Source organism: Lipophrys pholis, assembly GCF_963383615.2.
Source record: "Lipophrys pholis genome assembly, chromosome: 14".
In the NCBI taxonomy this organism is placed as follows: Eukaryota; Metazoa; Chordata; class Actinopteri; order Blenniiformes; family Blenniidae; genus Lipophrys; species Lipophrys pholis.
Genome location: NC_137633.1, coordinates 24,317,476 through 24,381,043, shown reverse-complemented (window position 1 = coordinate 24,381,043; position 63,568 = coordinate 24,317,476). Strand labels below are relative to the sequence as shown.

The following is a 63,568-nucleotide window of genomic DNA, read 5'->3' as shown; positions in this document are numbered from 1 at the left end:
AAAATGTGTCAGGAATCAATAGATTAACTTTCGTGACCATTTGATCAACTGCCGTGAGACTGGGTTGCTACAATTCTGGAATTCCCAAATACAGGATTTAAAAGGTTTGTACTAATATTCGTCAAGAAAAACTTTTTTATGGACAAAAATTTTTAAACTGGATCACTGTACATTTATACTGTTTGAACTGTTGTTTGTTTGTTTGCTGTGTGTTCTATAATCTCTGTGTGAAAGGCGTAGGCTTCTGGGGAAGAAAAGCTGTGTATAGATACAGATAGATATATATAGTTATAGATAGATAGATAGATAGATAGATAGATAGATAGATAGATAGATAGATAGATAGATAGATAGATAGATAGATAGATAGATAGATAGATAGATAGATAGATAGATAGATAGATAGATAGATAGATAGATAGATAGATAGATAGATAGATAGATAGATAGATAGATAGATAGATAGATAATTATAAGAATATATTTCTTCTGGTTGTTCCCTTCCAATTACGTTTTTTTTTTTTATATTTTATGGTTATAATGTTGTAAAAATAGAATTTGCTCTCATGAGAGGAACATCTAGACGCCTCAGTGTAGCAGAATCAGAATCAGCTTTATTGGCCAGTTATGTTTAACGTACAAGGAATTTGGCTTCGGAAAACTGTGCAATCTTTGTACAAATGTAAACATTATATAATAACAATAAATGTAAAATATAAACAAGTAATTAAAGACTAATATGTACAGGACCAAATAATAGATAACAGTGCAGTGGTGAGTAGTGCAAAAGGATGATGAAGTAACATGAGGTAGTTAAATATTTACATTATAGAGTGGCGTAGAGGGTTGTTAAAATAAATAATATACATATAGGTACAGTCACAGTGACAGTTGTTCCAGGATTCCGCAGCAGCAGGTCTGACATTCAGTGACTGAGTAGTGTTCATCAGAGTGACGGCCTGGGGGAAGAAACTGTTCTTGTGACGGGTTGTTTTGGTGTACAGTGGTGTGTAGTGCCTGCCGGGGGGGAGGAGTTTGTGTCCGGGGTGTGAAGGGTCTGCATTGATGCTACCTGCCCGTTTCCTGACCCTGGACCGGTACAAGTCCTGGATGGGGGGTAAGGTCGACACCGATGATCTTTTCTGCAGTCCTGATTGTCCGCTGTAGTCTGAGTCTGTCCATTTTGGTTGCAGATCCAAACCACAGTGATGGAGGTGCACAGAACAGACTGAATGATGGCGGTGTAGAACATGATCAGCAGCTCCTGGGGCAGGTTGAACTTCTTGAGCTGACGCAGGAAGTACATCCTCTGCTGTGCCTTCTTTATGATAGTGTCTATGTCTGACTGCACCAGAGGGCCAACCGTTCCACCTCCCATCTGTAGGCTGACTCGCCACCGTCCTGGACGAGACCGATGACGGTGGTGTCGTCTGCCAACTTCAAGAGTTTCACAGAAGGGTCCCCTGAGGTGTAGTCGTTGGTGCAGAGCATGGGTGTCAAACTCAGATCCTGGAGGGGCGCAGCCCTGTCCTGATGGTTCATCACTGAGTTCAACAGAAAGCCTGGGAACAAGCCCCTCTTTGCAATCAGCTGTGTTGAGACAGGGAGACATGGAAAACATGCAGGGCTGCAGTTTGACTCCCCTGAAGGAGACGAGCGGTAGGGAGAGGACACACCCCTGGGGGTTGCCAGTGCTGATTGACTGGGTACTGGGTGTGATGCTCCCCAGCCTCACCTGCTGCCTCCTGTCAGTCAGGAAGTTGGTGATCCACTGACAGGTGGAGGCCGGCACTGTGAGCTGGGTGAGTTTGCGGTGTAGGATGTCCGGGATGATGGTGTTAAACGCAGAGCTGAAGTCCACAAACAGGATCCTAGCGTAGATCCCTGGGGAGTTGAGGTGGTGCATGATGTAGTTTAGTCCTATGTTGACTGCATCCTCCACCAACCCATTTGCCCGGTAGGCAAACTGCAGGGGGTCCAGCAGGGGGCCTGGGATGTCCTTCAAGTGGCTCAACACAAGTCTCTCAAAGGTCTTCATGACCACAGACTTCAGGGCGACGAGTCTATTGTCATTGAGTCCTGTGATGGCAGGTTTCTTTGGGACTGGGATGATGGTGGAGCTTTTGAAGCATGAAGGCACTTGACACAGCTCCAGTGATGAGTTGAAGATCTGCGTGGGGGGGGGGGGCTGCATGGACTCTCAGACAGGAGGGGGACACACTGTCTGGTCCTGGAGCCTTCCTGGTCTTTTGTTTCTTGAAGAGCTGGCACACATCCTTTTCACCGATCGTCAGTGCAGATGGGGGGGTCCAAGGGGAAGGGGGAGGGGGTTGTGGGGGGAGCAGGTAGGGCAGGGTCAGAGTGTGGGCGTGGAGCTGATGGGCTGGGTGATGGGTGTGAAAACCTGCAGTAGAAGCTGTTCAGGTCCTCAGCCAGTCTTTTGTTACCTGCAGGGTGGGGGAAGGGTTTCCTGTAGTTGGTGACCTCTTGCAGGCCTTTCCAAACTGTTGACTGGTCGTTTGCTGAGAAGCTTAGTTTTAGCTTGTCAGTGAAGCTCCTCTAAGCTGCCCTGACGGCAGGTTCCTGTCTCCACTCCTGTAGGCTTCCTCCTTGGCCTGACGCAGCCTCCAGAGAGGTGAGGTGTAAAACCAGGGCTTGTTGTTGTATGTGCAGATGGTCCTGGTCAGCACATACATGTCCTCACAGAAGCTGATATATGATGTCACAGTGTCAGCTTCAAAAACACTCCAATCAGTGCAATCAAAGCAGGCCTGTAACTCCTGCTTTACGTCCTCTGTCCATCTATTTACAGTCCTTACTACAGAGATGTTAGTTTATATGCTCCTCACTAAGGTCTGCTCAAGCTTCAGCACCACCGTTGGCTTTCTGTTTTTATCCAGCTCCCTGTGCAGCTCGCAGCTCCCATCTCCTCCCACTCCAACTCCAGTCTGTAAATATGGGGCTCGGCTTATATGAAATAATCAGCTATAACTGGCCTTAATTTCATACTTATTTTGCTTGTAGGCTCAGAGGTACGATGTGCAGCCCGTTAAAACCAGCTGTTCTTTGGTGTGGTTCTGTTTTGATTGGTTCAACGTTCTAAATGGTCCAGTTCTATTTGGTCCCGTTCTATTTGGTCCAGTTCTATTTGGTCCAGTTCTATTTGGTCCAGTACTATTTGGTCCAGTTCTATTTGGATTGGCTCTGTTTTGCTGATATTTGGTTAATGGTAGTTTTAATCCACTTCGATTGGCTGTGTTTTGTTTTACTTGTTTTATCTTTTTTTGTGTGTGTTTGTCTTGTTTTATACTCTTCACTGTGTCATGAAGTGTGATAAAGCCACCCGCACCACATTGCCACCAGGCTGGGCTGCTCCCCCAGGATGCAGCAGGCTAAGTTTTATTCTTGTCATTGTCTGTGTTCTTCCACTGTGTATATATTGTCCCTCGTAGTTTAGTCTTTATTCTGTTCAGGTGTTCAACCCTGTTCACCCTTATTTGTGCCAGAACCTGTGTGACCTTTTGTAGCTGTTTGATACACGCAAAATATTTCCTGAGGTAAAATTCCTTCGGTGGCGTTGCCCATGCGTCTTTTCAACAAAACGCTCGACCACACTGCCACATTTGTCAGTTTTTTCCTGACACATGATAGTTAAGCGGTTAATAAACAAACACATATTTTTGGTGCTGACTGAAGACGGGACAGATGTTGAGTAGTTGTACACATCTGTTCCCTAAACACTAATTCAAAGCTGCATCTATAGTTTGAACTGCAATATCTCAGTCAGAACATGGCCTTGTTTGTTGTTATTTCATGCCTCTCTGTAAACAGGCACAAATACCACTTATGCATTCAAAACAAAAGCACTGTTATTCTGTTAAAATATGAATCAGCAGCTGCGTGTGCCGGTGATCAGATGAGAAGGAGGACACCATTCTCACCCTTTGTGCAGGACTCCTAGCAGATGTTGGAGAAAACTGGCACAGCACAAACCACACTGCATCCTCGCACAAACAAGCCACGTCGCTGCATCAGCGCCATGTAAGAAGTGAAGGACATGTGCATGCCGATGCATAAATACATGACATTCTCCAGATGGCCACCCTCGAATCAGTGTAGCAGCCATGAGGAAGAGGCAGAGAGCAGGGAGGACGGGGCAGAATCCATCCTGCTACATTCTACCCCTGGCTTTTGAATCGCCATCTCCATGATTAGCTCCACAGAAACGGTGGCCAAGGGACTACGACCACAGCCTATAGAGCAGGGGTTGGCATTCCTGGTCCTCAAGGGTCGCGGTCCTACACGGTTTCTATGTGTCCTCCCATCAAGACAGCTGACAGAAATGAATGGCTCGTTATCAAGCTTTGTGCAGAGCCTCATCATGACAACTCAGGTGTGTTTGAGCAGGGAAACATGGAAAACATGCAGGACTGTGGCCCGCGAGGACCAGGAATGCCCACCCCTGCTATAGAGGGGTGACTGGGCCTTAGACACCGGTGGCTGAGGGTCGTCAGCTCTGTGGTCTGCATGCCCGGCATGCCGGGGAAGATGGTGCACATTAGGGTGTCAACTAGCATTGGAGCGGCCCGTCCAGTGTAAAGTCTGGTGACTGGGCCCAGGTTGAGCGCCTGGTGAAAGAGAAATGGCTACCAGGGCTGGATGTCAATGTGAGAGAGGTGTGCATCCAACCATGTCAGGGTCAGACGGAACAGCAAGTGAAGGTTCTGGAGAGAAGGCAAAGCTGGGAGCAAATTCAGTAGGTGATGAAGGGGTTTCTGGCACAAAGAGCCATCACTCAGTCACCCTCAGGGTGAAGCAGAGCAGGTGGAGATGGAGCCCGAGGAGAGTCGAGGAAAGCCAGCGGCTCGGACCCAACGTGGGGCTTCATCATGTTTCAATAGACATAGCGCAACTTCCTGAGGTCATCCACCAGGGTAACTGAATAATCTACACCCTCGACAGGTGCTCTTAAAACCTGGTAGACTGTCAGGTTCCAGATATCCCGGATCTCAAGTCGACCTCTGGAAACGTGATCCAGAAAGTGGACCAGTTGGCTGTTGAGCCAGCCCCGAGTGGACAGCCCGCAGCATCTCCCACAACCAGCAGAACAGAGCGATGTGTCTTGATGAAGGCAGGACTCCCAGCAGATGCCGGAGAACACTGGCATGGCACAAATCACACTGCAGCCTCATGCCAACGAGCCACGTCACTGCATCAGCACCAAGTTGGGAGTGCAGGACAGGTGTGTGCAGATGTGTAAATACTTGGCACTCTCACAGAAAAACACAGCTCATCACCACAAAGAGCTCCATGATCTGCTTCACTTTACTGATTAATGCTTTAAAGGCGTCAGGAAGTTTGGGGCAGATGTTGAGTCTGAATACACAATTGGGACAATGCTACATGCTACATGCTACATGCTAGGCTCTACAGGGGGCAAACAGCCTCCAACATCAACAGCTTTTAAAATCTGATGTTGAAGATTGAGATTAAAGACTTCAACTTGATCTGAGTACACAATACATTTCAGGGACAATGGTTAAAACACAAAACGAAATCAACGGTTTCCCCCTTTTTATGACAAGTCCACTAGTTTGCAGTTTGAAGTAGGATTTTCATGAATTTGACAGAAATATTGATGGCCCGGAACATCTCCAGTTTAGTGTATGTTTACAGTTACAAGTATTTTTTTCTTTCAAAATGGCTGTGACACATTTTACTCCTGCAACGCGGTCAGCGCACGCACACACACACACACACACACACACACACACACACACACACACACACACACACGCACACACAGAGAGAAAAAAGCTGAATAAAAGCAGAATAAACCGGATAGCTTCTGCAGTGCACCCTGCACGGTTCGTCAAGCACTGTAGTGGCATAAAACACAACAAACGTGGGGATGGTGATGACGTAAATGTGGAGCCAGAGGGAGAGCAGGAGGGAGAGAGATGGAGAAGGAGAGAAGGGAGGGGGTTATTCATGCGTCTGCTGCAGCATCACTCTCAGTAGAGTGTTAGTGCAGTGTCGATCCAGCAGCGGCTCCTCTCTTAGCTCACTAAACCAACCAGTCCGCCGGCTCTGACCGCACATTCTGGAGGAACAGCCACATAGACGCATGTGTGCGACCCGAAGACAGGAGGGGAAATACTTTTTCAGTTAATTTTGGTTTTTTTTTCCTGAACCAGGCGAGGGCATGCCATCGATAAATATGAAACTGGAGATGGTGACCATCATTGCCTGTGAAGTAGACTCGGAGGTGTTCACGTCAGACAAAATGCAGGTACAGTTGACTTTGGATTCCCCTGTTGCAGTGCATCATGTTGTCTTTGCAGCGTTTGCTCGGGACTGGTTTCACTGCATGTTGCCTGGTGGAAGAGATGTGCATGGATGTCTTGGTGACGTAGATTGCAGCCCCCCCCCCCCATCCCCCACCCCCCCGCACCCCCACCCTTAGACAAGGATTTTTGTCAATGGGAGCTGCTGCAGCTCACCAAGACGCACACCCATAACTGCGTGTACGACTTAGTCATAGCAGACAAGGGGAGATAGAAAGAAACAGTGCTACAAAACTGTTCATCCGCCATTTGGTTTCTCACTGTGTGTCCAAGTTTGGCAGCGCGAGGAATGCAGATGATGGATTGAATTGTCCATTCAAGACACATGTAGGGAAAAGGTGAGGCAGTTCCAGACACAGTGGCACACAGACCCTGTTGTCCCCTTGTGTGTCCAAGCCCTTCTGCTCAGTGCAGGTGGACTACATTTTATGTGGCACCTGAAACCAGCATGGGCCGAGAAACATTCGTTCTGGTACTGATCGTCTTCAACTGTATTTAAAGGAATTATTGATGTCGGGTGCCATAAAAATGCAGTTTGTATGAGTACTGCATGATGTCAGATTAACATTTGATGTGATATAATTGCCATGCTGTTGAGTATCTAAACAAAGTGATGAATTATGAATAGAAACACTTACGTAGATGAATGTATTTCTGCTTTGAGGCGTAGTCTTCCAAATAGCAGAGCTCTTTTTCTCACCCCAGTTTGTTCTTCCATCACATCAACATCTGCAGTTTGCAGCAGTGTTTCACAAGTGGAGCAATTTGACTTTGCTGTATTTGCCTTTTGGTTATTATTCCTTGGGTTTTGTGCTCCTATCTTCTGCCTGTCACTGGGTATGAAATGTTTAGCAATGAAGGAAGATTTTCATGTTTCATGTAAATTGTCTACATTGATATTGCAGTAACATTAAGTTTGTAGTAAATTGTGCAGCCCAAACTTTTGTAAGCGCAGGGGTTGCTAGATTATCTCTTCATTTTTGCAATATGAGATATTAATATTACCAGCTGTTGAGATCCAATTCATCTCATGCTTGTTATAGACTTGTAATTGAAACTATTTGTTAAGTCTTTATTTGTAGTCTGCTCCTATTGTAATGCCTACAATCAATTCAAACATACTAATGTCAATTTTAATTAAATGATTAATTTTCATAGTTTTACCCTGCAGGGGGGCACGCTTTTGAGAACCACTGCCTTATCTGCACAATGCGTGTCTGCTTATCTGATTTGAGTTGTCACTAAAGAGACAGAACAATGCTGAGCTGAAGGGCAGTTTGGGAGTCTGGTGATACATTTGATCACCAATGATTTTAATTGTTGAGCAGCTCGTATATATGTGAAGAAATCTCCTGATGTGGACTCTTAAATAGACAATTGTAATTTTTCTACCCCTACAAAAATGATTACATTTGTTCCCAGAAGCATCGGTCCGATATGAATCAGAATCAAAAAATAATTTATTTATGGGGGAATTCTTCTAACACTGCTCCACACAGACAACAGAACAGAAGTTTAAGTAATCATTATAGCAAAATCAAGTTAAATAAGTAATATCAAATTCAATTTTAATATACACATTGTTAAACTCAGTGGTGACTAATCTAAGCATAGCAGAATGAGATTAACAGGAAAACACAGCAAACAGTATTTACAAGGAGCAGATGAAGAGGATCTGTAGTGCCTTGATGTGCCCTTTGGTGGAATCATAGATGGTAAAATTGTAGATGTGCTATTACTGCCTGCATTTAGAAAATAAAAGGTGTACATCCTGTTTGCTCCTATTGTTTGTCCTATCATAATCTGCATGTGCAGATTATTGTATGACCCAGAGAAATATATATATATGGATGGATGGATGAATGGATGGATGGATGGATGGATGGACAGAAAAATATCCTGCATGTCTGAGGACAGAAGCAGCCAGCTGCTATACGCATAACCCTCGTCACAGTTTCTAAAAGCTGCAGACTTGCTGAGGGCAAAGACATCAATCTGTCTATGCTGCAATATTTCTTCTATTAGAGGATGCCACTTCTCATGCTGACGGTTTCCTTGGGAATGTAGGTTTGTTGGGGATCTGGTTAGTGACAAAACAAACAACTGTGTCAACTGGCTCATCGTTGAGTTCTTGTTGGTGCTCTTATGTCATCTATTCCGGTGCAGGCTTTATCCAGTCTGATCACAGGGCTGTGTTCTTAAAGGTCCCTTGCAGACAGCGTTTAAACAGGCCACCTACCACAGACATGTCCAAAGAAAAAGGGTCTTTGTACAATCAAAAGAGAATATAGAGTAATGACCTTTGAATTGCACAGAGAAGACCACTAATCCTCGCATTCGACTGGCACAGAGAGGTGGAGAGAGCAGATTAAAGCAGAGCACGTGAGGCGCCGTCTGTCTGCTCTTGTTTTTATTAACACTCAACAAGATCTGAGCCAGCCTGTCGAAGGCTCGTGTTTTCATCAATGTATTCAAATCTGAATCTCAGAAAGAGTAATCCTTCCTCTTTAGTTCTATGTAGGTTGCTGCTAGTTAAATGTCTTTCATGAAACGATTAACCATCGATATTGGTGTTTGAATGGACCAGTTGGAGAAAATGGCTGAGTACTAGAATTTCAGGGGCCGTCCACGCGAGAACGCCGGTTCACGTAAGCTGTTTTTGGCCGACCGTCCACACGAGGCAGCGTTTTAGAAGCCCGGAAACATTTTTTGACATGGTTCACAGAATGGGGAAATTGTAAAACCCCGACTCGGCTGTGAGGTGCGACGGCAAAGACGATCATCCGTGGAAAAACCATGACGTCATCACCCCCCAACGAGGGTCCGTGATGTCACCTAATAACCACAACAATCACAGACTACTACGTGCTCCGGTGAAGCTGCAGAAGCTGCTGACGCTAGCAGGAGGAGGAGCTGGGCCATAGATCTATAGTAGAGTTCATTTGATAAGAACGGCCCTGGTGATCTCCCATCAGAGGTACACCAGCTTCTCCAGACAGACACCACAACTACACATGGACTAACTGATAAAGAAGGTGCATGGATGGATGGATGGAGACAAGTCATTTATTTATCTTTTTTTTTTTTTTTATCTATTAATCTGTCCACTCGCCAGGTTAATTGCTGCCAATTTATTTGCTCTCTTATATCCATCTAAAAAAATCTGCTCTCTCTCCTGATAAGTGCTTCTCTGGCTTCAGTTTGATTTGATTCTGAAGCTCTTCACACTTGAAGGAAAATATTGTTTGAACATTGTGGCAGTTTCACACCTTCTCGTCGATGAAACTGTCATTAAAACTCTATGCAGTTAAACTAGGACAGCTACCGTCAGCTTGTGCTGTTCACACAGAGAGAGAGAGAGAAGACTGTAGTAACAGTCATACACTCCCACCGCAACAGTGAGTGAGTCAGCAGACTCTCATATGAACATGTCTGTCAGCAAACACACAAAAACACTCTTCTCTGAGGACACTGGGTGAAGTTTCCGTCCACCATAGTCACCTTCCATTTGTCTTCCCGGCTGTTCATCCCTCAGTGTGTCACATGTTCTCGGGCATCATTGCCACAAAAATCCTGCTGCTTTTGAGTAAGAAAGTAGAGGTTCGATGAGTGAACAGCAATTTCTAGTCGTTCAGAGTTTGAGTGTTTCTGCTGTGTCCTGTGGTGTTTTCAGTCTTTTCACCTGTCTTTATAGTCGTCCACATTATGTAAAAGACCATTATTGCATTTATTGTGAGCATCTATCCCACAAAGAAGCAAATAAAGGAAAACAAAACAGTGGATAGCTTCATAGATTTACACAAATATTTGTCTGCCTTGATATATTACTTTGGATGTTTTTGGAAAACATTATATTTCTTTTAAAACAATAAGAATATCAGCTTTCTATCACCTAACATAGTGTTGGGAACTGAAGGGATGTAATAAAGCTCTGTTTGAACAGTACATTCATAATAACAGCTGGAGAAACAGCTTTACTCAGGATGAGCTTCAGAATTGTTAACATCTCTGATTGACAACTATCTGCTGCTTCAGCCATTTTTCAGTAGTGGTGGTACCTAAGAGACCGTCAGACATATTTAGATGTGATGGTTATATGCTCCCTGACTGACATTAAACTGCAGTGTGAGGCAGCAGGACACACACTGCATGTCCATGCTGATGGTATCATGTTCTGTGCTGTTTGGAAACCGGAGCTGCCTCTTGGTATGGTGGAGCGAACCTGGGCCTGATCACCTGACTCAGGTGTGCCTGCTCCTGCCCTCGCTCTGTCCGGGGCTCTCTGCAGCTGGAGTTGGCCACTTCGCATTTTCTTGTAACCTAAGAGCAGGCCTGGGGCTCAGGTGTCCGATAAAGGTTGGTGCTGTGTCCGTTAGGGTGACGTGGAACAAAAGACGGTCTCCTGTGTGGGTGTCTGGTTGCCAAGTGTCCAAAATGACACTACTATGAAATTATCAGACTCCCGAACAAAGAAAAAGGCCATGCGATGGAATGGAAAGGCCTGAAAGACACCAGGACCAGTCACACCAGGACCAGCCTTGTTCTGCAACCTTTAAGACCAAAGATATTACTGCTGACTTCTTAACAAGCTCATCTGGCTTTGCAAAGCATGTTCAACAACACAAACACAGCTCTGAAGCTATTTGTTCCGTCATCATTTTCGTCATCATTTCTGTAAACTTGTCCATGGTCTCTCTGTGCTGGATTGGAACTTGTCCCGGTCGATCATCACTCAGCGCATCCTACAGTGTGGCCTCTGGTTGGTTGTTTCAGCGCCCGACCTGCCTCGTTACAACTCCTTCCTGTGTCATCCGTTGTTTGTAATTCGGCACCAGAAAAATAGAGGCGTGGTCCAACTTGCCAAGTGGCGGCAGGGGGATTGCCTTACAGCCATATCTGAATGGGGTGTAACAGTGATCTAGTGTGTGGTGGAACATATGACGCGTTGATAAAAGTTTGCCTCGTTAAAATCCACAGCCACGATGAGGGCAGCGTCTGGGTTGGCAAATCACGTAGCTCCGCCAGCGCTGTGTCGGTATCAGCTGGTGGGACATGCCGCAGTCAAAAAGACGGATGGGATCTCCGTGGGTAGATAAAAGGGACAACACAGGATAGAAAGGTGCTCCAGGTCCGACAAGGACAGTTTATCTCCATGCGGCTTCGCGCACACACACACACACACACACACACACACACACACACACACACCCTCCCCTGCTCAGTGGTAGAGTCGGTCGTCCAATAACCAGAGGGTTGGCGGTTCGAATCCCACTCTATCCAAGTAATTGCCGTTGTGTCCTTGGGCAAGGCACTTGCCCACATTGCCTTGTATGAAAGGGTATGAATGTTGGAGGTGGTCGGAGGGGCCGTTGGCGCGAAATGGCAGCCATGCCTCCGTCAGGAGCCCCCAGGGCAGCTGTGGCTCCAACGTAGCTTACCTTCACCAGTGTGACTGAATAATGGTCTCTGTATGTACTTTGAATCTAAATCCAAGCCATTATTATTATATGTGCTAAGTCCTCGAATGTTGTTGTAATTGTGTTTTTTTTGTGCTTCTATGTGCTGAGGAGAGTTTTTTTTCCTAATCCCACACTGTGCCCCTCCAACGGAGCATAGTTTGGGATCTGCTTTTTTTTTTGTTTTTTTAACCTCTCCTGACCTCCTGTTTTCCATTTTTCATCTAAGCATGGGGCGCTGCGCACACCGGCTGCCTCGGTGTGTTGGTGCGCCTTTCGCACCAACTGCCAAAATAAATTTTGTTGTACTTGTAAATTGACAATAAAGAAACTACTACTACAAGCAGGAGTTGGACAGTGTTTTAATGTTCCTGGAGTTGTTTGTCATAAAACAAACTCCTCTACCTTTGACCTTGTCAGATTATTCAGTCCTGTCCTTGTGGAACACAGAAAACAGCGATTTGTCACCAGAAGATGGAGCCATGTTTCGGTCAATAAAAAAGTGTTACAGTTCCTCAAGTCCCATTGGTATCTAAATACAACCTCTGAGATTATCCAACTTGTCCAGAAACTGGGTGTTGGCGAATAGGACGCTGGACCGGGGTGGATGATGGGCTTGGGATCTGCTTTCTCCTCTTCCGGCCATTGTTGTCCCCTTTTGCACTGCCACATCTGAACATCGACAAAAGGGTCAAAAAAGTTTGTTTGTGGCCATTTTCTCCATGTCTATGTGGAGCAGATCGGACGGTGTTTGGACACAGACATGCCGAGTCTTTTGCAGACATTTCATCTTCTTATTCAGCAGCTTCAGATGGCACGGTCAGTTGTCTATGTGAGCGTGAGTACATGCATGCGTGAGCACATGCATGTGTATTGAAGCAATGCTTAAGTGCTGCTTAGGAGACACAGCTCCTGCCTGATCAAAACACGTAATGACCAGATTGGTGGTAATGGGATTAATGTGTCCCTGTATGAAATAAACTCAATTCAAGCTCTCTGCCAAGGAGCCATTTTCCCCAATGGAGAGGTGGCATTGTGCCGTGCTGTCGCCTTCTGTCGATACGGCTCTTTGCTTGAAGTATGGCTTGAACACTACTCTCAGTGCTGCTGCAGCCCTCACAAAGATGAACGGCCTGTTAATCATGGCTGTTTGTAAATCTGATATCACTAATAACAGCTTTGTGTGTTTTCCTAGGCAGGGTCATGGCACACACACACACACACACACACACACACACACACACACACACACACACACACACACACACACACACACACAGCTCATAGGTAAAGTCACACTGTCTCACTTTACTGTATGTCGGTAGTTTTCTTGCATTCTCTGTATAAAAGACGAGTATTTCCTTCATATGTCTCCTGTATAGTTTGAAGTTATTCTTCATTGTAGATGATGTTATGGCGTATAGCTACACGTTAAAAGGGTGTTTATTTATTTATTGGTCATGCTCTCGTTGTGTGTTCTTTCATTGCCATGCTTCATGTAACAGTTTTAGGCAGTAATTGGTGTTTTAGGTGTCCATCCCAAAAAAAACAGGGTGGTCGTGGCGCTCCGCCCAAGTATATACTTTTTGTTATTATTATACAATCATAAAATAAAATCATGTAAATATTTTAAACTAAAAACACTGCAGCAGCGGACACAGAGACAACGGTGTAGTTAGTATGCCGGCCACTGGAGGGTGCTGTTGCTTGATTTTGTAATAAAACTACACAGACGTGTGTGCACAGAACAATACACTATTAACGTGAAGAAAATGGAGAGAACCCGACATCCGCATGGACTGATGCTATCAGGGAGAGTCTCAACTAATAACCTACTGATCTGGACGATAAAACTAGAATATAGACCGCGGGTCGTACCACTACGCAGCCGCCATGTTTGTTTACAACTGGATGAGCAGGAGGGAGGGGGAGAGATGTGCATACCCAGTAACAGGCTCTGGAGCCTCCATCAGTCTCTGCAGGAGGGATTTGCGCCGTGAAAGAATCTTTCCACCTCGGGAGCCGGATTAAAAACTTTGCGGATACAGTGCATCTGCAAACTGGTGCCGTGTAAATGAACCCCCCAAAAGTGAAGAAAGTTTTGCGGATACACTCAAATTCGTTGTCGTGTAAACGGGGCCTTAAAGTGAAACTTTCTGCCTTAATATTATTCCACTCGGTATTGTGCTGCTCTGTACTCACAGTGCTGCATCCAAAGATGCTGCTCATGCTGCTGCTCCAGTAAGGGAGTGAAAAAAATAAAAATAAATTGAAGTAAACAAAACTGCGTTAATTGCGCAAATTTCTTTTAACGGATTAAACGTTTCAAATCAATTAATTAAATGAATTTGTTATTTTTGACAGCACTAATATGTGTGTGTGTGTGTGTGTGTGTGTGTGTGTGTGTGTATACAGTGATGCCAGTAACGCGTTAATTAGTAACACGTTACTATTTCCAAACCAGTAATCTGATTAAAGGTACTTGTCCAAGTCACTGTGTGTTACTACTGTAACGTCCAACAGGACAAGTTTCTTGTCTGTGAAGGCAATTTATTATTAAACAGAACCGGCTGCTCCTCCGTTCGCCTCCAAATGGACACACTCACATGCAGGGTCTGCACGCTCACCTGACCCGCCCCCTTCTCCACTCTCAGCCAATCACAGGCCAACTCGCTCTAACGGTCCGTTCAGGTGACACAAAAGAATCGTAACACATAAACGTCATTACTAAACCTTAACATTGCATCAATAACAGAACTGCAGAGCTGTTACACTATTTTTGTAATTTTCCTGAGTAAAAATATATATTGGTAGGAAGCCCCTCCTTTTTTCGATCAATCAATCAAATACTTTATTTGTCCCTGGGGGTGGGTTAGAGTTAGGGTTAGGGTTAGGGTTAGCCCCAACCGTATAAGAGAGAGAGAGAGAGAGAGAGAAGAGAGAGAGAGAGAGAGAGAGAGAGAGAGAGAGAGAGAGAGAGAGAGAGAGAGAGCGGTATACAAAATAAATACTAATTAAAATTTTACTTCAGGGGCCACATACAGTCCAGTTTCATTAAAATATTGCCATAATAACCTTTGAATTTACATTTTATTTGTGTTGGCGCACAGTGTACATGATGAATTTGTCTATATTTTTGGAAAATCAAACAATTAGTATTGAAAATAACTACAATCTCTACATAAAGTCACTATTAATTAAACATTCTGGTGTGAAATAGAGTGCAAAAAATAAACTCCTACAAATCTTATATAACCACCTCACTTGGTGGTTTGTTAGGCTGGATTGGAGCCTTTTACAGGCCGGTTTTGGCCCACGGGCTTTATGTTTGAAACCCTGGTGTAAAGTGAAAGTGAAACCCTGTCCGCTCATTAAGGTGTGTTAACAGTTAAAACCTCTCCATGCACAACAATTTATCAACTCAGTACAGGGTGTCTGCTCTTATCAGGTCCCCTCGTCCGAGGTACTGTACACATATTTTAAATGGCTTTAAACAAATCCACTATTTTTTGAAAACCAACTGTCCAAATGACTGCTGGAAGGCTTGCTGCCTAAAACTGTGCTTCATGTACAGTGATGATACAGATTAGCTGAGAAATATATGCAGAATAATTCTGTCCTGATATTAATTTCTGAAACGTCAGAGGATTCTAATGAAATCTCTCAATTACAGTTAAAGTTATTGTAGTGAACGTTTCGTACCAGATTCCAGGGGCGATCCTGGGGGGGTAAGTCTAATATAGATGATATTTCTGTCACAGACCAAGACAGAGGGAATGAGTTCAAAAGTGAGCTTCATTGTAAAGTCTTACAGGCGTAGGTGACGGTATCCAAAAGGTGATCCAAGGCAGGAGTCTAAAAATGAGCAAAGGGTCCAAAACACAAAAGTAGATACAAGTTACGAGGACTTGTTTACTTGTAGCTGGAGATTTACAAAAATGAATATTATGTTTTCCCCAAAAAAATCTTCATTTATTACACGGACCACATAAAAATCTGGTTCAGAGCTATTATAATCATGCCAAAACTGTAGGAGCAGTGCCCCTTCCTGTTCTTTCAGCGATATCGGCACACAGTTGGTTTATTTGGACTGATAAGTAAGCATAGCTCCTCCTAAATGTGGCGGTAGAACATGAAACAACCAAGATCAATCTGAGATTTCTGATCATTATGTATGAATCAGGACGGCAACTGTGTCCCTCAGAAACCCTCTCTAATTAACACAACTACATTACCCAGGATTCCCTGGGAGCGTGGGCTTTAGCCCTACAAACAGAAACAGTTTACAACATTTATACGTCGCACTGTCGTCTGTCAGGGACCGAGCAGTCAGGCAATGAGGAAATCAGGTTTTTCTGGAAAGGGGTTTTTATTTACTTGGAAAAAATACAAACTCAAGTTTCTGTGACGATAAAAGAGGTCAACAAAACAAAGTCAAAATAATTAACAAACTGAGGTGTTAACACAACAAACTGACCTAACAGAATGAGCCACGAGGGAGTGTATATAGTGCCTAGGTAAAACCAACGAAGACACAAAAGAGGCGAACACACAAATGACAACACAAACTAATGATGGGGATTACTTGTGAAAGAGGAGCACATGAATATAGAAAAGAAAACGCAATTACAAATACGATGTAAAACAATGTACCAAAAATAATATACCTCGTCAGACTGAACTGTCCCTCCCCCAGTTGGAGACATGCAGGTGCTTGGGATCTGAATCAAGAGTCTAACAAATGATACAATTTAGATTTTATCTATCAAACCTAAACCTGAGCTCAAATAAATACTTAAGATTCACTTTAAGGTCAAACATTTTAAAATGATGCTTTTAACTATTTCAAAATGTTTAATTGATCTTATCAAGTAAGGAGACTGCAGATGGAAACTGGCTACGGCTAAAATCTGGTACGAAGCATCTTTTCTTCAAGATTAATGTTTTTGTACACGGTCCCTGAAAAATAAACTTAATATTAGGGATGTCCCGATCAGATCGGTTGATATCGGATCGGGGCCGATATTGGTGATTTGTGATCTTAAAAAAAAAAAAAACGTTTTCACGTCAGCTGCCGTAAAGCGAGCCCCGTTTGCGACCTGCCGTAAACTGACATACAGCAACCTCGCCGTTAGCAGCCTAAAGCCATTGAGTGGATAAATGTCAGCAGTCTGGAGGTATCTTAAGGTTGACAATGAAACCAGTCCAGCGGCCAGTTGTACTATTTGCTTCACCACAGTCCTGAGAGGTGGAGCGCCAGAGCTTCGTTTAACACAACTAATTTGATAAGACGTCTAAAAAGTAAACATGCGGCGGAGTACGCTCGGTTTACAACAACAACTAAAGAAAAAGGCGCAACGAAGCAGCAAACTCTCGACTTTATAAAAAAGGATAAGTACCCACAGGGGAGCGATATGGCGAAGGGAGACTGGGATATTCTGAATAAGTTTTTGAGAGAACTATGTTCAGAGTACCTTTGTCAAACAGGTTTTACCACTTTGAAGTGGAATGAAGTGTTTATAATTCACATTGAAATCTAAATGTTTTGTGACAATTCAGGTCAAACCTCTCATACTGCTTTAAGTTAAACTGAAATTTAATACACAAATAAGTTACATTGGAGCCTAAGAGCATTTATGTTTAAGATTTATTTATTTATTTTTATTATTGTATTTGCACTTTTTTAAGGACTTATTTTCAACCTAACCAGTCAAAGACACTTTGAAGTGGAATTGGGTTTTTCTGATTGTTTTACTTAATACTGTTTATGTTATAGTTTTTTATAGTTTCTATGTCAGTCAAACTGATTCACTGGGTTTCATTTGAAAAAAATTTTTTAGCTGTCAATAGTGCTTTTAGCTTCAGACATCATAGTTGCTCCAAAAATAGACTATTGAGTATATTTGCAATAGCAATGTGAGTATCGGATCGGGAAAGTATCGATATCGGCCGATACTCAATTCTGAAAACTCGGATCGGTATCGGAGGCCAAAAAGTGTGATTGGGACATCCCTACTTAATATATAAACTAAATAAATGTTGGGATCTCAAAAGACCCCAGAAAGTTGGTTAATTTCTATGGAAAGACAATCTTCATTCGTCATGATGTACAGTCATGACATGTGGAGTCTGACTCTCAGGAATGTGCCTGAGCATTTGACTGCAGGGGGTCCTGCAGGGACATTGACTGCCCCCATGAACTCACAGAGTGGTGGAGACTCCTAGGATTCGACACCTTGGAATGCCCCCACCTTACCAAAAGCATTTGGAGAGATTCTCTCGTAAAAAGCTTTGCTCCTGCTCTTCGACGGAGGAGGTGGGTTGCTGGCAGCAGCTCACCCAGCGTTAGCATCCTGCTAACAGCAGAGGCCTGCAACAGAAGGGCTCAACTCCTCTCCTGACCGACCACGAGGGTCAGAGCTTCCCAGGATCCAGAGACCAGCACCCAGTGTCTGATCTCCCATCAACCAGGGAAGACCAACCAGTTTCTCCAGGACGAGACCGGGGAAGCGGCACCTCACAGAACCTCTTTGTGCTTTCCTCAACAAGCAGGAAAAGTACCACAGACCCGAGCGAAGAGCTCCTCCGGTCGGGACAAGGGAACAACCAGGACGGCTCCTGATTCATCAACTTCGTCTTCTTCTCCTCAGCCTGCAGAACGCAGCCAACCACAGTTAGCATGAGGTGCTAACTGCCACAGAAACCAGCAGCCTCTCTCCAGCCCGCAAACTTAACCTCGAGTTCGCCCTCTGCCATAAGCAGCCTCTCTCGTAGTTTGGGATCAGCTGTGTGCTCGGCTAACTGGTCTCAAATAAACTCGTCTTACAAGTGTCCAAATTGCAGAGGCGAGCTATGCATCGGAGGTCCGTGACATATTGATGGACAGACTCACACGATAACGCTCTGTGGAGCATCAAAACGTCCAGCCAGTAAGGCAACACAGTCCCAAATTGTTTCCACATTTCTGAGCGTGTGATGACGTTTCTATTGCACAGTGTGACATGAATCTCCCTCTCCTTACATGCAAATGAAATCCAGAGTTTCTTTAAATCTCCACTTTGGCCGGAGTTTTCGGATATCGTTTTTGGTGACTCGTAGTTGCGTTTATGGCCCAAACGGATAGAAATATCACACTTTTTGAAAATACCCAGCTATGTGTAAACGGGGCCTGAGAATGCAGGACGTCTAGTTGCTGGATAGTGAGGCCACGTTTACCCCTACCTGTGTTTATCACAAAAACCGATATAAAAAAAGCTTCATGGACACGGACCCGGATATACACCTGGTTCAGCGCTCCTATGAGAATGCCAAACCTGTAGGAGGCAGTGTAACGAGAAGCATGAAGCCATGATAGTCAATCAGAATCCTTGAAAAAATACGACGTCAAGAATTATGACATCAATCTCCACCTACCCCCCTTTTAGATATAAACAAAGACACTGAGGTTTTTCAAATGTCCACTGTGTTCAAGAATCCTCGTTTGTGGTTACTCGTAGCTGCGTTTATGTGTAAATGCAAGGCTCAAACGCAGAGAAATATCACTGTTTTTTCAGGTACCTGAACGTTTACCACAGGTAAACGTGCCTGTGACAATCTGGCACAGATACATGGGGAGAGGGGGTTAATATACATTGGGAGTTAAGGGGACACGGGTGAGACGCATCTCACAACCAGATACACAGAGGGAGGACACACAGCAAGGGCACGTCAGACGAAACAAAAACCACAGACAAGTGGTACTCTTCGCGTGGTCAAGATACACGAGGAGTACTGACAATTTGGTGGAGGGGGGTGGTATACCGACTCGTCCTCCATCCATCACAGGGAAACACAAACAACCAGCAACACATACAGTACTTACACCCATTGACCAGGTAGAATCTGCATTATCACACTTACAAAACGCAGGCGGGCCTGCAACATCCGAGCAGTGAATGTGCCACAGAATGTTTGTAAAACGTCATATTCTGAGTGTTTGTTCTCTATTTGAATGTATCAGCTAAAAGCTCTGTTGCATTTGAAACATAATGCAGGCATGTCTGCAGTGAAACGCTGGCTGTGTTTTACCAGACTGTGATCAGGAAAACTAGTCTGATTTCAGATTTCTATCATTTATCTCTACTGTCTCATTCCTGGTTTGACCTCAATACACTCATTCCAGGATGGTAAAAAATAACCAAATATGCTCTACACATTCGCAAATTTCTCATAATTATTCCAGCATCTATTTTTAGTGTAACACATTCCCTGACTCACCCCATGGCTCTGTGGCCTACTTTGTTGGTTTTCACCCAAATCCTATTGAAGCAGTCTGGATTATCATGTACTAAGGCAATGCACGTGGCACAGAGAAAGCAGATTGACTTGCCAAAGGGAAAGAAAAAAGATACAGAATAGCCCTTCTTCACATCCCAATTAGACTGGGTTAATCTCTTCATTTTAATCCAAAATGCCAAATGGTGTGATTCAACACGAAACTGAACAAGTCTGTGGATTACACTGAATTCCGTCTGATTGAAATACTGAACTGGCTTAAGTGAGATCACAACACAGTGTGTCTCACTGAATTTAAATGTGTCCTCATGGACAGGAACACATTCTTAAATAAGGTGCTGCAGATCGCTTCAGCTCTGATAAAAATAGAATGTTGTTTTGTTTCTTACATTTCATAAAGAATATCAAACCCCTTTCAGTCCAAAGGTATACACTGCTCCAGTAAAACTACAGTATAAACAACCTTGGTTGTCACATAAACGTGGTCTAAGTATCACAGGGCCGGTGATGTGATCAGTTTAAAGGGGTATTTAAGGACAATAGAATCAACAACCTTGCTTCTAGGTTGCATTCATTGGGTGTTATTCGAATGCTAATGAGTGTTATAAGTTTCTACAGGGTAGTCAAACTTGAAAGCGGCACGAGCAACAAACTTGAATGTAACTCTATGGGGCTTCACATCTAATCACACACGGTCTCTGAGGGGCCGTCCACACGAGAATGCCGGTTCACGTAAACGAGCTGGTTTTTAGCCAATCATCCACACGAGGCGGCGTTTTAGAAGCACAAAAAAACTTTGTTTTTTTTAAACACGGGTCCCAGGGTGAGGAAATTCTAAAACGCTGGCGTTTGCCGTCCACGACGATCATCTGTGGAAAAAAGACAACGTAATTGCCCCCCTCTCCTCCCCCACCGCGGTCCGAAAGGTGATCAAATAACCACAACAATCAAGCTTCGGTCGAGCTGTGGAAGCTACTGACGCTGACTGAGGAGCAGGGCCATAGACCTATAGAACTCAGAGTTGTATAGAGGTTTATGAGCAGGAGCCTACTTCTAAATTTCTATGTGCCCCATGTCTTCTTCTGCATTTTTGGTGTGTTTGGTGAGTCACAACACCCCATAAGGCCTACCATATGTACTACATGCCCTGAAGCCTCGTGTTGAGCCGTGTTCATAATGACGTGTGGACGGGATTTTTTTTTGAGAACCCCGGGGAGAAAAAAGATCATTTTGACTCATGTGGATGTGGCCTCAGCTTTGCTTTAGTTGTGAATAAAATAATTTTCACCACAATGTACTTTTGTAAGTACGACTGGATGTCTACTGCAGTAGCAGGAAGACAATGGTGGCTGTGAAAGCGTTCACACCAGAATCAAATATTTTTTTGGTTTGTACCAAAATATACGCTGATATTAATACTGCACAAATATGAATGAAAGTCGACTTTGCTATGCCTCACACGGGCCGCACCACTTATTTTGTGAGTTCGGGCACGGGGTACCAATCATGTAGGGATTTCTTACCTCATAAGGATCACTAGGTACCATTTATGTTGGGAGTCGGCGCACGAGGTACCAATTATGTTGGGTTTCTGGCAGTTTGGCTATCGATAATGATTAATAATTATCAAAGATAGTCATTAATTATTTTATTGAAAATTTAATCTGATCTGTATCAGATACCTTGGGAGCACCACCTGTTTGTTTAACAGGAAATTATAGCCAACTTCAGGATATTTATATGCGGCTTCCAACCAGCCTTTTCATCAAAAGTAATTGCTAGAAATTTATTTATCGCAAAGAATGCGCCATGAAGATTATAAAACACATAAGTCGCGGTATACTATGTCGCATTTATTTGGAAATGTTGTTGAGCTACTTTATATGTCTTTACAAAACGTGATTTTAGTCAAAATTAGCAAATAATATTGGCATAATGTGTAAAATCTGATCAGTATTAGATCAAAATTCACTCAACTTATTATATAACTCCCTCATTGTTTCATATCTGAGTTATGGTGTAGAAATATGGGGAAATAATATGATAATGATTATAAAAGTGAACTAACGGAGAGAAGCTTCGCAGCGCAGCTGACGACGGCTGTCTGTGGATTGTAGAACAACTCGTCCACAAAACTGCAGCCCTGGAAAACTAGTCCACGGAGAGCACCCTCAGTGGACAACTCGTCCACGGATCAGAGTTCAGAATTTTTGGGAGAAAATAAATCCTGTACAATGTACTTTTCCATATATTTCTAATTGATATTTTATATATATTTCATATATCTAGTATATGTCCAAATAGATTTAGTATAGTATCATATGGCTTCGTTTCTCGCGAAGAATGCTCTTCTTTCCGCACATGACACCCCCCCCACCCGAAAATGTGCTGCGCATGCATGTTCCAGCTCGCTATTGACTGTATCAGTCATATTATTTTATGTCCTTTTTTTATTTCACAGCTGCCCAAAAAATATACAGAATCAAAAACAAGCAATTTGCCCTCATATCCCTCCCTCTCCCCCTCTACAATCAAAAGTAATGATGAAATGAACATAATACATAAAAAAGAGGGTAAATTAAATGCAAACGATACGTTAATACAAAAACAAATATTGTAAATTGGATAAATGCGATTATAATAACCATAATCATAATAATAGTAACAGGGCTGTTTATACAAGTTTACCATCATAGCCAAGGGTTCCCAGGCCCTCACCTGCTCTCTGTATGACTGTATCAGTCATATTTTAATCATGTTTATCAAGTAACGTCACTACTATATGAACCCCGCAGCTCATTAACATGTCGGAGGGCGGGCTTATGTGATGCACCTGAACGCATCACTAAAAGCTGTCAGCTACGAAAATCAGTCCGTTGTTCGCTCATTACGGACTTTAGACTTTAGACTTTGCTTTATTTATCCCTTGGGATGACTCCGTCAGCGAAATTTAATTTACAGAGTAGCATGCAGACCATGTGTGTGTGTGTGTGTGTGTGTGTGTGTGTGTGTGTGTGTGTGTGTGTGTGTGTGTGTGTGTGTGTGTGTGTGTGTGTGTGTGTGTGTGTGTGTGTGTGTGTGTGTGTGTGTGTCAGAGCTAACGTTGGTTTACGGGTTGATGACTACTCCTGATATCATTATCAATAGAGCTCAATCACTGTAATAGAATCAACACACCTTCATAAACGTTAAACAGTTCTATGCATAGCGTCAGGTTTAGCTAATCTCATGTAATGCCCAGTTGGTTGTTACCACGTCCTTGATGTCTCTGAAGAAGGAGTTTGGTTGTTGTCCAGGCTGGAGAGAAGCTGCTGGCTCCTGGAGCTGTTAGCACCTCCTGCTAACTGTGGTTGGCTGCGTTCTGCAGGCTGCAGGCTGCAGGGGTTAACCTCCAAGATCTCAGCAGGCACGGACATGCGTACATATTCAACTCAAGAGCGTTTGGGACGTGGTCACAGATAGCAATGCTATGGTATTCTGTTTGAACTATTTTTGAAAGTCGCCTTTCATCTAAAAGAACAAAGTCAATCTGGGAGTAAGAGTGGTGAACATGAGAGAAGAAAGACAACGTTTTGGCTTCTGGAAATGTATGTCTCCACGTGTCAATAATGTCAAATTGTTGTGACAAGGTAGATAAAGTATTTGCCAACAATATCAGAGCAAACAGAGCTCTGGTATCGGAATAGTATCGGTATTGGCAGATATCCAAATTCAGGTATCGGGATCGGATTGTAAGTGAAGAAATGTGGATCGGTGCATCCCATCTGCAATCACACTGTACTGCCATGTTTTTTTTATCCCCCACAGGAGAGGTTTGAGGGTCTGTTTCGGATCTATGACGAACAGACGACTTTCCAGATGTTCAAAAGCTTTCGAAGAGTTCGGATCAGCTTCAGCACCCCAGAGGCAGCTGCACGTGCTCGCATCGAGCTGCATGAGTCTGAGTTCAATGGGAAGAAGCTCAAACTCTTCTTCGCTCAGGTGAGGTTTGATGCCTACCTGGGTGTGTGTGTGCGTGCGTGTGCGTGCGTGTGTGTGTGCGTGAACACAATAAGAAAAGTTCCTGTCCTGTGATGGAATTCTTCAGCTTTCCTTTTTCATTCACGTCCTCATCATGTTTTGGGCACTTCACTGGCTTCAGATATTTATGAAGAGTTTTTTATAGTGATGAAACCAAATTCACCTCGGAGAGAGCGGGATCGATCGGTCCTGACCCGGAGCACTTCAGTCAGGTCTGTGAGTGGTAGGGGTTTTATCACTAAGGTATTATAATTTAAAATATATCCTGTCCTCACAAAAGTCCCTCTAACAGGACAAACCTGTAATGTCACACAATTATTAAAAATTTTCATTCAGTTTGTGTATCTGTTTATTATTTTCTTTAGATTACTGATATGCTACTACTGACAGATTTACATGACGCTAACACTAACCTGTTAGCGAGAACTGTTAACGCTAATGACAAATAAAACATTAATATAATATTTTATTACAACAAGCCGCTTTTATGTTATTAAAGAAACTGTACATAATACAACAACGCTGAGGCCCGAGGGCAGAGATCAGTGATAAAGTAGTTATGAACTAAAATAACTAGTAACATTAGCACAAAGACAAGCCGTGAGGGTGAGTCTTTGAGCATTCGCATGCTGAAAGCTGCAGAAATCCTGCAAACTGTGAAGTGACAGAGCTTCACTAACAACCTAAGCTGAGGAGAAACAATTTGTCAGACGACATATTTCACACGGTTCAGATAATTGTCCAAAAAGCACAAAAACAAATCATTTGATTCTTCTTTTATTTTTATTTTGAAGGGGGCTGGGAGGAGGAAGAAGGAATCTTTAAATATTAGCAATGTTTAGTAGTGTAATGCTAACATGGTATAGTATAGTATAGTATAGTATAGTATAGCCATTTTAGCATTACACCATTTTTGCAACAGATTTAAAGGAAGAAATTAGCTTCTAAGGGAAAATAAACCGATTTCATCATATTTTGTATATGAATGATCTTAGAAAAGAACATAATCTTAAATTCCTTTATTTCTGCTCTGTGTTGTGAAGACTTAAGGCCCCTGCATACTCCCTTTTGAACCCATAAGAACAAGAAGAAAATTCGGCAGTGACGTCAGCAGCAGAAAACAAAAGCTTTTTCGGCAGGACTGTTCATACTCCGATAAGAAGCTGCCGAACTTGCAGGCCACGCCCCCTCACAGCAGGCACAAGTCTGTGAAGCGGCGTTTAAACTTTTCAACTGCAGTTTATTTCTGGCCTCCAGTGCTTTCAGAAATACATTTCTCTGAACTGTTTCAGTTATAAAAAAGTTTTTGTCCGAGCGCGGTGTTAGTCCAGTTTTAACTACAGGAGCTGACAGCTGTTCGTGATGCGTTCAGGTGCATCACGTCAGCCTACACTCCGACATTTTAACGAGCTGCGGCGCTCGTACAGTAGCGCTGTTACAAGCTAAATATGATTAAAATATTATCGATAGTCATGAGCGAACTGGAACACGCATGCGCAGCACACGGCAGTGCAGAAGTTTCGGCAGTGCGGCTCCTACATAGTTCGGCCAGGGCGGTTGGAACAGCCGAAACAAATGTGTTCGGCCAGAAGGAGCTGGCCGAATGAAATGACGTCATTTTGTTCGACAGGACCCCGCACTGCCGAACTTTCGTCTTGTTCTTATGGAGGATGAAGAGGCCTTAAGACACTTTGTCTTTTAGATTCACATCAATCATCAGATCGCGGCGCAATGGCTCAGAGCATAGCAGGAATACTGAGAGAAAGAGTATGTGGAAAAAATAGAATAATATACAGTTCATGATAAAGATGTACTTAATAAAATATTGAGGATTTTTGTTGTGTTTTTTGGCACAAAGAAGAAACGTGGAACTGTGGTGTTTGTTCGGGTATTATGTTGTGTTTGCAGGCTTTCGGCTCACCTGAGTCTAGTTTACATTGTTTTCATCTCTCCTCTTTCACAGATCCAGAATGGGGACGAGGACATCGACAAATCGTATCTGGCCCCTCCACAGCCCGTCAAGCAGTTCCTGATCTCGCCACCCGCCTCGCCACCTGTGGGGTGGAGCCAGAGCGATGACGCCACGCCCGTCATCAACTACGACCTGCTGTGTGCTGTAGCCAAGCTTGGACCCGGTCAGCACCCCTGCAGCTCACTCACATGCACACATGTCATTTCTGCTACTTTGAATCCCATTTTAAACACAAGAACCACTGCAGGACGTGAACCAGGAACTCATGTTTCTCCACAATGGGTCAGGAACCTTAAAAAAAAAATGATGAAAGAGCTCAGAACTACAATCAAAAACTGCACATGATAGGTTTGAATTTTTATTTTCCCATTTGTGTCAAATTCAAACATACAGAAAAATACAGAAATGTGCATAAAAGGTCAGATTCCTGAAAAGGGATTAAACTGGTTTAGTTAGTTTATTAGGACCCGAGCAGTGACAGTGTCTTTGTGTTTTGAAGAGGTGGATGCAATGTGTGTGTCGAAGTTGCGGTTTAAAATTGGGGGGTAGCGGTAGTCCGCTCTACCGCTGCCAAGTGGCAGAACCCTGAAAGCCGGCTTTACCCCCTTAGGACCCTACGTGAGTCAGTGTGGTTAAAATTGTGGGCGGTGCAAAGTCGGGGGAGGGGCCAGACCGCAGTTAAGTAGCCTGGACCACCCCCACCCTAGGCACCGCTCCACTGATTCCTATTTCTGAGTGAGGTAAGGTGAGGTAAGGTAGGGGGTTGTGAGGGAGGGAGGTCCCCCCATCACTAGGACCAGCCACAGGCATGGCCCAGGTGGACCCTTCCACACTACCCCACCCAACCCCTGAGCGGCCGGCCTAAAACACGGGGTCCAACACCCACCCCAACAAGGCACCACAGGAGGACCCGGGCAGGAAGCCCCCACCCCACCCAATGGCCGGACAGCAGAGTCTAAGACCCACAGGGCCCAGTACGAGCCCGGCTGGAAGCCAGCGGTTAGGGCACTGTGGCTACATACATAGTTTACCACCATCCAGTATGGAGTGAATGAATAATGCAACGTAAAGCATCTTTGAGTGTCCAGAAAAGCACTATATAAAACCTAAGCATTATTATCAGACCAAAAGGCACTGAAATAATTACAAGTGTTACATTATTTCTATTTTCTCCATAGTGATTTTTTCACCCAGTCGTACACCACTACCCCACTCTAGTAAACATTAGTGGAATACGTGAGAGAGTATACATCAATATGCAAACTAAACATGAAATGTAAATAAACTTGGTTGAGCACTAACATAGTTTCATGGTGTCCGAGTAGGTGGAAATATCACTACGGAGACAATTAGCATTCGGATTGAAATGTGTTGCCATTGCACAAGTACAGGTAAACACAAAAGTGAGAAAGTGGAGTTCTATCTCACCTCTTTTATTAACCAAAGACTAAACATTAGCGAGCAAAATGCTCAAGAAGAACCTGTGCGGTGTTAGCTGTAGCTTAGCATAGATGGCCTTTGTTTACGTTCCCCGACGCCGGCTGCAGGACTTTCCGTCCAGCCAGGTGGAGCATAGAGATGTTGGTAAATCTGGAGATCTCAGAGATGAGGCGAAGATTGGTGATAAGAATGTCCGGAGTCGTGAGATCCGATATCCAGAAGCTGTTGTCTGGTGCCGGATGTTAAACTGAAGCCGCTCTGTGCGAACAGACGCAATATGAGCAAGAGAATAACTGGTAATAACATTTCAGGGCCTTTTCTCTCGATAGGTGGGCAGCCTATACAGTAAACTGACAGGATATTAGTTGGTGTAATCCCAACCCAAAGGCACCCTCCACTGTCCTGCTGGCTGTCTCACTGAAAGGCCCAGACACTATTTGAACCGGTGACCTTCTCACTGTGAGACGGCAACCAGCCACTAACCACTGCCCCACTATGTGGCCCAAAACTAGCAGAAAATAGGACAAATTTCAAATTCAGAGCCACATTTTCATCTTCTCCTACACATTTTTACTTTTAATACAGGGACTTACAAATACTATAAAATCATACAAGCTTTTCTTTTCTTTTCAGGAAGCACATAGTAAGTTTACAGTTAAAATTGTGTTTGCTTTTCCCGCTCTCAGGTGAGAAGTATGAGCTCCATGCAGGAACCGAGTCCACCCCCAGTGTGGTGGTCCACGTGTGTGAGAGCGAGGCGGAGGAGGACGCGGCGGCGCGGCCCAAGCAACAGATAGTCCAGACCAGACGTCCTGACGGGCCCCCCAAAGTCTTCAACTAGAGGGGCTTGCCCCACCCCCCCACCCCCACGGCGGCTGGCCCTGCCCGGCCCTTGATACCCGCTCCACACCTGCCCCCCTCTCGGCTCTGCACTCACAGAGAGCGTGGACGCCCCTCATTTCAGTTCAACTACAAGCAGAACAAACATGGATGTGTTTGTGGGAGTATGGTCATGGAATGAGGCGGCTTAAAGGGGATGGATGAGAATCTCACACACGCACACGCACGCACACACACACACACACACACACACACTCATCCCATTCTGTGGACAGTGTGGGGAGTGGCGGGCACATATGCCCCCGCCCCACTGACAGGGGTGGAAGGAACTGTGCCCACGCAGGCACACCGGCTCATCACATACACTCACTGGTCATCAGTTCGCTCGTTCGCCCTCGCTCTCCTTTGTGAACCAAAATCTCTGTTCGAGGACGCGTGACTCCTCAAAAGAAAAGAAACTCTTTTTCTGCTGATTCGCTGCTCCGCTCCATCCAGATCGGGTGTGTGATGTCCTCTGTCCTGTCTGCGCACACACACACGCACACACACACGCACACACACACACACATATATATCCAGAAAACCTATCTACCATCACACATCTGCGCCATGTGTGACTAACAATGTTCTGCTGGTTGTTTCTACCTTCTTTGAGTTTGGAGAGGTGTATTTGCTAAAGTTACTTGGTGTGTATTCTTACTGTGTATTTGATACCCTGACACTTTTTGCATGCTCTCTTTCTTCTGTAGATGAGGACCTGAGCCTGTTTTTTTTTTTTTTTTGTTTGTTTTTTTAATTGTCGTTTGTGGCAACAGAGATCTTTTGTGACGTTATAACGTAAGTGCATATTCCCACATGACAAGAAAGAAAAAAAAAAAAAAAAAACCTGCTTTATACGGTTTCATCAAGTAGACGGTCCAGGAGTTGTGAAGACAAATTAGTGTCTGTGGTGGCTGGTATGCCGTGGAAACAGTTGCCCTCCTCATTTTTAGGGGGTTTTGTTTGAAAATGCTTCAGCTCCCGTGTGCAGTCATGTGATCAGGCCTACTCGCTGTGTGAGGTTTGCTTGTTTTGCACTGAGGATCCGGAGACGTCTCCGAGCTCTCCAAGCAGCCGTCTGGAAATGCTGCTTCCTGCTGTACATAGCCGAGCTTCATTTGTGGAAGTCGTATTTGTAGATGACGCCGTTTGCAAGGAAAAGGGAAAATCCGCTCGCCTCATCGAATATCACTAATAAACCAACCAAAGCACTTTCTCACCTCACATTTTCATCACGAGAAAATGATTTTTTTTTTTCCCAACCGACACTCATGTATAAAGTAAGCAAAACGAAATGTACTTTACCAACGCAGTCCAGAAGCTTATATTGCATATTTTTCTCATTTTCTATGAACTTAGGAACTTTTGCTTGTTGGGGTCTTCGATGAAGTCTTTCGTCACATTTTGAACTCGCAGCCCCACTCTCAGCCGATTCTGCTCATTTATCAAAAGCATTTCAGAGTTTTTCCACGTGGGGCTTGGAGCCCTGAAACTTCATTGTTATTAGGCAGCATGCGATCTAAAAATACTGTTGTGCTATTTAAAAAATATTAGTGAGCAGAACGAGTCTTTGTGCATGTCAGCAATGTGTTCTCTCTCTCTCTCTCTCCTCTACAGAAAAAAAAAAAATAATCTTTGAAAAGACAAAGTAAGAAGCACATTTTAGTCTTTCTTTCTGGTGTGTCTATTCTTTCCTGATTTCAACTCAAGCTGAACACCTGGTTAGCCTTTTCACCAGCATACCGCAGTGAGTGAACCACTCCACGACCTTCTGCTCCGGTCAACCTTTCGGGTCTTTTTGGGTTCATGTGTCCTACTGAAAAGACACAGGTTGAAAGAACAAAATTCACTTTTTTTTTTTTTTTTTGGTGTTGATCTTCTCTCCTGGAAGATGGGACGCAGCACCACAGGTGAGGCTGAGCTGACAGCTGATTGGTGGAGCTGCTGAGGTGAGGATTTTTTTTTTTTTTTTTTTTTTACTCTCCGTGTCTGAAGAAGGTGCACTTCTTGGTGAAAGCTGAAAGAAAAAAAAAAATGTATATTTCTGTACATATGCCAAGTTTTTTTTTCTATTGCTGAGGCAAGTCACAGTGTGCAGTCTGTTATGGCTTCTCTTGGCAATGTTGTAATAATAACGTGTAAAAAAAAAAATCCTAAAGATGCTCGATCAAAACCAACTGTCATTGTGTTGTGTTCAACATGGACTCTATTTCAATGTTTCTGTTTTGTTTTTTTTCTGGGGAACTTCTACTAAATTGCTCAATGATACAGTTTATCACTGTTGTACTGTTTCTGTTGAAATCTGACTCGTGTGTCTTGTATTGTAGGAATCCCAAAAAAAAAAAAGGAAGTAGCAAAACAAGCAATAATTTACAGTTCTATAAAATCAGTATGTGTATTTTCATGTTCTGTACTTATTTCTCGGAGATGGTCTCTGTCTCTTTATGGTATCTGCTTCTCTTTGTGTAGTATAATAGTACTTTGTTTCACATAGAAAATACATAAAGACTTATTCTTCAAAGCAACGTTGACTTGTCTTTATTTCAGTGATTTCTTTTTTTTTGTCTCTGCTCACACAAACGGTACGGAAACAAACGTTTGTATCTCAATTCATTTTATTGGGACTGTAACGAACAGGCAGTTCGTTCCTCGTTTAAGAACTCGCAGCAATTTATTCCAACACTTTAAGATCAGGCTATTTGCACATATAAATAAGTTTGCACACAATTGTTGTTTTAACTTGTTTATTGAATTTTCTGTCGTCGTCCGTAGATCCGGCCACCTGTGGAGGCAACACAACAATTAATTGATGAATTGAGCATTGTGCAATATATGTGTATTTAAGACTGGCTGATTCTTTTAGTTGTTGATGTGTGTGTTGTGAAGGTTTTAAGATGTAGTTGAGAGTGTTGTGTGGAGTGTAAGGAGAGGTTTTACTTACCTTCTTCTCTTGTGTTCAGGCCGGTGTCCTGGCAAAAGATCCCCCCCTTGCTTGGACACTGCTAAAGAAGGTTCCGGGCTGAACCAAGAGGAGGAGCAAGTGGGGGTTGACACATAGTTTTAGCAGGGTTTAGGATTTAGTTTATTATTGAGGTGTTTGGTATTTAGGTGTTTTTGCTAATATGGGTTTTGTTTCATTAAGTTATAGTTCTGGTTTTGGTGGGGAGGATTTTAAATTTAGTTTTAAGACACTACGGTTAACTTTTATTACCTATGGAGTTTTAATGGTTTCACCCAGTTGAGGGCACTGTATTTAAGGTGCCTTTTCAGATCATTCAGGGTTCTGCTGCTGGAGAAGCCACACTCCTGAATCCTCCAATGCACCTTTTTTTTTTTTTTTGCACTTTGCCCTTTTTGTTATGCACTTTTGGGAAATAAAAAACAAAAAGACGTGGACCACCCAGAACGCTGACTCTGTCCTCACTTGTTTTCTCACTGCTCAAACCGCTCCCCGGCCAGTCTGAGGCCATATCGGGGATCCGAGGCGAACAGGGACACAACAGAATATCTTGTTAAATGAGTTTTCAGTCCAATGTGACATATGTGCCATTTAGAGTAAAGAAAAGTGGAAAGCAAATGTGGGCAAACTATATGACATTAAAGTGCCAAAAATATACAATTTCTGATCCGCTGTGAGCAGAGATTCCCCTGTCCAAGGGCAAAGGAATGAATTTTAAATTTCGGGGTGGGGGGCAGATATTGTAAACCTCACGGATCTGTAAATAACTTAGAAATGTCAAAAAGTTAACTACGCTGCAGACCACTCAGAAAAACCACTTCTCCCTCTTTCTCCTGAACAAAATGGCTGGAGTCTTAATTAAAGCATAATGATGATGTCATCACAGGACTGTACGCTTACTAGCAAGATAAATATTTCAGTAGCACGAAGACACATTTTGTAGCACATCCAGGTGAACGGTTTAATAGGTTTTATTGGTCAAAATCCATTTGACTGTGTTAAAAAATGCTTTTATTTAGGTTGTCTGGTAATTGAACTGGTTCTTTCAGTAACAACTTTCTGACATTAATAAAACAACACAATTAATGCTCCACCCAGCGGTGATTCCACCTCTGCTGCTGACTCCTGTCCTGCTCCACCCAGCAACTGCTCCATCTCTGCCGTCGCTGCCTCTGGTCCTTCTCCACCCGGCAACTGCTCCATCTCTGCTGCTGCTGCTGCTGCTGCTTCCTCCTGTCCTGGTCCACCCGGTGACTGTTCCACCTCTGCTGCTGCCTCTGGTCCTGTTTCACCCAGTGGCTGTTCCACCTATGCTGCCATCTCCTGTCCTGCTTCACCCAGCGGCTCTTCCATCTCTGCTGCTGCTGCCTCCTGTTCTGATCCACCCAGCGGCTGTTCCACCTCTGCTCCCTTCTCCTGTCTTGCTCCACCCAGTGGCTGTTCCACCTCTGCTGTAGCCTCCTGCCCATGCCCTGCTCCACCCAGTGGCTGTTCCACCTCTGCTGGGTGGTCTGTCTAGGGTCCGCCCCACGGTTTCTTCCTGAAGAGGGAGTTCTTATCAACTTTTCTTCCTGCGAGGGAATTTTTCCGGGCCACTGTTGCTTGTTACATCTACTTGCTTTGGAAGGGTTTAGTTGGGTTCTGTTGTCCTCTATCATTGTAAGAGCGCTTTGAGATGTTTGTTGATGTGATTTAGCGCTTTACAAATGAAGTTGAATTGAATTGAATTGAATTGCTGCTCTCTCCTGCCCTGCTACACCTAGCGGCTGCACCACCTCTGCTGCTGCCTCCTGTCCTGCTCCACCCAGCGGTTGTTCCAAATCTGCTGCTGCTGCTGCTGCCTCCTGTCCTGGTCCACCCAGTGGCTGTTCCACCTCTGCTGCCGTCTCCTGTCCTGCTCCACCCAGTGGCTGTTCCACCTCTGCTGCTCTCTCCTGCCCTGCTACACCTAGCGGCTGCACCACCTCTGCTGTAGCCTCCTGCCCATGCCCTGCTCCACCCAGTGGCTGTTCCACCTCTGCTGCTGCCTCCTGCCCTGCTCCACCCAGCGGCTGTTCCATCATGGCTGCTGATCACCAGCGCATCCTGGCAGGTCAGCTGGGCCGGATGGTTTAACACCGAGGCTCCTGAAGGACTGTGCTGCAGAGCTGGCCGTGCCTCTGCACACGCTCTTCAACTGGAGTCTCCGAACGGGGCAGGTGCCGGGCCGGTGGAAGACATCCTGCATTGTGCCGGTGCCAAAGGTCAAGAGGCCGTCTGGGGTCAAAGATTACAGACCAGTGGCCCTGACGTCACACATAAAATGCGTAACGCATGAAGGGGCTGACGGAGGGGAGCTTCACGGTGCAGCACTGTGCTGTGGGGAAGTGGCGATTATTCAGATCTCAAGCTAATCTCCTGACACCACAACGTCTGAATATTCCAATAATCGGGTCCAGCATAAGTATTTTGGCCGTTTCAGTGTCGCTCTGCTTGAAATTGTTGTCCGCGTCAGGCAGGTTGCCGCTCATTAAGATGTGTTAACAGTTAAATATGTGTCCGAGCACAGTGACGTGTCCGCCCAGTACAGGGTGTCCACTCTTACCATGTCCACTTGTCAGATGTTCTACTGTATAAGAATTAATGATAACACAACATATGTCATATATTGTTAGAATCAAACATATGGCTCCAACAAGTGCATGCACTTGGACTATACAGGAATATCAAAACTACCCCCCCCCCCCCCCCCCCCATTTAAGACTGACATGTTTGCATATTTTTTATTCATTGTTTCATTGTTTTTAAGAGTTGTGTTATTGAATCCTATAACCAAACAGGAAAGTAGAAATGTGCTTGCACAAAAAAGTTTATATTTGATTTTTTACTTTAGATTACACTGTCTTAACATCCCCCCCCCCCCCCCCCCACCACCACCACCACCATCACCACCACACCCCCCACTGCTCCTTATAAGATGGTTGATTTTTTTATTTAGATTTCCCATCAGAAGATTATGAAGACCTGTTTGCTACAGTGACATGTCGACATTTCTCTATAACTCCACAGTAGAAAGAGGCTGAGGCTGTGGTTATTCATGTGAGGTTAAGTTAATGATTCCTCCAGCGAGGAGGATTTATAGCCTGACATGTGAGAGGAGTGTCTCAGCCTTTTGAATTTCTCTCTGATTGTTCCTCCTGTTAAACAGATTACAGCTCATGTGATCATCAACACATTTCTCTCATCTGTTACCTTCTGACCTCGAGCTCCTCATTGTTTCAGGAAGGAAACAACAATAGAATAGAATAGAACTTTATTTATACACCACCTTTCACAGACGTGTGTCACAAGGTGCTAGCTCAGTTGGTAGAGCATGAGACTCACAATCTTAAGGTAGAGGGTTCATGTCCCACGCCGGGCGCCACCTTCCCGTGGGCTCACCACCTGCGGGAAAGGTTCTTAATCGGATGGAGATAAGATCGTTAAAGGTAAAGAAGCAAGAAAAAACATACATTGTTATACAGAAAGTAAAATTGAGCAGCTACAGGTGAAAGGCCTGCCTGAATAAATATGTTTGTAACTGCTTCATAAAGGTACCACAGGAGTCAACACTGCTCAGCTGAAGTGGAAGAGCATTCCACAGCTTTGGTGGAAGAGCTTCAAATGCACAATCACCACGCATGGGTTCTGAGCCCAGTGTGTGGGAGCATGTAAAATCATCTCCAGCTCCACCTTGGATACCATTCCTTTAAGTTTGGCGATGTTACACAGGCGGGAAAAAGCAGTGAACGTGTCAACAGGCTGACATGGCTGTATAGTGATAGAGTCTGGTCAAAAGACACACCCAGGTTACGGAGGCAGGGTTTGATATAATCATTTAATGGCCCAATTTGCTGCCCAATGGGTGGAATCCATGTTTGGGGGAAAGTATAAGAGCCTCTGTTTTGCTTGTGTTTAGCTGAAGGCAACTGTCAGTCATCCACATTTTAATGGCCAAACAGTCATTTAAAATGGAAAGTTTATGGATCTCTTTGGGTTTAAAAGAATAATATAACTGAATGTCATCCGCATACAGATGGTAAGAAATCTCACTAAAACTGATAATTATCTGACCCAGAGGCAATAAATACTATAAAAATAGTAATGGGCCCAGGACAGATCACTGAGGTCCACCACAGGACAGATCACTGAGGTCCACCACAGGACAGATCACTTAGGTCCTCCACAGGACAGATCCCTGAGGTCCACCACAGGACAGATCACTGAGGTCCACCACAGGACAGATCACTGAGGTCCTCCACAGGACAGATCACTGAGATCCTCCACAGGACAGATCCCTGAGGTCCACCACAGGACAGATCACCGATGTCCACCACAGGACAGATCACTGAGGTACACCACAGGACAGACCCCTGAGGTCCACCACAGGACAGAGGGACTGTGTCAGACATGAACTGGCCCACTGAAACAGACACCGTCCTGTGGGAGAGGTAGGATGAGAACCAGTCCAATGCAGAACCTGAGAGACCCGCAACCTGCTTTAGCCTGTCCAGCAGAATACTGTGATCCACAGTGTCAACATCAGAATACTGTGATCCACAGTGTCAACAGCAGAATACTGTGATCCACAGTGTCAACAGCAGAGCTGAGGTCCAGAATTACCAGTACGGAGCATTTCCCATCATATGCTGCCATTAAAAGGTCATTAGTGATTTTAGTCAGAGCAGATTCTGTGGAGTGAATTTAAGGTCCAAAAGCTGGCACAATACAGCCCTCCATGTTCCACAATAAGGTTGTTCTGCCAGCGTGTAGTAATTCATAAACATGGCATGTGTCAGTGGAGCTCCCACATAGGGCTTTTCCACCAACAAGAACGAGGTCCTAGTTCAGGGCCGGTGAGACCCACTTCTTAAATGAGCACCGCCAAAGAACCGGTTCTTTTTTCACCGTTAACGGAGCCAAGCGAGAGCCACGTCATTGCGTCACTCCAAAACGTGATATGTCACTGATTTCACCAATCTATCGCTCATACAGGAACGAGGAGACAGACTGTATTCCTTGGTTTGGTCCGGATCGCCACATCTAGTCTGACATGAACCTCGGATACAGACCAAAGAGCCAGAAAACGCTGAGTCTCCTCGTCGCTCTATCCATCCATTGTCTCCCATTTATCCTTTCCGTGGGGGTGTCAGTCTGAGCACCATCACCCAGATCACATTGCACTGATTAAGAACCTTTCCTGCAGGTGGTGAGCCCACAGGAAGGTGGCACCCGGCATGGGACACGAACCCACTACCTTGAGATTGTGAGTCTCATGCTCTACCAACTGAGCTAGCCGGGGGTAGTCAGATATGTTTACTTTTAAAGACGCGCTTTTGCTTATGCTTTCCATAGCATAGAGGTTATAATCAATACCTGCAGTGTAATCTTCATTTTTACGTCCGGAGGGTTTTGTGGCTTGCAGAGTTTCTGTTCGGTGGGAAATGGGTCCAGATGGCTGTTAGTGTTGAAGGTTACCGACACCTGGGCGAGTGAAAATGGGAAAATTTTTCTATGAAATGTTGTTTTCATCGAAAAAATTTCCCGTTTTCACGAGCTCAGGGGTTTCAATATCAGCAACCTCAACAAGAACAACTATGAAATGTTGTAAATGAAGTGTTGAATATTGATATTATCTGTTTCCCACCTCATTAAATCATTGTTAATTATTGTGAGAAATCAATGTGATCAGTGTGTTCAGATAGATGGACATCATTAATGATAATATATAACTAAAGCAAAACTGAGCAAATTCGTTTGAAGAGTGTGTCAAATGGGTCGCCCTTCAAATGACTCAGTTCCTATGAAGTCGCTCTCAGTTTCAAAAAGGTTGGTGATCGCTGGTGTCTGAGGTGAAGAAGCGGAGATTCGTGCATGCGCCTACACAAACAGACGGCAGCTTCATGTTACCAGCTGCAGCTTGTAGAAAACACATTGCACATTAACTTCCAACTAACTTAATTTCATTGCCAGATAAAAGCTCTTACTGTTCTTCAGTGAGGTGAGCCGGCAGGTCCGCGATAACTCGTCTGATACCGGGTTTGGACTTGGCGTCCCAAACTCCAGAACCTAGGGGCCTTGCGATTCGACTGAAGAACGGCTTTCCGTAGAGAGCTGTGCGTCATCGAGGCAGCCGGACCGCCGCTGGAGGACCCAAGAAGAAAAAGAAAAAAAAGAGTAGTCCAAATGGTGTTCTGCTCGTCCAGCGGGCTGAGCCTTTGCTTGGTCCCATCAAAAGGCTCATTTTATGGCTAAAAAAATCCAAACTTTCATTTACAGTAGTATGTAGTTTGTTTTTTAGTTGCTGATGAACCAAAAGTCTGGCTTCATTATAAAGACGTTCTGTGGGTAGAAAATAATAATGGAGCGTCTCGGAGCGAAACGCAACGCAGCCTCATGCAGACCTCAGCCTGTGGTCATAATTTGATACAAGACCTGGAAGTGAAGTTAGTTACAATGATGTTCCCTTGAAAAGTGTCAAAAAAACGACAATGAAAAAGTGTCTCTTAATTATGTCTGACGAAGGTGACTGACAGTGTAGGAGCTCTGCAGCATCTCGAGAGCTATGGCGCCGTGATCGTAGATTAAATGATCTCGTTCCCTCGTATTATTAACTTCAGGGAACGACTTAATATATCGTTCCCACGCGTTATTTTTATTTTTTTCTCTATAACCACTCTGGGGCTCCGTGCTCGCTCTAGATTTCAGAAAGCCGGTTCAACCTTGCTTCCGGCTTGTAGATAGTGATAACTCCGCCCCCAGCTGATGACGTGTCAGGCCCCACTCTGGTCCAGCAACGACGTGGGGCCGGCGTAGCACCTGTTTAGCCCGATAGGCAGGGTCTTTAGCGGTGGAAAGAAAAAGAACTGGTGCTAAATCTGGCCCTGGCTCCGAACTAGAACCTGGTTCTTTCCGGTGGAAAAGCCCCCTTTTTGCACTCTTTTTCTCTTCTGATGCAGCAGAGACACGTGTCCCTGAGCTCCTCTGTTGAGAAGAGGCCTTGAGCGGTTAGCTCAGGGGAGTTTTGGAGGGGAGTTTGAATTTCGTCCAATGAGTGGCTGGACGTGAGCATTTGACGTGAAGCTCTATATTCACGGCTGAAGTTCTATTGGTTCCAAACCGGGGATTTGTGGCCCCACCTGGGGTTGCTTTGTTTGCCCCCTGCTGTTTTGTGTGTGTCACAGCTGAGCTGGCATCGCCATGTGCTCGGGACGCACTGGAGCTGGAGACAGACAACCTCCTCGTCACCAACCGCCTCCAACTCCCGAGGGACTGAGAAGACAACCCGTAGCCCACAGAGCCTGTTTAAATGTCTAATCTATACATTTATTAAACTGTACTTTATTGGTCTCGTCTCCGCTGTGGTCTCCTCCAAATCTGTGTCTCCTTCCCTCTCCGGCACTCTGCCACATGCTGACTGTGTTACGGGGTCTAGACGTGCCAGGCAGAGATGCGGAGCAGAAGCTGAAGCAGAGTGGATCTAAAGCTGGAACAGAAGGAGGGAAACCGCAGAGGTCCAGAGATGGGTGATCCGATGGGTCGGGTGGTCCGGAGACGAGTGGGTTCGGAGCTGAGTGCGGAGCTGGACGGAGCAGGGCGGAACGGAAGCGGTCCGGTGGGCAGGAGACGAGTGGGTTCGGAGCTGAGTGCGGAGCCCGTGTGAAGTTGAGTCTGAAGTCCGGTTAAATAACCCAGGACCTCCTCAAGTAATGATTTCCACCTGATAACTGCAGCTGAACGGGATCCGGCCGGTACTCCAATGTCCGTTAATAGCCACCTGGCATGCCAACCCGAGAGTACAGCGGAGGGCGAATAGTGCCCCTATGAAGCTACTGACAGACTGTTTCAAAACGAAGACTATTCTGGTGTCCAGCGGTGTGCCGGGGTGCCCTGGCCCCCATGACAGTGCCATGCCACTCTCCTCTGGGCATCCACCTTCACATCAGACTCTTCTTCTCCACCTCTACAGTCACAGATCTCTCTGTGGCTCTCACACTATTTACAGCGGTGACAATATGCTGCCAATCACTCGTTTTTTCTTTCATTAGTCATTCCACTACTGTGACCACCAAATAATATCATTTTGCTGACCTCCACCTCCCATGTGACTATTTCATTTTCCTCATCTTCTCTGCCATGACTGAGCTCAGCAGGCTGATAGATGCAAAAATATTACCAAAGTGCTTTGCATTGACCACTCATGGTAGAATGTTGGTGTGTTGAGGGAAGAATCTGAACTGTGAAATGTTCCAGGTAGACTGTGATTCATGGTGGGAAAAGTGCATGCAGGTGTGCGTACACATGGTTTTATGAATGCGCATTTTTTTTTCCTATTTTTGGAGCATGCCATATTCAGCTTTTGGGCCCACGTACGCTTTCAATATGGATTCTAAGCAATGTTTTAGAAATGAGGCCCGGGGTGTGTAATCCAATCAACAGGTAAAGAACAGAAGGATAAACCGTATGAGGCCTTCAAGCTTTATAAACTTGTTAACGTGCTGTCTGTTGGTCCCACAATGCAGCGGTACATGTTTTTGAACGCGTGAATCTTGATCCCCAACGACTTGCGTGACGGTCTGAAGACATGGAGACACAGTGAAGCTGTAAGCAGCACTTGCGGAACTGAACAATGTGTGTCTGCTCAAATAAGGCTGAGTTACACTTTCTCACAACAGCAAACACTGGCCGCCTTTATAGTCCTGAGCACCACCTATCCCCCAGAGGGAACACTGAGCCTCATCGTTTGGAGAAAGACTAGCGGACTGTGGGACAGCTGAGGTGACAAGCGTTTTATTTTCCAGTGAAAATGTTGCACGTTCAGTGTACAGCTTTACGCAACGGCAGCCCACCTGAGCTGACCTACAATAGAAGAAGCCGGAAAGAGATATTCCTCGGCTGAAAAACACGCCCAGTACCCTTTGAACAAGTAGTTCACCTGGTTAATTTTCAACTACATGCACACAGTGTGTGTGCTAAAATGAATGGAATCACACACAGTGCACCTGCAGTTTGAACTCCAATGGACTTACAAAACTGTGAAAGAGGGAGGAAGTCATTTCCAAAGGTTCACTTGACGTATATTACAGGACTGCAGGCTTTACGACCCAGAGAGACATTGTTATGGGGGCATTATCGTAGCAGAACTCTTTGTCAATGCGTATGGAGAGTGGTCTGTCTGTATTTCAATCCACCTGTCCAAAGTCAGAGTTGTCAACGTGTAAAAGGATTTGTCAATGTGAACCTGAATCTGCAAAAGTCGTCTCGTAATTTCACACTCAAATGTGCGAAAACTCTGCTCATCTGTAGTAGGATTTGTTCACGTAAAAAAGATTTGTCAATAATACATCGTTACCACACCGAAGCTCAAACGTGTTTAACTTTTAAAAAAAAAGATAACAGCTGATCTTATATGATACCATATGTTAAAATGGGATGGACTTTAATTACCTTTAGAAAAACTGCACTTTATGTTGATTCGTAAAATTCATGAAATAATTCGACAAGGACAAGCTGACAAATTTGTTATCCGAGGTTCTAGCGTCTCACCGTTTCACCTGTTACAAAGAATTCAGCCATTTATAGCCGTTGATTTATGGTTCTGGAGAAAATCTCTTCATCAATCAGTGGAACAATGTTCAGAGATTGTGATAACAACTAAAATTAAACGTAGAAAAAATATACGTGGAACATCATTGTTCAGCATTTTCAGTGTTGCCACAGTTACCTTGAAAAAGTAATCTAATTACTGAATCCAGGTTACTTCTTTTAAAAGTAACTTAGTTACTTAACTGATTATTAGTCATATTACAAGTTACTTTTTTCAGCAGCTGCGGACAACACCCCCCACCACCTCGACATAAGAAATACCGCCTGTTTTGGCAAAAGTCTTCGACTCTCCCCCACGTAGAGGTTGTTCACCACAGTCTTGTTGTTTGGGTGGTGGTGGTGGTGGTGGTGGTGGTGCCCCTCACTTGGACCACATGCGGCTCCATTCATACATTTCAGGGTTCACGTCGGTGTACGCTGAAAGTATTTCATATATTCTCTGTAAAGTTGGACTGTTCCGGGCTGCGACTCCAAAAGGTTCTTCAAATTTGCCGATAGTTTGTTGCCGGCTCAACGTGAACCTCGGCCTTGTCATCTTTCACCTGGCACTACCTCAAAATAGTGACTGCGGCTAGAAAACATGCGTCTCTCTCATCCCGCCGTCGTTGTTTAACGTTTGTGTCGCCGGCTGATCGATGAACCGTCCTCACTGCTGATAAAAGTGGTTTTGTTCCGGTAGTTTTTTTATGAAATCCTGTCAACTACGACGCTGGCCAGTTCCTTGGAGGATGCGGTACGGAGAACAGACGAGCTGGATGTGAATCCCAGTAGAAGACAGGAGTCCCACTGGGTGTGACAGTACAGTGTCAGCGGCACTGATCATTTCTTATCCAAATGTAAGCGCAACTGCCTTTGTGTCCCCACATGGTGGTCTTTATGTTGACCAGTGATGCCGGTAACGCGTGACTCTCATATCACCACTTTTTCCGGTAACGAGTAATCTAACACGTCACTATTCCCAAACCAGATGAAAGGTGCATTCTAGAAAACCATCCATCCATCCATTTTCTCCCGCTTATCCGTTTCCGGGTCGCAGTCTGAGCACTGTCACACTGCACCGATTAAGAACCTTTCCTGCAGGTGGTGGGCCCACGGGAAGGTGGCGCCCGGCGTGGGACATGAACCCTCTACCTTGAGATTGGGGGTCTCGTTCTCTACCAACCGAGCTTCTTCAAGTCATTGTGCGTTACTGTTGTAAGAGACTCTTGTCTGCAAAGCGGCTTTATTATTAAACAGAACCGGCCGCTCCTCCATTCTACTCCAAATGACACTCACAGTGCATGCAGTGTGTCCGCACGCTCACCTGACCCGCCCCCTTCTCCACTCTCAGCCAATCACAGACCAGCTCACTCTCGTGGTGCATTCAGGTAACACAGAAGAATAGGAACTAACCAACATAATCACAAAACCATAGATGTTACACTATTTCTGTAATTTTCCTGAGTGAAAAGATATATTAGCAGGAAGCCCCGCCCCTTTTTTTTTTTTTTTTTTTAGCAAAACCGCTTTCCTTTTTCCTTAGACTGTGGGGGGTGTCGTCAGCAGCTGCTGAAAGTAACTAAAACGTTACTTGTATTCTAACTTAGTTTTTAAAACAAGTATTCGGTAAAGTAAACTTTTAAAGGCATAACAAGTTATCAGTTATCAGATTACTTTTTCAAGTTAACTGTGGCAACACTGATGTCGACACTAAAAGGGGCTGTAGAGCCTCTACAGAGCGGCCGTGTAGAGCCACATGTGGCCGCGGAGCTTCAGGCTGCGGACCTCTGGCATAGAATGATTATTGAGGTTAATATATAACAGGTTGCTTTAGCGATATTCAATATAAATAAACACACAAGACACTGTGTCTGTAGTTGAGATGAAGAGTGATTTGGAGGGCTCGTCATGGTGTGAGCAGAAACAGAGGAGAGGATTCTTCTTCTTGATCAGCGTCAGCGGCACGCCTCAGCGCCGGGTGGATGGACCTGAAAAACCAGCTACCTCAGATTGTTACTCAGCCAGGAGCAGTCAGAGCTTCGAATGGGCAGGGGAATAACCTCCTTCGCACACACACGCACACACACACACACACACACACACACACACACACACACACACACACACACACACACACACACACACACACACACACACACACACACACACACACACAGAGGCACCTGGCACCTCTCCTCTCTCTTCGTCCCTGTTGGACGGAGACTTGTACTATCTGGGGCATTTTTCCTTCACTATCGGAGTATTTCACACACAAGTCTCTGGACAGATCTTTTGTGTTTGACTACTCGGTGGACTATGTCCCTCTCAGTGGGCTGAGGAAGGGGTCTTCACACCAGTCAGGCTCCCACCTGGACCCCCTGAAGCTGAAACCAGAGAGCAGCGGGCTTGGTGAGTGACACGAACCTGTGTTTTTATTAATACTCTGTGTGTGTGTGTGTGTGTGTGTGTGTGTGTGTGTGTGTGTGTGTGTGTGTGTGTGTGTTCATGTGTTGATTGGGGATTTTTTTAAACCAAACTTGTTCAATTACAAACTTTAAATCAGCCCACTGTATTACACATTAACGTTGACAATAAACCAGTTTGATCATGTTAGTTAAAGTGGTTTTCTTTATTTTGCTTCCTTTTTTTTAACCTTAATTGACAGGGACAGTACTTGTCAAAAGACTACAAAGAAAAAAAAAAACCACTGTAGACAAGTGGATTATTTTGATGTGTCGTCCCAAGCCTGATCGTAAAAATTAGAACTTAAACAAAATAGAAATAGAAATGCAGTGTCGGGTCTAATGTGCATTACAGAAAGGAAAAAAGAAAGGAGGAAGATTGGATAAATATATACCTCAACACAAGGTGTATATCATTACTCCTTCAATTTAATACCAAATAGATAATAATGTTTATAATAAAAAAATAAAAAAAAACAAGCTGATTTATCAAAAATGGGTAAAATAAAAGGATAACTGAAGTAAAAAAAAAAAAACCGCATTACATTTACGAATGGAAATGTCACAGTGATTTAGTAATCAAAAGTAATTTCTTCTTATTTTACATGTAGTACGTTGGCAGAAAGAAAGAAAATCATCTTACTACTTCTTCCCTGATATGATCATGTCTGGTTCTGGAGAGGTGCACAGATGATAAGAAAACAACAAGAAGGCTGTTTATCTCACATTAAGCTGCTTAATTTAGTCTTCTTAAATCTCACAGTGCTTGGATTTGGAAGCTTTTGTGTAGATATGTGTGTAGATCACTGTGTTGTCGGCACACAGATGAATATCTGGATCAGATGATTAAAATAAAGACTGAGCCCCGGGGGACACGAGTAGAAATGAAAAACATTTAAAATAAAAATACACACACTGTTTTCTCCCTCGTAAACGTGACTGAACCAATTTAACTCGATCGTTGTTGGGATTTTTCCTCTGTTAAAAGCAACAAGAAATGTCTGTGTTGTACGTGGCGCCCTAAAAATAAAGTTGAATTGAATTGGGGAGTTTTTGGGACTGTGTGGTTCACAAGGCTCGAGGCTCTAAACATCGCCATGCTCATCCAGTAAAACGTATGTTTTTTACTAAGAAAACAGGCTGTGTGCTCCGTGAAAAGGCACAATTTAAAATCAAATTGTTCCTTTCCCTCTCTGAGGGATTAAATCAGGTCTGTAATGTGTATGAGGACCAAAGCCGGGGATTATTTTACGGACCTAAGAATCACTGAATCCATATCGAAGCCATCTATGGGTTTTTTTAAAGTGTCAATGAACCAATTATCTTCATGACCTCGATTCCAGGTAGATTATTTAAGGTGAACTGGAGTTTAACGACACCGTGTCAAACTCTGTCATTACATGTTTAATGCTTCCGCAAATGAAAAGTCGGCTTTGCTTTCCTGAACTCTCAGCTCTTCTTTGACCATCATTAAAACTCTATCAGTGTTCAATTTAGACTTTCAATGAGTTTTTTTTGACAGATATCTTTGTGAAACGTGGGTGTATTTTGACTCCTTTTTCTTAAATATGCTGTTATGTCTGCCTTCACATTGTTTCCAACTGACAGGTCAGTTTAACTTGCATGAATTCTGAAAAATGGCATCCGTACTTTTACGTTCATCTTTAGTTTGAACAAAGGAAACAGGCTGTATGTCCAACACATGACCTCTTCACTGGTAGAGGGACAAACAAGCTTGTATGCGTGTACGATAGAGCCCACGGACAGACCACCAGCAGCTCCCTGGGGTTTTACTAACGGGTATTAAAAGGGGGAACTGAACTGTTTCCTGTTCAGAATGGAGTTGACTCTCCACAGTGCCATAAACAACTTGTTTACTGAGGGTGGAAGACATGATATTGAACCTGTGGGTGTACTTTGTGGGTGTACCTGAGTGGTACAACTTGCAGTTGACGGAACAGCAAATAGGCATAAATATTTGTGACAGAGTGGAAAGAACCAGAAACACACTGACGTCGCAATATTTACTTCTAAATTCCTTCACCTTTGAAATTACAGAACACAATTTTTCAGTCATCTCAAACTTCGAATGAGCCACTATTATTAGAGACTGGCCCCTTTTAACCAGCTGTATGTTTTTCATGTTTAAATAATGACTCTGCTTGTGTATCACCAGTAATCGTATCTTAATTCCCATCAAGTGAGTCAGATTATATTGAAGTCTGTACAAACATCTGAATATACTGAAAGACTCCAAATCCTCCAACCAGTGCTCCTCCTCATTATAGTTATATCTTCATCACATGATTAAGTTTTAGAAATACTTTCATTGTATTAGAAAGTACTGCGATGTGCTGATATCAGGGATATGATTACGTATATCATTCATCTTCTACACCCGGACGCGTGACCAGTCCATCACATTGACACACACAGGACATTTACAGGCACCAACTAACCTCAGACACAGGCTTGTAAACTGTGGGAGGGAAATTATGCTTCCCCGGGAATAACATGCACACGCAAAGACCCAGACTCAGACCGGGGGTGATTTGTCAGTGAGGGGTAAGTGATAACCACGACACCACAAATACTTTGGAGAATCAGGTCAAAATCCACCCTGTGAGTTTTTTGGTTGTTGAAATAATTTATGATTTTATAACTGGCTTGGTGTTTAATAAGAAGAAGTTAGGATGATGTCCTCAGCCTCATGTGCAGCGAAGTACAAGGAAACGAGTCCTCCGGATTAAGATTAAGATACTTTTATTGTCAATGTACAATAAGTGTCTGTGGGCCATCTCTGACAGTAGCAGCACAACAATCATAGTGGACATAGAAATTCACAATCGAATATCCATCCGTCCGTCCATCCATCCATCCATCCATCCGTCCATCCATCCATCCATCCATCCATCCAGTCATGGTTCACTGCAGCTAATCCCATTTTACTATGGGTGAGGGCAGGATACACTTGGACAGGTTGCAAGTCGCAGGGCAGGGCAGGGCAAACAGGCAGAGACATAGACGACCACGCACATAGGTCGTATTTGAACCCATGACCTTAATGCTGTCGGCTGAGAGCGCTACCATGTGCCACCATGCGGCACAACCAAATGTGTGAAGTAAAAACAAATAAATATGAATATGTATACACAGAGGTAGCAACATGGATGCATGAACAGTAAAGTTCATATTTAAAGGTCTATAGGACAATTATTGCACGTTTTAAGGTGATGGCCGTGTTATTGTGACTCTCCACAGCATCTACCTGAGGGGAGAGAGGAGATGAGAGGCGTCTCTTCTGATATTGAGTCAGCTGGAGTAAATGTCACACAGTTTTGGGAGTGGGGAGCCAACAGTCCACTGAGCTGTCTTGATGACCCACTGCAGGTTATTCTTTTCTGCTGCTGGACTACTTGAGCAGCAGGCTGTACACCTGGAATTGAAGATACTATCGGTTGTACAGTGGAAAAATGTTTCCGGCAGCTGTTGTGGCTGCCTAGTGTGTCTTAAGGCCTCTGCATACTCCCTTTTTGAAGCCATAAGAACAAGAAGAAAATTCGGCAGTGACGTCAGCCATTTTTTTCAGCAGCACAGTTCATACTCCGCAGGCCACACCCCTCGCGACAGACCACGCCCCCTCGCAGCAGCCATGTGGTGTTTCAACTTTTCAACTGCACAGTTTATTTCTGGCCTCCAGTGCATTCAGAAATACATTTCTCTGAACTGTTTCAGTAATAAAAGAGAGTTTTGGTCTGAGCCGCGATGTTGGTCCGGTTTTAACTACAGGAGCTGACAGCTGGTCGTGATGCGTTCAGGTGCATCACGTAACCCTGCACTCCGACATTTTAACGAGCTGCGGGGTTCGTACAGTAGTGATGTTACAATCTAAACATGATTAAAATATGACTGATAGTTATTAGCGAGCTGAAACACACATGTTTCGGCAGTGCAGCACCAACACAATTCGGCCAGGACGGTTGGCACAGCCGAAACAAATTTCTTTGGCCAGAAGGAAATGACGAACTTTCATCTTGTTCTTATGGAGTATGAATTGGCATTAAGAGTGCTCAGGAAGAAGACATGCACGTGTAACCTGACGTAACATTGGGACGGAGCAGTGGGACAGAGCAGTGGGACAGAGCAGTGGGACAGAGCAGTGATATGCAGCAGTGGTATGCAGCAGTAAGACAGAGCAGTGGGACACAGCAGTGGGACGCAGCAGGAGGACAGAGCAGTGGGACACAGCAGTGGGATGCAGCAGTTGGACAGAGCAGTGGGACACAGCAGTGGGATGCAGCAGTGGTGAACAACAATAGGACAGAGCAATTGGACAGAGCTGTGGGACACAACAGTGGGATGCAGCAATAGGACAGAGCAGTGGGATGCAGCAGTAGGACGGAGCAGTGGGACAGAGCAGTGGGACAGAGCAGTGATATGCAGCAGTGGTATGCAGCAGTAAGACAGAGCAGTGGGACACAGCAGTGGGATGCAGCAGTAGGACAGAGCAGTGGGACACAGCAGTGGGATGCAGCAGTGGTGCACAACAATAGGACAGAGCAATTGGACAGACAGAGCAGTGGGACACAGCAATAGGACAGAGCAGTGGGACACAGCAGTGGGACACAGCAGTGGGACGCAGCAGTAGGACAGAGCAGTGGGACGCAGCAGTAGGACAGAGCAGTGGGACGCAGCAGTAGGACAGAGCTGTGGGACACAGCAGTAGGACAGAGCTGTGGGACACAGCAGTGGGACGCAGCAGTAGGACAGAGCTGTGGGACACAGCAGTGGGATGCAGCAGTAGGACAGAGCAGTAGGACAGAGCAGTGGGACGCAGCAGTAGGACAGAGCTGTGGGACACAACAGTGGGATGTGTGCGTGCTTCTGTCTGTGTGTGATTTCCAGCTGGATGTCGTACAGGAAGTTGTGCTTTGTTTACCAGGACTGCAGTTTGAGTTCATTTACGGAATTTAAAAAGTGCAGACATGTAATCGTTGTCTTCGCCGGAGCTGTTTCTGTGGTTCTTCAGTTGTATGTTTGGGGAATGAGATTCATGTGGACACCGCAGCATTAGTGTCTCCAGCCTTAGGTTTACTACTATCGCCCGTGCAAACAGCCCAGCTGATTGATGTCATTCATGATCTCTGCTTTAATGGTCTGTCAACACCGAGTCAGTTGTATAATATTTACTGTGGAGCAGGAAGCTGGACAACACATACAGGACACACATAATAAATAATCTGTGACAGTATTCTGTGAAATTCTCGTCCAGTGTGTGTGTGTGTGTGTGCATGCACGCATGGTGAAATTGTAAGTTCCAGATGGTTTCTGATTGATGAGAGTTTGCGATGTCATTTATTATTTATTATATACATAAACTGAGAGTCCCATGTCTCTCTCATACTGTTTATTGACTTAGTGTGCTTGTTCTTCGGTCTTTGTGTAACGATGATCAGCCTGAAAAGAGGATGAGGAAGTCGAGGAATAACTGAAGCTCACGTTTCTAAAGCAACGGCAGAGCCAGTAGCCTGTAGCCTGCAAGCTGTGGAGCCACGTCTGTATCTACAGCTGCTCTGTAGTGTCTCCATGAAGTGGGAGGCTGTCTTCTGGTTTACCGCTTTGTCAACGCTTCATGTGGATGACCCATGTCTTATTTTAATGGAAATACCTGAGCTGAGGGGTTTTCCTGAGTAAATGAGAGCCAGACAGAGAGCCGGCCTGTGCCTCCAGCTGTGGGCTTTATGGAACGTCTCCTGATGAGGGATCTGTGAGACACCTGTGATATTGCAGATCAGATAAAAACAAAACAAAGCTGCTCCACAGAAAGCTAAATGTCTGAGGACATCAACTGTCTGCAATATGCACAAGTCAGGACCAATAAAATACTATTTACATGATTTCTCCTTTCTCTCTGGATAAAACCTGAACTTCATCACTGAAAGTTCTAAAACATATTATCTGACTGAAAATAAAGATTTCCAACGACATTAGTGTGACAACACATTTAAGTTGTAAACAAATGCATAACGTTTACACACACACACACACACACACACACACACACACACACACACACACACACACACACACACACACACACACACACACACACACACACACACTCATCAATAAGACGTGCTGCTGATGCTGCTTGATTTCTGTCAAAACTCATGTACTTCTTTATTTGTTGTTGCTCCTTTGTTAAATTTATGTATCTGCTCGAAAGTTATGTTAACATCTCAACAGTGCTGCTCAGGTTGGTTTAATCTCGCAACAGTTGGGAAGTGTTTGGATCAGTGTAAACTCTAAATACTATACATAGTCTGTTGCCTTTAAGACTTAAGAGATGTGTCATACAAACTTGCCAATTGCTTAAAGATTTTCTCCTGCAGGTTATCTCTGAAGATGCAAGCTTCCACTGCCGCACCTGTGACCAACACTACATTAAACACAACGACCATCACCAAGTCACAAGAACAGATTCTCATCCAGAGTAAGCCCTCCACATGACTTCTCCTCTCTGAAACAGCAGTCGGACATCTGAATGGTCTGATGGATCACAGTCCTCACAAATAACAACTGGTTGCATTATGCTGTCTGATGGAGATTGTAAAGGAGTGGCCCCTGGGATTTTAATAGCAAACTAGTGCCGGTTTTCATTTGTCTGAGTGATGCCATTGCTAAGTGACGGCAGACTTCCTGTGAAGCAACCAGACAGCTGGTGACAGTAGGAGCGGCAGGAGCAAGTTCAACCTTAACACAAACATGAACACGTCAAACCAGCCGGCCATTGTTCTGTTTGCTGCTTTCTTCTCAGGTTCTGGGGCTATGATCGCTGTCATTGTCATTGGCATCATCATCATTCTTGCCGTTCTGCTGATTATCCTGAAGACATACAACAGGTGAGACTTCATTCCTGTCAGAGACAGAGTCCGGCACCGTTGAAGGACTTTCTCAATCGATCACTTTATCTTTACTCCTTTAAGGACAGGCCAGATAGATGCTTTCTTCTGTCTAGCACAGTCTGTCAGTCAGTGTGTCAATCTCACTTCATGAGCCACATAAAGCCGTTTCATCTGATTTGGATAAAACCAATAAACAGAGAACCTGCATAATACCGGTGCATTCTAGAAATCCATCCATCCATCTATCCATTTTCTCCCGCTTATCCGTTTCTGGGTCGCGAGGGTGACAGTCTGAGCACTGTCACCCAGATCACATTGCACCGATTAAGAACCTTCCTGCAGGTGGTGAGCCCACGGGAAGGCATTCTAGAAATGTTCATATTTAATGCATTTTTTTTTAATGAAACCTGTGATTAAATCTGAGACATATAGTGAGGTTCATATCAGGAGAGGCAGAGAGTTTATTACACTGTAGGTGAGGACTCGGGTCAATTGGTGACGCTCGGGGTCACCGGGGTATTACAGGCTGTTTGTGTGTTTGTTCCTACAAGCAGGTGACGCTATATGCCCAATGGTTGTGTCCCTTGACTGTGATCAGATGTGGACTCTTGTGCTGTGCATATGCTAATTAGCGTGGATGCTAATGTTAGCCCGTATTCTAGCACATCTGCTAATTAGCATGCATGCTAATGTGTATACTAATTAGCGCATATACTAATGTAAGTGTGTATTCTAATGCAAGTGCGTTATGCCCGATGATTGTAAGCATCTTTTGACTGTGATCAGATGTGGACTTTCAGGCAACGTGTGACGTTAGAGCTGGATATAAGCATGTACACATCACTTCCTGTTTCCAGCAGGTGGCGCCATAGCTGATGGTTGTAATTATTGTATGGCTGTGATGAGCGTCGGACTCTGATGCAATATATCAAATTTCAGGCCGATCTGGCCACGTTGAGCCAATTTACACTGCACCTCCTGTTTCATGGCAAAACAGACTTTGTGACGTGGTCACGGCCACGTTCTAAAACCTTTGCGAGAGATTTTTATAACTATTGCTCTTCAACCCCTTTTCTATCAAAGAGCCCAGGTTGAAGTAGATTGGAGTTTCCCAATGGGTGTGTCTCTTCACAGTGATCAGATGTGGACTCTGTGGATGCGCATATGCTACTTTGTGCCGATGCTAACATTATCCTGTATGCAAATCAATGTGGATGCTAATTATCACACATGATAATGTAAGCCTGTATGCTAATTAGCGTGAATGCTAACATCAGCTCAAATGCTAATTAGAGTGTATGCTAACGTTAGCCCGTATTATAATTAGCGTGCATGTGTAGTCTATTTTTTACATAGCACTTCCTGTTCCATGGCATCCCTGACCACTGCCACGCCTTCAAATGGCGTTACGACTGAGAGTCACCATGCGGTTGTGATGAGGGCCGGACTCTGATTTCAGAATTATTTATGGATTAATACACTTTTGTTAATAAACGCCGGTTTGTAACAGTCTGTGCTCGGATCTCACACCTTCCCTTTTATTTAAGATTGTTATATTTTTACATAGAAATATTACCTCAATTAAATAAACCTTTTTCCAAACGAGACTGATAATTTGGTATTAGCTATTTCCACTTTATCTGGTGGTGCCCCTTTTATTATTAATGACTAAATAACAAATTTTTTCAAATGAATAATTTTTTATCAACTTTAAGTAATTAATCAATTACTTTGAGTTGTTAATGAGTAAATGACAGTTTACTTCCATTAATGATTTAAATTTGTCATTACTTCCAGTGATTTATTACTTTCAGTAATCTAATACTTACAGTAACTTAATGCTAATAACCAACCATAATTTCAAACAGGGCAGATGAGTGCAGTCCACAGCTGATGTCCTAAATTTTACAGAAAGGTATTGACCACTTGGTTCTCGAAGCTGGTGGTGCTATGATAGCATCAACCAGCCCCACCTGGTGGTCAGGAATCCCAAGCTCGAGAAGTATTAGCGGAAACAGCTGGATAAGTGGGAGGCAGTCCAGAAGATTGAAGAAGTCAACGGCCAGTGCACACTTTGGGGCATTAACATGAATATTAAAGTCACCAAGTACCACCAGTTTGGAGAAGGTGGGGCTCGTGGTTGAAAGGAGGTTTGACAGCCTGATATAAGGTATAAAAGTTGAGTTTGCCTTTAGAGGTGTGCAGATGGAAATTATTAGGAGCGGTTAAGGAGTCTGACACCGTGCTGCAAGGCATTCAAATCATAGAGAGTCCGCAACCCGGAGCTCAAGTAAATTATATTGAAAATGTCCCAATGGAGCACAGCCAGTCCCCCACCGCTTCCAGAAGAGCAAGCTTTTTCAATAAATTTGTAGCCAGCTGAAGTGGTCAGAGTGACGTCACTTCGGTGCCCGAATTCACTGACACAGAATATGTCTCTGTCCTGATCACACATAATTCATTTAGAATTTTGCGTGTTTTTGTGTTAAGTGAGGTATACTTCACAAGCTCATGTTGTTGTAGGGCTGAGTGTCTCTTTATGTGACAGAATTGGCTACTAGTACCAGTGTTCTGATGATGTCACAGAGCTATGACTGTGTACGTAGTAGACCAGATGGCTGGAATAGCAGCATTACACGCCAAGGCTATGCAATACCACGAACCACGTCCGCGCAGCCGCAAGATTTGACGTGTGACAAACAGGAAATGCAGTGTAAAAGGCCTTAAGCTTTATCCGCCTCAAACTTAACACACTCAAGAGTCCAGCCCTCATCACAAACATATGATGACTCTCACTCGTAGCGCCACTTGTGCGTGTGAACGTGACCGTGCCACAAACTGAGATATTCACCATCGAACAGGAAATGAATTGTAAATCACCTCAACATGGTGTGCTTGGCATCAAATTTTACACGTTGCATTAGAGTCTGATCATATGAAGGTTACAACCATCGGCCATAACACCACCAGCTGGAGACAGGAATTGGGGAGTATATGCTCCGTTCTGGCTGAAACTTTACACATTGCATGAGATCACACTTCGTACCAAAGCCAAATGATGATAATGACCATCGGCAATAGAGCCACCTGCTGGAAACAGGAAGTACGGTCTACATAGCCTGTCCATGCTCCGACTCACCCCAACTTTCACGTTTCATTTAATGACACACACATGCCAACTGACGTTCTCAGTCAGAGTACCACAAGTAGGGAGGACCCGTTCAAGGCTGCTTGCAGCTTTAATGATGAATTTGTTTTTGCTCATCTGCTTGATTTGCTTTAAAGGGGTCCTGTTATGCAAAATTCACTTTTCAATAGTTTTCCAACAGTAATATCCGTCCCCACACGTCGGAGTCATGCCCCAGCAGTGAATAAGATCTGTCATCTCTCCTTGGCTTGTTTCCGTTTTTAGAAAAGTGTGTGCTCGAATGAGCGAATCAGAAATCAAATTCAAAATAGTTTCTTCGGGGGTTTAGCCAATCCCATTCAAGGTAGGCCCTCCCTTTGACCCTCCCACAATCAGGCAGCTCTGCTCTGGCACATGGCACCACGAGAGGAAGTACTTCCTCCTCTTCCCAAGATGGGCATGTGTGGGCGGAGCCAGTCCAGCTCACACAGACACAGCAGATTCTGAATGCAGCTCCTATGATCCAACATTCAAATGGTGGAAAATCAAGGTGAAGCTGGATTTGGAGCAATAAACTTTGAAAACAACAATTTTTGACCAATGAGACCCATATGGAATTGTTGAAAAACTGTATGATAGGACCCCTTTAAAAAATCAGTGTGGTCTGTGCTGCTGCAGATGTTGTGTCTTTGTTGAGCTAAATTACCTTTATACCTGTCTAACGCTGTTAGACTAGATGGCAAAATTTGGTCATCACAGCCGCTCCATATTGCACAATACGTTAAAGATAGTTAGGATCATAGATGGGCAGTAACGCGTTGCTGTAATGCGAATACTTTTTTTCAAATAATGGGTAAAGTACGGGAATACTTTCTCAAAAACAGTAATTAGATTCCCGTTACTGCGTTACTAAACCGTGAGTTTGTCTGTTGAAACTGTCTTGTAAGAATGACTTATCAGCAGCGGGACATCAGTGTGAACAGGAGACATCAGTGTGAACAGGAGACATCATAGAGAACAGGAGACATCAGTGTGAACAGGTGACATCAGTGTGAACAGGAGACATCATAGAGAACAGGAGACATCAGTGTGAACAGGAGACATCATAGAGAACAGGAGACATCATAGAGCACAGGAGACATCATAGAGCACAGGAGACATCAGTGTGAACAGGTGACATCAGTGTGAACAGGAGACATCATAGAGAACAGGAGACATCAGTGTGAACAGGTGACATCAGTGTGAACAGGAGACATCATAGAGAACAGGAGACATCAGTGTGAACAGGAGACATCAGTGTGAACAGGAGACATCATAGAGAACAGGAGACATCAGTGTGAACAGGAGACATCAGTGTGAACAGGAGACATCATAGAGAGCAGGAGACATCATAGAGAGCAGGAGACATCATAGAGAGCAGGAGACATCATAGAGAGCAGGAGACATCAGTGTGAACAGGAGACATCATAGAGAGCAGGAGACATCATAGAGAACAGGAGACATCAGTGTGAACAGGAGACATCAGTGTGAACAGGAGACATCAGTGTGAACAGGAGACATCATAGAGAGCAGGAGACATCATAGAGAGCAGGAGAGAGCAGCACCTGCAGCTTTTAATGCTTGAAAATATCAACATTACTTCAACTTGGTAAAAGTACAATTTTACAGTTTCGGTAAATGTACTAGACCAAAGTAAATGTAGGAAACATGTGTTTACAGCCTTCTCTGTACTGAGAGTAATTACTTAATACTACTAATAACAAAATAAATCTCAAAATTTTAGTTTTTTTTACTCTAAATCCTCCAATAATCTTTCTGTAAAACACGGTAGGATATGACTGATATATTTCCCCCCCCCTTGTTCATTGTTTCTTATGTGTTTTACCGTCAGGAGGACTCATGCCTCCAGAGTCCTGGGAGTCCGGCGCTCCAAACCTCGTCCCAAGGCGTCACAGTCCACCTCTCAGAGCAACATGCCCCTCACCACCGTGGGAGTGAGCTCCGTGTCCGGCAGCGTCCGCCTCTCCGGCCCGGCCGCGGAGAACGGCTTCGGGCTCCCCACGGCGGAGCTCAGCAGCATGGAGGAGCGGCACATGGAGCAGGCCAGCACCAACAGCGGCTCCACCGCAGTCACCATACACGAGCATCCGTCCATAGAAAACACATAGCAGCCGGGCCCGTCCCCGAGCCGAAGCCTCCGCACCTCGACCTGTGCTCGTCGTCTCCCTGCTGCTGGCTGCGAAACGTTCTGAATACGCCTCCATGAAGGTGGAACTGAAACGCCTATGAAGGATTCCTCTGGCTAAAGACAAGCGTCTCTCTGTGCCGAGGCTGGATGAAGCTTGCCACAGCCGCACAGTGTGGGCAGAAGTGTTGCTTTAGGCATGAATGTTGATATGAACTTAGTAAAGAAACAGATACTATGAAGGACGACAGCAGTTTGACTGAGCAAATCTGAGTTAATGTCATCAAATGAACACCTTAAAAACAAAGAAACGACAGGATTAGAACCACTGGGAAAACAGGCCCCAAAACTGATTGTTTCATTCTCACCTGTTTTTCTCAAAATTCAGGGGTTTCCCTTTCAGAATCAAACCAGAGTAAAAAAGGTTTTTTTCAAAAATTTCAGACCATTTTAAAAATTCAATATTTGACTTTTTTTTTACAAAATTGTGATTTTACTATCTTTTTATCCTCAAATGCATTTCCCCCATTAATTTCTCACATTCCCGGCTCCTTCTTCAGATATCAAAGTCAGAATTGTTATATTTTTTCTACTCAAATGTTTATTTTTTCCCTCAAATTAAAGTCAGAATTTAAAAAATGCTGACATATATTTTGAGGAGTGGCACTAACCTACTACTGCAGGTGCGCAAAGACCAGTTTGTATTTTGTAATGAATGAAATATTGTATAAGTTTTTCTTACTGCATGGAAGTTTTTTTTTTGTGAAATATCTGTCAGCCTGTTTAATTAGCCCAAAATTATTTTGCACTTTATTTTATTTACTCATTATTTGTACTGTTTATGGTTCTTTGTTAAAAGATGACACAATAAATATTAATATTTTTAATGTTCGATCGTGTGTGGTTGGAAATAATGTTCGTGACTTTAGTAATTAATATAAAAAAAAAGCAAAAGCACTTAAATGCACAACTGCATGAAGGATATATTAGCACACACACCAAATAGATAAAGTTCCCAATAAAAATAAACCTAAATGTCTTTAAATAGACATTATTTTCTTCTATTTGTAATACGTGTCTTCATATTCAAACTTTCCTTCATGAACCTTATATGATTAAAAAATACATGGAATTTGGAAATCACTGCATAACTATGGATTTTTGTTTATATCTTTCCTTTCAAAAAGAAAAAAAATATATATAAATATAAAATATTTTTAAAAGTTCAGTTTTCAGTGACACTGAGCATCATTGTCGTTTAAATGGACCACCCCCCCCCCCCCCCAGTTTTCCATTTTCTCTCAAATTGTCTCAGTTTTACGGTTTTCTCTGCTGGTTCCTTTCTCACCCGATGGAAAACAAACATCCATCCTGCACTGACGCTTTATTCCCATTTTACTCAGGACAAACTGAATCCCACAGTTAATTTCAGGAGATTAATTAATATAAAAACTTCCTCTGGGGGCAGAACAAAAACGTGCAATAATCAAATGTGGAATGTTAAATATCTGACCCCCTTTCATCCAAATCTTTAGGGAAGTGAATAACTGATCTCAGTTTGGACTTTTCTTCAAGGATTCAAGGATTCTTTGTTTCAAAAGCAGAACACTGACAGCTGACATGGTACTAAATTCTTCTCAAGGTGCCAAAACATAAATAAGGAAAGAATAACAGAATCAAATTGAAATGAACACAGAATAGAATAGAAAAGTGATATAGAATAGGCAAACTAAAAACACGACATACAGTGTTTGAAACAGTAAAGAAATAAATAGGTCGCTGATAGACGTGCAAAGAGAGTCTCTGTTTGCAGGTTGGTTAGTGACGGCTCCACAGCTCCAACAGTTTACCAGCTTCTGGAAAGAAGCTGATCCTCACTGAGGTGGTCCTGCTCTGTGGTGGTCTGGGGGGGAGGGGAGGGGGGTCACATCTTCTTGCATCTGTTGGTGTAAATGCTTGTGGTGGAGGTATAGGCTCCCCGTCTGCCCTTCCTGAAATCCCCAATCATCTCTTTAGTTGTTTTTTTTTAACGTTGACGCAGATTGTTTCGTCTCCGCACACAAACTGTCCAGATGTTCCACCTTCTCTCTGTATTTGGACTCCTTGTTGTTGGCGACGCGTCCCACCACTGCGTGTTATCAGCAAACTTCCCGATGTGACAGCCCGGTCGTTTGGCAGCGCATAACATAACCACAAATCACAAAATTAGGCTTCAGCCCAGCCTCCTTTATACATATGATAGCAGGTTTATCTTCCCTTGGAGCTATGAACGGTTTAAAATCCTGCCCGCTTGCAATTAAGCTCCTTGCATTCCAGTGCAGAATCAGCAATATAAATATCCTCCACATCCTGGCTCCTGGCTGCTTGCCTGTCCCCTTCCTTCCAGTTCATCTCTAACTTCCTCCCACTTCAAGCCGTCCACGCCTCGGTGCTGCACTGCAGTTCTCACTATATCCTGAATTCTTTCTGTCTTTGATTTAGTACTTGCTGTCGCATTTATTACTCCTGCTGTAAAAGTCACCAGCTTCTTCTTGTCTTCCCACGCCGTCGTCTTTTCTGCTCTTTCATTTGCTTTTTATTAAACCCACTACTCTTATTTTGCTCTTCCTGTACTACAATCCTTACTGCCTCAGTGCCTTTTGTTTCCTTTTCACCTGCTGCACCTGCGCCTCTCTTTTCACCACCTCACCCCCCCAGTAGGCGGCGCTATGGTTCCCTCCACGGTTACAACACTTCACCCTCGCGCCTTCTTCACATTCACCATATCCATGCTTCCCACCGCACCGCACCGCACACACCTTGCACTTCTTTTACACCCGTGAGCAATGTGCCCATCCTCCTGACATTTAAATCGCCTCATTGGCTTTGGTAGGAACTCTCTCACCCTGGATCTCATAAATCTATAGTACAGCTCCTCTGGGAGAGAGTCCCCTTCAAACTCCACCGGCACTGTCTCAGTCTCTTCCTTCTCCACTCCACCTTTTCACGCTTTTGACTCTTGTATGCCTCACCTTTAAACCCTCTACCAGCTTTTCTAAATCACCACTTAGGGGTATTCCATATATCTCTCCCTTGATTCCATCTTTCTGCTCTCCTACCTTCACCACCTTCACCACCTTCACTACTTTCACCACCTTCACCACCTTCACCACCTTCACCACCTTCACCCTTCCCACATTGACCAACCCGTTAGTCTTCCTCGCCTTTTCTTCCTCCAGCCAGCATGTTTCCGTCCCCCAGTCCTCCAGCATACTTCACCTCACCAATATGTTCTCTCGGTATTTTTGTCAGTTTCAACGGGTCCATTTTCTTTACACCTCCTTCTCTCTCTCCCTCTCCCTCTCCTTCTCTCTCTCCCTCTCCTTCTCTCTCTCCCTCTCCCTCTCCTTCTCTCTCTCCCTCTCCTTCTCTCTCTCCCTCTCCCTCACCACCACATTCATCACATCAGTCTCTCACTCTCTCCTACTAGTTCCCACGCTGCCACTTCCCACCTCCCCACCGATACCATCCTTACTCTTCTTCCTCTTTCTTCCTCCTTTTCACCTGCCATCCCCCGGCTCTTTCCCTCTCGCCTCCACTCCATCACTGTCTCCATCACTATCCATTTCTCCACCCTCTCCAGATATTATTGGGACCGGCGTACAAACCACCGTTTCGGACCTTACAGGCTGTTGGTCGATGATCTGTCCAGTCGTACCCACGTCTCCTCCCTGTCTCCTATTTTCTTTCCTAATATACGTGATTTTTTTGGGGACTTGAGATTTTACCGGCACAAACTCAAAAATAAATCAAATACTTGCGCTCTCGCGCAACAATCGTGATGTCTTGAGATGTCTCGCTCTCTATTTCTCTCTATTTCAAAAACTTGTATTGAAATTCACCCGAGACAATTTCTTCTTTAAAGCAACATTACATTGTTTATCAAATAACACAGAGAAATGTTCAGTTCTATATTTTACAGTCATTTACAATTATTTACAGTCAAATGGTTAAATTGGTCTAAGCGAGGAGAGCAGTGTTACAAAAGATGAATAACATGTTTACATCTCTCGGTCTTTATCTATCTATCTCCATATATTTACACACGAGTAGAGAACATGACCACATGAGGAGAGCTTCCTGTCTAGATGTGGTTCTCATCTCTGAGGCCTGCAGGTCGTTCTTCAGGAGCAGGTAGCTGGACAGCGAGTCTCGCTCGCACATCACTTCCTGCCAGGTCCCTCTGGGCGCCATCAGCGTCACCTGATCATCTCCATCATCATCCCTGGACCTTCCTCCTTCTCCTCCTCCTCCTCCTCCCTCCCTGGACCCTCCTCCTCCACCTCCTCCCTCCCTGGACCTTCCTCCACCTCCCTGGACCTTCCTCCACCTCCCTGGACCTTCCTCCTCCACCTCCATGGTGTCACCAGCTGCCACACAGATGTTCTGGAGGAAGCAGCAGGCAGCAGCAAGAGGACCTATCTCCAGGCTCTCAGAAAAACGGAGCACCAGCGGGTTTGGCAGTTAAAATTCACATGGAAAACATTTGATATATTTTGATGTAACCATGAATCAGAATTTATTGTTTCCTCAGTGTTCATGATTGTGATTATTGAGATAAAGCAGGTTGCCGGTACAGTGATATAATAACAACTGTGTGCTGCAGGCATGGATATTGTACTTCCTCCATCACCCAGCAGAAAGTACCTGGTGGATACTTTTAACGACAGGTATATGTAGGAAAGATTCTACCTCGCTGACATGTTTCAGCTGCATCTGTAGTCTTCTTCAGAGGGTTACGGTCTTTATCAGGTGACCGGCCAGATGACCCTCTGAGGAAGGACTACAGATGCAGCTGAAACATGTCAGCAAGGTAGAATCTTCCTTGCATCTACCTGTCGTTAAAAAAGTCTAATAATATACGTGTTTAGAACGACAAAATGAAAACAATTCAACTATCAATAAACCTCCTTTGGCATCACAAATAACTACACTTTGATAGAAGGGAAACGTTTTCAGATTTGTTGGGCTCTGCAGGAGGAAGAATTAGAACGTGACACCATCAACAGCCCTAGCAGCAGAGCAGAATTCCTGATGACCAGCAGGAGCATCAGTGTCAACATAACGATCCTGGAAACCTCCGGAAGAGAAAGTGTCCAGGATAGGAACATCATTACCTGTTTATCACTGCAGGGGTTCCTGGGAAATAAAAGAAAGAACTTTAGAATTTTTAAAAACAATGTCATTTTTCTGTGTACATAATGTTTCTAACTTCTTTGTGTTTTTACTGTTGTAGGTTCTTCTGAAGTTAATTAAATTAAGTTTCCTTTATCTTCTGCTTGATATCTTTCTTTGCTCGACAGTAGAAGCGATGTGTGTATTTATATATTTACTCTCACACAGTATAAGCCATTTATGTATTTATTCTAGATATAAATTATTAGAGGTAATGATTGGAGTGCTTAACTGTAGGATGTATATTAGACAAATATAATACAGTACATATTAATGACATGACCAGAAGGATGACAACAAGCAGCAGGTATGTGAAAAGCTGGTTAATTTATTTAATATACAGGGATATATCAGGGATCTTCAGTAAAACAGTAAAATAATTTTTTGTATTAGTAGGACATTTCTGATCTGCTGCTTTTATTGTTACTGAACTCCAAGGAGATGAATAGTAAAATAAAGGCTGTATAAGAGGCTTGGAGTACTATACACTGTACTATACACAGTACTGTACACGGTACTATACACAGTACAATACAATGTACTATACACAGCCTGTATGTCACAGAAAAGGTACTATTTTACAATAATGTTCTAAACTTTAGATCATCATATAGAATATCATGTACAAATCACCTTCCTACTGAACCAGAGAGGAAACAAGGCCCCCCTCCTCCTCCTCCTCTTATTCCTCCTCTTCCTCCTCTTCCTCAGTTTCAAGGTCCATCATCCAGCCATGACAGCCACCGCGTCATCAAGTACGCTCGTGTTCCAATTCTCCATTAACGTCGATGCGTTATCGCATATTTGCATTTCCGCATTTCCGAAGACGCCCTGCAAGTCTCAGTACTCATGACGTAGGCGAGTACACACTGGCGCTCTAAGAACTGGAAAACGGACAAAGTGTGTAAACATAAACAATTCAGATTTAATTCAAGTATTACAAAAAAGACAACAGTTGATTTCTGAGAAATATATCATACAAACCACTGGTTAGATACATGCTGTTTAAGATCTTAAAATAAATATAAGTTGTTCTGGTGTCGATGGGAAATTCCAAGTAAAATCACTGAAAATCTGAAAATCAAAAATTGTGTTTTGGGGAAATATTTGTGGGATTGAGTTTGTGCAATGCGTTTAAATAAATTGACTGTTTTGTTTGAAAACGGAAAAGGACAGTTCTATCAATATTCATATTAATATCAATATTATATTATTATAAACCTCTCCAGTTCTTTTTGTCTTTGGCACAGTGCCCTCTGCTGGTGAACCCGGGACCATCAAAACAAGCTGCATTCAAGAAAACAACAACGGGTTACAAACTAAATCAATCAGGTTAAATCACGCGATCTTAAAATTCCTCGATATGCTGAATATTTCCCAGTTGTAACTGTCTCCAATAGATTTAGTGAAGGTCAACAATGTGAGGTACTATTGAACTGTAATGTTAAAACGGGCTTCATTCTCGGTTTAGGGTCTTGAACGCAGCTTGTTTTCGGCGCTTTACATCAGGATGGTGACCGGAGGTGAGCAGCGCTACGTTACGTGTTTTTAATACGACTGTTACCTGGATTTACAACTTTATTTCTGTAGTTTGAATTTTACATAAATATATGTGAACCACAATACATCGGTTCCCGGTGTAGTAATAAGCCCTGTTTCCACCGCACAAAAAGGGCAGGTATGGAGTGGTATGGTCCGGTACGGTTCGGGTTTTCGCCGCAAGAATTTGGGATTTTCCGGAAATAACCGCTCCAGAGGGTGTCGCTGGTCCACCTTTATGGCGTCACGTGCGTCCCGAGCGCAAGACCGTACCGCGAGCGGCCTTTTATCAGGATTTACAGCCATAACGTTAAAATTAACTAAACTGTATTAGTATAGTGTATGTATGATAATAAAATAAGCAATATAAACTCTATAATTTCTTTATTTTACATGTAACCCATTGGTAAATCATCTCAATTGCAGTTTTTTGCATGACACTTTCCCAGAGACTCACTTTAGTTGTTACTGTGTACATACAGTTTAGTATATTTGTACGTTATAGGTGTAGGTCTGGGTGTTTATAGCTGTAAATCCTAATAAAAGTAGCTGGAACAGAACAGACGTCCCATCGACAGCCAGTCAGTTTGAGCTCTCGTGGACGGGAATCAGTTTTTGCACAACACCGGTTCATCCACAGTGCAGCTTTACACACGGCTGTCACCACACTATTCATGTGTTTACTCTAAATTAGACTGATTGTTACACACTTTGTCACAATTGATAATCAATCAGTTCTATCCACCGCTCTGGATCAATCAGTTCTATCCACTGCTCTGGATCAATCAGTTCTATCCACCGCTCTGGATCAATCAGTTCTATCCACCGCTCTGGATCAATCAGTTCTCTCCACCGCTCTGGATCATTTGAAGATGAAAGTTTGACATATGAACATGGAGCTGCTGATTCAGTAGTAATGTCCCAGTAAAGAAACATCTATACCACTGCAGCTTGGCTGTTTATGATTACGTGGATCTGTAAGTCTGATATATGAAGATATTAAATGTATGAGATGAATCTGGCTTCAGTTCTCCACCTCACAATCAGCGCTGCCAGGTTCCCCCGTCTCCAAAAGGTTGCAAGGTTCACATTCTCCCACAAAGTTTATTTTTTTACATCACAAACTTTGCGTGGGAAGTGGTGTACGCATCTTTCAGGACACGTTTTATGCGTAAGCAACCTTTAT

General features: G+C 44.0%; 3 protein-coding genes across 6 annotated transcripts in view; all 3 read left to right on the top strand.

The window, feature by feature from the left end:
- The first annotated feature begins 6,016 nt into the window (after positions 1–6,016).
- On the top strand, positions 6,017–30,911 carry rcan3 (regulator of calcineurin 3). The gene is made up of 4 exons (XM_080479451.1): positions 6,017–6,292; positions 23,885–24,058; positions 26,061–26,232; positions 28,196–30,911. The coding sequence occupies exons 1-4, from the start codon at positions 6,206–6,208 to the stop codon at positions 28,348–28,350; spliced, it is 588 nt and encodes a 195-aa protein (XP_080335577.1). The 5' UTR covers positions 6,017–6,205; the 3' UTR covers positions 28,351–30,911.
- A 12,117-nt stretch (positions 30,912–43,028) lies between these two features.
- ncmap (non-compact myelin associated protein) lies at positions 43,029–56,766 on the top strand. Its single transcript, XM_080479463.1, has 4 exons — positions 43,029–43,359; positions 49,805–49,905; positions 50,230–50,314; positions 55,336–56,766. Exons 2-4 carry the CDS (start codon positions 49,818–49,820, stop codon positions 55,610–55,612), a joined length of 450 nt encoding a protein of 149 aa, XP_080335589.1. The 5' UTR covers positions 43,029–43,359; positions 49,805–49,817; the 3' UTR covers positions 55,613–56,766.
- A 5,560-nt stretch (positions 56,767–62,326) lies between these two features.
- The window catches only part of tmem234 (transmembrane protein 234), a 5,796-nt gene continuing 4,554 nt past the window's right edge, over positions 62,327–63,568 (top strand). For 2 of the 4 annotated variants that reach the window (XR_013935949.1, XM_080479393.1), the window contains exon 1: positions 62,338–62,366. Coding sequence is in view for 2 of the 4 variants with exons in the window: in XM_080479393.1 (XP_080335519.1) it covers positions 62,354–62,366 (13 nt within the window). In the remaining 2 variants the exon portion in view is untranslated. Of the gene's footprint in view, positions 62,367–63,568 lie in introns of all 4 variants that reach the window. The other 2 variants (XM_080479394.1, XR_013935950.1) reach the window with 2 other exon arrangements.

Coding starts and splice junctions, on each gene's coding strand:
- rcan3 (XM_080479451.1), top strand. CDS start 6,206: ATGCCATCGATAAATATGAAACTGGAGATGGTGACCATCATTGCCTGT. Junction 24,059..26,060: donor TCAAACTCTTCTTCGCTCAG/GTGAGGTTTGAT, acceptor CCTCTTTCACAG/ATCCAGAATGGGGACGAGGA. Junction 26,233..28,195: donor TGTAGCCAAGCTTGGACCCG/GTCAGCACCCCT, acceptor TCCCGCTCTCAG/GTGAGAAGTATGAGCTCCAT.
- ncmap (XM_080479463.1), top strand. CDS start 49,818: ATGCAAGCTTCCACTGCCGCACCTGTGACCAACACTACATTAAACACA. Junction 49,906..50,229: donor AGAACAGATTCTCATCCAGA/GTAAGCCCTCCA, acceptor CTTTCTTCTCAG/GTTCTGGGGCTATGATCGCT. Junction 50,315..55,335: donor ATCCTGAAGACATACAACAG/GTGAGACTTCAT, acceptor TTTTACCGTCAG/GAGGACTCATGCCTCCAGAG.